A 57,830-nucleotide genomic window follows, 5' to 3' on the forward strand; every position below is an offset into this window, starting at 1 on the left:
TGAGACCTGTAACCCCAGCCCCACTGCTCCCTCTCCCACTGCCCCCCTGCCCCCGACACTTGTATATATGCACACAGAAACTTTCACACAAACACACACACACACACACACACACACACACACACAGAGCCAGTCCCTGCTGGCTGCCTTATGTGCTGCCTGCTGTGCCTGGCGCCGTCTTTGCTGCCGCCTCCTCATCTCCCCATCTTCCTCGAGCTCCTCCTACGGCAGAGCTACTCTTCGCCGGATCGTAATGTGTTGAGCCGGTCCGTCTGTGGCCATGGTCCCAGCTCCCGTCCATCAGGGACCACCATTGCTGTCTGAGGTTCTGTCCCTCTGAAGCCCCTAAAATGTTTCTTGGGGATGAGGGTGATGATGGAGCTTTCTGTTAAGAGCAGCAGCAAGACATGGGGTGGAGGCTTCAGGATGGACACCCCATGTGGAGGAGCTGATTCTTGTGCCTGTGGCTGGCGCGATGCCACTCTCATGCCCTGGTCCCTATCTGCCAGGTTCCTGCTGGGATGTATAGTGCAAGAAGGTGGGCAAGGATGCAGCACATGGCACAATGCACAGGAAAGGGGTTAACCTGCAGGGCCCACTGACTGCTAAAGTGATGTCAGCATAGTGTCAATGCTGGGCTGGAGCACTGTGACCTAGCAGACTTGGGTCTGGGGGGGGCCCAGGTTGGGTCACTGGGGGAGACTCAGAGAGAGGGGAGTCAGGAGTGTGGAGTCTCCTGGGCTGGATCACTGAGGGAGAGTCAGGGATGGAGAGGGGAAAGGCAGAGGTGTGAGGAAGGGGTGTTCTGGATCACTGGAGGCTCAGTATTTGGCACACAGTCAGCTTCCAGTAAAGCATAGTCCAAGCCGTGGGTGTCCATTCGATATCATTGATTGGTTGAAATCTGATTGTGTTGTTGGGGCCCAGGTTGAAGGCGGGGGGCTGATGGGTGTTTATTGAGGGTCCTTGGTGTTGTATCTGCACATTAGCAAACCGAGGTGGGTGGGATAGAGACGCAGGGCTTTTATGATCTCCAGCTGGCAAGCCGTAGATGAAGAGAACAGAAGAGATGCCATCCTGACAGGCCTGAGGAATTTTTTGTTCCCCATGAGGGACTGAGCGCAGGGCTTTCACTAAGCCTCCCCATTAACAACAGGCCAGCATCCAGTTACAGGGGGAGTTCCCCCTCCACAACCATGGTCCAGTTACAGGGGCCCCCTTGCAGCACATCGGTCCTAATCCTAAATCTGCTGCTTACTGAGGAATCAATCGATGGTATTTATTGCGCACTTACTAGTAATAAAAATAATTATTATGGTATTAAGTGCTTACTATATGCCAGGCACTGTATTAATCATGGGGGTGAATGTGAGTAAATCAGGTTAGAGAGTCCCTGTGTCACTTGGGGCTCCCAGTCTTAATCCCCATTTTAAAGACAAGGTAAATGAGGCAGAGAGAAGTGAAATGACTTGCCCAAGGTCATACGGCAGACAGATGGCGGAGGAGGATTAAAAATACAATTGAATGAATGAATGAACAAACCCATGACCTCATGACTCCCAGGCCCATGCACTGTCCACTATACCATGCTGCTTTCCGCATTTCTATGTGATGCTTTTATTACCAAAGCGCCTTACATTATTTAGTTATTTACTCCTCGCAACACCACTGTGTGCAGAGCACTGTACTAAGCTCTTGGGAAAGTACAGTGCAACAGAGTTGGCAGGCATGTTCCCTGCCCACATCGAGCTTACGGTCTAGAGGTATTACTTGAGCGGTTATTGTGTGTAGGGCATTGAACAAAGCACTTGGGAGAGTACAGTACAAAGGAGTTGATAGATCCATTCCCTGCCCACAAGGAATTTACAGTCTAGAGGGGGAGAGAGCCATTAAAATAAATTTTGGAAAAGTACAAAAATGCTGTGGGACTGAGGGTGGGGTGAATATCAAATGCCCAAAGTGTACCGATCCAAGTTCATAGACGACACAGAGGGGAGAGGAAGTCAGGGAATAATATTTTTGTTCCAGAGATCAGCCCTATGATCTTGCCAATTATTTTCCAGAGAGGAAGTCACATACTCCTGGCCTGGGGGCTGGGACAGGGGTCCCCGGCACTGCTCAGGTCTCCCCCTTTTGGCTGGTCAGGGCTCTGGAAAGTGGCCAAGGGAATCTCCCTGTTTAGACTGGAAGCCCCTGACCTTTAGTAACTCCTCTTTCCCCACACTGGAGCTCCGGAGCCATGAGTTTGGTTGGCAGAGAGCACAGGGGAAGAAGGGAACCTTGGCGTTATTTAAAGTTCAAGCCCAAACACGGGAGTTGGCTTTCATTTGCCGCATAAATGCTGGGAGGAAGATAGGATCACATTGAAATGCCAGGCTTTTGGAAAACAAAGACATTATTTATTTTCCCAATTTCCCCCGTCCTTTCCTTTCCCTCTGAGGTGTCCAAGAGGCAGTTCAAAGAACGTTCAGGCACGAAACAAGGAGCAGTGTGGTTTAGGGGAAGAGCTCAGGCCTGGGAGTCAGAGGACCTGCGTTCTAATCCTGGCTCCGCCACTTGTCTGCTGTGTGATCCTGGACAAGTCATTTACCTTCTCGGTGTCCCAGTTACCTCATCTGTAAAATGGGAATTGAGACTGTGAGCCCCATGTTGCACATGGACTGTGTCCAACCTGATTAGCTTGTATCTACTCCGTACTTAGTAAAGTGCTTGGCACATAGTAAGGCTTAATGAATACTATTTTTTAAAAAAAGAAACAAAAAGAAACAAACATTGGTTAAATGCCATCCTTTAGCAAGCAAGAACAGAGTAGATGTCCAGAACAGTGCTTTTCACATAGTAAGTGCCCAGGACAGAGCTATGCATGCAGAGGGTGCCCAGTACAGGGCTCTCTGCACACAGCAGGTGCACAATTCAGAGCTCTGCACCCAGGAGACATCCAGTACAGTGCTTTGCATACAACAAACGTCCAGCAGAGTGCTTTATATTCAAAGCGGGGATGAAGAGAAGCAACATACCCTAGTGGATAGAGCATAGACCTGGAGGTCAGAAGGACCTGGGTTCTAATTCCAGCTCCGCCACCTACCTGCTGTAGAACCTTGGCCAAGTCACTTAACTTGTCTGGACCACAGTTACCTCATCTGTAAAATTGGGATTAAGACTGTGAGCCCCATGTGGGACATAGATTGTATCCAACCTGATTAACTTCTATCTTCCCCAGTGCTTAGTACAATGCTTAGCACATAGTAAGTGCTTAACAAATACTATTTAAAAAACAAACAAAACCCGACATGGGCCTGGATTTTAGAAGTCTTAGTTTCTGGTTCTCTATTTAAATAACTGAGTTCAACTTGAGTGAAGTCTTCTTGCCCAGAACTCCCTCCTTCCCTTGAAAAGTTTTTCCCATTAGTCAATTTTGGTCCCCCTGCAATGCCAGCGGCCGCAGGGACTCTGTGCTGCAGCCCCCAGCATTTCAGACGTATTTCTCCATTCTGCACATTACAGTCTTTCCTTGCTTGGTCTGAAGGAGTTTCTCTTTCCACAGCATACTCAATCTCAGAGCCTCTGGAATTGGAGAAGCAGTGTGACCTGACAGAAAGAGCCCAGGCCTGGGAGTCAAAGGACCTGGGTTCTAATTCCAGCTCCACCACTTGCCTGCTGTGTGACCTTGAGCAAGTCACTTCACTTCTCTGGGGCTCAGTTCCCTCATCTGTAAAATGGGGATTCAATACTTGCTTTCCTTCCTTCTCAGACTGTGAGCCCCGCATGAGACCTGATGATCTGGTATCTATCCCAGTGCTTAGTATAGTGCTCGGCACATAGCAAGAACTTAACAAATATCATGATTACTGTTGTTGTTATCCTTATTATTAACATTATTACTAATCCACCAAATCTGCCCAAGGGTTTTCACCCAACAAAGGGGCTCTGGGGGCTGGGGTTGGGGAGGGGAAGGGCTGATGCTTACCCCTGCCTTTGCTCAGCTCCAGTGGCTCACAGCCAGACAGAGATCCTGAGGCTTCAGCTCTGGGTGCTGTTAGACTTCAGTGAGCAGAAAGAGATAAGACCTCTTTGCTAATTGTGGAACTTGAGCCCCAGCTTCCCTGTCCTCCACCATCCTCCCTCCTCCTCCTCCATCCTCCCTCTTCCTCCCTTCCTCCTGCTGTTCCTCTCACCACACTGCCCCCTGAAAGTCCTGGGATTATGAGATCTGGGTCGGACATGGGGAATGCCACTAGTGTCCAACCCTGACCCTAGGAGGGGAGAACCTGGGCTGAGTTGTAATCCGGTTTGATGCTGCTAATGAAAATCAGCAACGATGCTGCTCCGCCACTGGTCCCAGAGGAAAGGAGAAACATGACCGGCCATCTGTCCATCCGTCCGTCTGTGCAGATTAGCTGGGAAGGGCGTGTTTTAGCCACAGCTGTTTTCTGGAGAGAGATGAAATTTGGGAGGTAAGGAAGGGGAAGGAAGGGAGAGAGATCTGGATTGGCAGCGTGATGGGGGTCCATCCCTCGGCTGGAGCCTGTGCTTGATTTGGCACTGGTGCAGAGTTGTCAGCAACAGCAGTCTGGGGGTCCATCAATCAATCAATCAATCATATTTAGTGAATGCTTACTGTGTTCAGAGCACTGTACTAAGCTCTTGGGAAAGTACAATACAACCGAGTTGGAAGACATGGTCCCTGCCCAGAGCAAGTTTATAGTCTAGAGGGGGAGACAGACATTAATCTAAATAAATAAATTAAGGATATGAATGTGAGTGCTGTGTGGGTGGGGTGGGTGGGGGGGGGAATAAAGGGTGCAAATCTAAGTGCAAGGGGGACACAGAAGAGAGTATGAAAGGGGGAATTAAGGGCCTAGTTGGGGAAGACCTCTTGGAGGAGATGTGCCTTCAATAAGGCTTTGAAGGTGGAGAGAGTGATTTTCTTTAGGAGATTGAGGTACAGTGCCTAGGATGGCATTATAGGAGCAAAGTGTGCAGGCTGGGCTTTAGTAAGAAAGCAGTGAGGTAAGATAGGAAGGGGGAAGGTGAATGAGTGTTTTAAAGCCGGTGGTAAGGAGTTTCTGTTTGATGCGAAGGAGGATGGGAAATCACTGGAGGCTCTTGAGGAGCAAGGAAACAAGGACTGAACAGTTTTGTAGAAAAATGATGTGGGAAAGTATGGTCCGGGATGGGGAGAGACAAGAGGTTGGGAGGTGAGCAGGGAGACTGATGCAGTAGTCAGGTGGGATAGGATAAATTCTTGGATTAATGTGGTAGCAGTTTGGATGGAGAGGAGAGGACAGATTTTGATGATGTTGTGAAGGTGGGACTGCCAGGATTTGGTGACAGACTGAATATGTGGGTTGAATGAGAGCGATGAGTCGAGGATACCCCCAAGGTTATGGGCTTGTGAAACAAGAAGGATGGTGGTGCTGCCTACAGGAAAGTCACGGAGAGGACAGGGTTTGGGTGGGAAGATGAGGAGTTGTGTTTTGGACGTGTTTAGTATGAGGTGTCAGCAGCATACCCAAGTAGAGATTTCCTGACGGCAGGGGGAATTGGGAGACTGCAGAGAGGGAGAGGGATCAGGACTGGCGATATAGGTGTAGAATCATCCACATAGAGATGGTAGTTAAAGCTGTGGGAACCAATGAATTCTCTAAGGGAGTGGGTATAGACGGAGACTAGAAGGGGACCCAGAACTAAGCCTAAGTTAGAGGGTAGGAGGCAGAAGAGGATCCTGCAAAAAAGACTTAAAAAGAGTGACCGGAGAGATTGGAAAACCAGGAGAGGACAGTGTCATGGAAGCCGAGGGTATTATTATCCAATGTTTCCAGGAGGAGACGGTCGACAGTGCCTAAGGCAGCTGGGAGGTCGAGGAGGAATAGGATGGAGTAGAGGCCATTGGATTTGGCCAGAAGGAGTTCGTTGGTGACCTTTGAGGGGGCAGTTTCTGTGGAACAAAAAGTGTGAAAGCCAGATTGGAGGTGGTAAAGGAAGGAACTGGAGGAAAGGAAGTAGAGTCGGCAGATGTAGGCAACTCATTCAAGGAGTTTGGAGAGGAAAGGGAGGGAGCTGTGGAATCAAGGGAAGATTTTTTTTAGGATGGGGAGACATGAGCATTTTTGAAAACAGTGGGGAAGAAACCACAGGGGAGCAAATAGCTGAAGATGGTGGTGAGGGAGGGAAGAAGAGAGCACCTTTGATAAGGTGTGAAGGGATGGGGTCAGAGGCGCAGGTGGAGGGGGTGGATTTTGAAAGAAGGCAGGAGCTTTCTTCTAGAGGTACAGCTGGGAAAGATGGGAGCTGGGTCCCGGAGATGGCGGGGTTCCGGGGACCCGGGCCTGGCTGTCTCCTGCACTTCTGTGTCTCCTACTCTGTTTTCTCTCTTCACATTATTGTCTCTCCTGCACTTTTGTGTCTTCTCATACTACTTTTCTTTCAGCACTGCTTGTCTCTCCTCCACTACTGTATCTCCTGTGCTATTGCCTCACCTAGCACTACTTTCTTTCTTGTACTACTGTCTCTCCTCACACTATTGTTTCTCCTGCACTATTGTCTCTCCTGTGCTGTTGTCTCCCTTCATACTATTGTCTCTTCTGAGCTTTTGTGTCTCCTCGCACTGTCTTCTCTGTGCCATCGTGTGCCCTGAAATACTGTGTCTTCACCTTGCTGTTTCTCCTTTGCCACTGCATCTCCCACTCTCTTGTCTCTTTGAACTATTGTCTCTCCTGCCCCATTGTGTCTCATGTGCTGTTTCTCTCCTAGTCCTACTGTCTCTCCTCTACTACTGTGCCCCCTCACACTATTGTCTTTTCTGCACTACTGTGCATTGTCTTTCCTGCATCACAACTGAGGCACACTGTTGTCTCTCCTTGCACTACTGTCTCGCCTGTGTTTTTGGGTCTCCTTGCACTATTCTCTTTGCTGCATTCTGCCATTGTGTCTCCTGTACCGTTGCCTCTCCTCACACTATTGTCTCTCCTGGACCGTTGTGTCTCCTGCACCACTGTCTCCCCTCACACCATTGTCTTTCCCACATCATGGTGTCTCCTACCCAGTTGTCTCTCCTCTCACTAGTGTCCCTCTTGCATCACTGTGTCTCTTGCATTGTTATGTCTCCTCACACAACTATCTCTTCTTGCACTACTGTCTCTCATACTCTGTTGTATCTCTGATCCCCTCGCACTCCTGCGGCCACAATCAGAGCCAAAAGCAAAGCCACCCAAGTGTTCCAGGGGCCCAAGGGAATGGAGGCAGGTGGACCCTGGGAAGACTAGAATGAGGGAAAACCAGAAAAGGCAGAATCCCACTGGGAACCAGCGGGGCCTCCAGGCTGCAGAGAAGGAAGGCGCTAATGAATTCATTCGAGAATCTGTTTTGTAATGGAAATCATGGTGGATAATTGGCTGGTTTAATGATTTCTTGGATAATTGGGATTTAAGCAGCATGTTTAATGACTGCAAATGTTGCAGCATGTTCCAGAGAGACTCTGGGGCCTCTGCAGGGTTTCCCGAACTCCCCCAGGAAGGGGACGGTCCAGGCTGCAGGCTGAAATCCCAGGGGGTAGGGAAGCATCTGGACCAGGACCTTGCAGTATTTAGTAAGCACCAACTGTGTCCAGAGCACTGAACATAGACCTAGCAGACACAATCCCTGCCCTCCAAAAGCTTAAATTCTACTGTGCAGCAGAGCACTGGACTGAGCATTTGGAGAGTCCAATACAGTGAATAGACATGAACCCTGTCCTTGAGGACCTTACAGTCTGTGTGCAGAGCACTGAATTGATTGCTTGGGAGAGTACAATAGAGATAGTAGTCAAGATTCCTGCCCTCAAGGGGCTTATAGTTTACTGGACCAGACAGCTGTACTGAGCCCTTGAGAGAGTACATAGTAAGTAGACATGATTCCTGCCCTCAAGGAGCTTTTCATCTACTCTCTTCCCCTCTTCAAAGCCCTACTGGGAGCTCACCTCCTCCAGGAGGCCTTCCCAGACTGAGCCCCCCCTTTCCCTCTGCCTCTCCTCCCCTCCCCATTCCCCCTGTTCCCTCCCTCTGTTCTTCCCCCTTCCCCTCCCCACAGCACTTGTGTATATTTGAATATATTATTTACCACTCTATTTTATTAATAATGGGTATATATCTATGATGATCTTGATGGTATTGATGCCTGACTACTTGTTTCATTTTGCTGCCTTTCTCCCCCATTTAGACTGTGAGCCCATTGTTGGGCAGGGAATGTCTCCATCTGTTGCCAAATTGTACATTCCAAGCTCTTAGGACAGTGCTCTGCACATAGTAAGTGCTCAATAAATATGACTGACTGAATGAAACTGTGCAGAGCACAGTTAGTAGACACAATTCCTGCCCTTAAGGAGTTGATAGACTAGCTGATTCTATCTCCAACATGATTGGCAATCAAATGGTTTCTCTCTTATTAACCCTGCCCAGTTCTGTAAGATGTCCCTGCATCGACTCTAATGGTCTGAAGAAATGACGACGCTCTACCTGAAGGTCTGAGCATGCATGGTAGCCCCCTGGGGGACAGACTACCATGGTCCATGGCTAGAGGCTGGTTGGAGGGGCTGGGACAAAGGCGGGGAGCAGTGGTGAAGCTTGGCAGCTGAGACAGCATGGTCACTCATAGAGACATAGACCGACAGAGAGCTGAATGCAGGAAAGAGACATCAGCCCAGTCTGACCCGATCCCTTGTCCTGACGGTCTCCCAGAGACCAGGAGAGAGAGGGAGGAGCTGTGACCCCCTGCAGCTCACAATCTCCCTCGCCCCTGATCCCAGCCTCCCACCCACCCCAGCCCGGTCATCTGCCCCAACCTGGAGCCCAGACCCAGAACCCAAGGATTTCCCCAGCTATAAGCAATGGGGCTGACTGGCTTCTCACCACCTACTCCTCCCGCTCCATCACGATGTGTCCCTGGGCCACAGGGCCCGCCTGGTTCCTCTCGGAGTCGGCGCTTTTGCTGCTCAGGTTCTCAGGCCCAGAACAGGCACTCTGCCTCAAATAGTCAAAGAAAAGGGGACCTGGCTGGGCTCCCTGGAACTGTGTAGGACCCCTCCAACCCCCACCCATACACACATGAGGTCTAGTAGAAAGAGCAAGGGCCTGAAGTTAAAGAACCTGTGTTCTAATTCTGGCTCTGCCACATGCCTGTGGTGTGTCTTTAGGCAAATTATTTCATTACTCAGTGCCTCAGTTACCTCATCTGTAAAATGGGGATTAAGACTGGGAGCCCCCATGGGACAGGCACTATGTCCATTCTGATTATCTTGTACTACCCCAGTGCTTAGAACAGGGCTTGGCACATAGTAAGCAATTAACAAGTATGACAGTCATTATTATCATTATTATTACAAACTGAGAAGAGTTCTCCCCCTGCTCCCGTCAACTCCCCAGGAGTGTAGTGACTTCACAAGATGCTCAGAGTCTGGCTGGCAAAGGGACAACCCCAGGAGTGTGCTCAGTTAACAATAATAATGATAATACTACTACTAATAATAATACATAGTTGTACTGGGGAAGTTCTTACTGTGTGTCAACACTGGACTAAATGCTGAGGTGGATAAGAGTAAATCGGGTTGGAAACAGTCCCTGTCCCACGTGGGGCTCACATTCTCAATCCCCATTTTGCATTTTAAGGTAACTGAAGCCCAGAGAAGTGAAGTGACTTGTTCAAGGTCACAGACTAGTGATGGAGGCAGGATTAGACAAGTGATGGAGCCAGGATTAGAACCTATGACCTCTGACTCTCAGGTCCGTGCTCTATCCACTATGCCATGCTGTTCTCTACTATGCTATGCTGCTTGGCTCTCAGCATGCTAAGCTCCTTAGCCCAGGATAATCCTGATGACTGCGGATCGCCCATGGAAAAGCTGAGACACTGCTTGGGATAACGTCTAAATCCCCTTACAACGGCCTCCCCCCAGGACTAAGCCGGGAGAAATCCGGCTATTCCCACTTGCCGCTGCTCCGGTCCGACGCACCCGTTGGCTGCAATAGCCGCGTTGGCTGGTTTGGCTGTATTGGCTGCACTGGTTGCATTGATTGCGCTGGTTCAGTTGGCGGCATTGTCTGTGTTGGCTCCGTCGGCCTCATTGTCTGCCGTGGCTGCCGTGTCTCCTTTGGCTCCATCAGTTCTGCCCTGTCTGTGTGGCAGCCGGAGGCTGAAGAGCTAAAATGGAAACGTTCATTCATTCATTCAATCGTATTTATTCAGCTCTTACTGTATAGAAAGCACTGTCCTAAACACTTGGGAGAGCGCAATATAATGATAAATAGACACATTCTCTGTCAACAATGAAACATGATGGAAATATGTGAGTGGGATCAGAACCTCAGGGTGGAAATGCCAGAAATGTCCTTCAAAATGGGAGTTGAACTGCGGGTTTCTGTGAAACGGCCTCTTAGAGACTCCTATCTCGGGGGGGGGGGGGGAAGAAGGTGGGGGAGGGAAGGAAGGGTCGTGAAAGGCAGGGAGGGAAGACAGAAAGTGGGGAGCAAGGAAGAGGGGAAAGGAAGAAGCTATCAGCCGCTTGGTCTCTCAGCCCCCTGCTGTGACACCCCTGGCTCTGAGCCTGTGCCTTGTCGGTTCCCTCAAGACCCCCCTGGTCCACAGGGTGTCTGGCCCTCAGGGAAGGTCCTGTCCATCCCTCGGTGTGGTCAGTTGGGCAGGAGGTCAAGGAAGCTGAAGGATCCCATGGTCACCCTGCCCGCCCGGAACTTCATATCCTGGAACGCCAACCACCCATCCACTGAAGCGATTCCTCAACTGCCAAGTTTTCCAAGGGTGAACTCTCAGCTCAGCTCCCTAGTCATCCCCATCCCCCGCCCCTGCCCTTACCCCTGGCCCCAGCCACAGGTCCTGCTACCACCAGGAACACTCCCAGAAATGGACAGGCTGCTGGAAGAGCCTCAACCATGACTGGGCCTAATTGCAGGCTGTTGAGATGACTTAGGTCTTTAGAATTATCTCCAAACTGCCCCACCCAGACCATTCACTGTTGGAGCTAGCAGGGTCAGGGCAAAGCACTTGAGAGCTTTAAGATCAGGAAGCAAAGTGTGGAAACCTTTCTTGCTGGGAATCTGGCTGGCAATTTTGGGGTGGAATGTTTTTCCCGTTCCCTTGGACATGGCGTGTGGCTGTGGGCCAGTCTCATCAGTTGCCGCTCCCTCTAGGAATGTTCCCTCCTTTCTAGCACCTACCTAAAAGAAGGAAGCCATCATCAGCCCCAGAGACCCCGCGGGACTCCCACCCTACACGTGCTTTGGCCTGGTGACAGAGTATCGGGGTCCTAGTATGTGCCGAGCCCCATGCTGAGCATTGGAGTAGATTCAGGATATTCAGATTGGACATAAACCCTGTCTCACATTGGCCTCACAGTCGGAGAGGGAGTAGGGATCTTATCCCCATTTTACATCTGGGGAAACTGAGGCCCAGAAAGGTCCAGTGTCTTGGCCAGGATCACACAGTAAAGCAGGGGCAGAGCAGGGACTAGAATCCAGCTGGGCTTCCTGGTTCCCAGCCCCATAGTCTGTCCACAGACTGTGCTACCCGGCCCGAGGTCCTTGAGACCACTCCCCCCTGCCCCCCTTCTCTCCCCGGCCCTCCAGACGATATTGAGTTTGAGTTTAGACACTACACCATCATCATTCCCCAGAAGTATGTGCAGTGACGTCCAGAAACTTCGCCCACCTCGTCCACGTCCGGAAAGATGAAACCACTGACCCACAGGGACTGGCCAAGAGTGACAGGAACGGCAGGGAAATGGCAGTGGAGAGTGGTGAGGGGTGAGCAGCAGGGAGTGGGGGGTTGGGAGGGGGAGGAGTGTGGGAGGGAGCGAGGAAGGGCGGAGGAGGCATGGAGCAGGGGAGCTGAGCGTGGAGCCCAAGTCAACAGAAGCAGTTCAAGGATAAATCCATAGGGACCCATCCCTAAAAGGAGTTTCCAGAGGTCATGGAGAGAGCCCGCCAGATCCTCCTCTGGTCTTGGGGCAGAATGGGGAGCCTGTCACCTCACCCTCCTCTCCTCCTTTTCCTCCTCCTCCTCTTCTGCACCAGCGCTCAGCACAGTGCTTGGCACAGAGAAAGCACTTAGAAAATTCCATCATTATTTATTTCTTGTCCAGAAACCTGGTCCATCCGGGGAATGCCATCTGGCCCCTCTGGCCCCTCTGGCCCCTCTGGCCCCTGCGGAAACTCTCACCCTCACTCACGATTGAATTTTCAGAGTGGCTTGGGCCGCTGAGCTACCCATTGGCTGTACAATAATTAGGGTAACACTCCTCACCTATGACTTTCATCTGTGTCTAAATTTAACTAGAGAGTGCTCCTCTAGACTGTAAGCTCGTTGTAGGCAGGGAATATGTCTGCTTATTGTTTTATTGTATGCTCTCAAGCGCTTAGTACGTGCTCTGCACACAGTAAGTGCTCAGTTAATGCAACCGACTGACTTTCTGACTGACTGGCTTTGTCTGTGCCAAACACTGTGCTGAGCACTGGAGTACATAGAAGGTAATCTGATGGGATCCAGCCCCTGTCCCACGAGAGGCTCCCAGTCTTAAAGGGAGTAAGAACGAGTATCTTATTGCCATTCTACAGAGAAGGAAACGGAGACCCAGAGAGGCTAAGTTACTTGCCCAAGGTCACACAGTGGGCCAGTAGCGGAGCCGGGATTGCAACCGGGGCCTCCTGACTCTCTGTCTTGTGCTCTTTTATAAACTTATATTTTTATAAGATCGGCATTTAAGATCCAAATTCAATAAATATCTGTGAGCCGAAGCCCCAGGCCTGGGACCCACTCTTACCTGTGGGACAAAGGTTTTATCCCAGTGAAAAGCAGGAGGCAGCAGGGGCTGCAGCCTGGAGTCCCGGGTTCTAGTCCCTGGCCCTGCTGTGTGACCTCGGCCAAGTCCCTCACCCTCCCCGGGCCTCAGTTTCCTCTTCTGGAAAATGAAACAGAAGTCAGACCCCAGATCTCCCTCCCTCCCTCCTTGCCTGGTAGTCCCATGGAGGAAAGGGACTGTGTGCCAGTCTGATTGTTGTGTGCCACTAGCACTTAGAATGGTATTCTGCACATGGTGACTGCTCAATCAATATCAAAGTCAAGATAGTTGTTGCCACTGATCAAACACAAAGTGGGTGGAGGCTGTTGGCTCGGGATTTGGGGGCTGCCTGGCGGGGAGAGGGCGGTCATGAGATTCCGCCTCCCCACCGCCCCAAGCCCCACCCCCCATGCCGCCAGTCTCCAGTGTCTCCTGCGACCGCTCTCCTAAAGGTTTCCGGTTTCAGGGAGTCTCAGGTTATCGGGTTCTCTCCCCACGGCCAGGGCCGAGGCCGAGGAAGCCGAACCCGCAGACGCGGATCCCGGCTCGGATGTTTGCCTTGGCCAGGACCGCTGGCGGCAGCCGGTCGGAGGCGGCTCTGAGCCACGAGGCCCCGTCCGGGGGGTGCTGGAGGGTAGGGATCCTGCCTACTAGCTCTGCTGTGCCCCCAAAAGTGCTCAGTCTGGTGCTCTATGCACAGTAGACTGACATGTCTTCGAGGCCAGGCATAGTGTCTTAACTCTATTGTGCTTTCCTAAGTACTCAGTCCAGCGCTCTGCACACAGTAGACTAGAAGTGCCTCGAGGGCAGGGATCGTGTCTACTCTTTTGTCCTCTCCCAAGTGCTCAGCCTGGTGCTCTACTCTACTGGTGCTCTGGTAGACTGATATGTCCTCACGGGCAGGCATAGGGTCTAACTTTGTTGTGCTCCCGGAAGCATTCAGTCCAGTGCTCTACACATGGTGAACTAAGCCCCTCGAGGGCAGGGATCATGTCTACTCACTTTGTCGTACTCCCCCAAGTGCTCAGTCCAGTGCTCTGAACACAGTACAAGCTCCTCGAGAGCAGGCAGAGTGCTTAATTCTACTGTCCTCTCCCAGGCGCTCAGTCCAGTGCTCTACACACTGCCGACGGAAAGCTCCTTGAGAGCAGAGATCATGTCTTCCAACTCTACAGTCCTCTTCTGAGCACCCAGTACAGTGCTCTGCAGCCAATAGGCATTCAGTCAGTGTTACTGATGGATGATGGAATGAGTCCCAAAGCAGCACTTTTCTTCCTGGCAGGTTGTCAGTCTGTCTATGTTAATATGAGGTGACTGGACTCTGTCCGTTTCCACTTTGCATCTTCGGATGGTTTTCCCAGATGGGCTGGGTTTCTGGACAAAAAATAAATAATTGTGATGGAATTTACTAAGTGCTTACTCTGTGCCAAGCACTGTGCTGAGCACTGGCAAAGAGAAGCAGCATGGCCTAATGGATACAGCTTGGACCTGGGAGTCAGAAGGACCTGAGTTCTAATCCAGTTCTCCACTTGTCTGCTATGTGACCTCAGGCAAGTCATTTAACTTCTCTGTGTCTCAGTTTTTGCAACTGTAAAATGGGGATTAAGACTATGAGCCCAGTGTGGGACAGGAACTGTGTCCAACCTGATTAGCTTGTATCTACCTCAGCACTTTACCAAGAAGGCCCCGGCAGGCAGCCGGTCATGTACCAGAGAAGGTTGAATAAGAAAATGACCATTTCTCCACCAATTTCCTTTCTTAAGGGGGCTTAGATATATCAATAAGGCACTTGATCTATCAACTGATTGATTAGTTTGCAGCTTTGTAGCCAGCAGGGTAGCACCACTCACAGGATTCCACTGAACATGACAGTGAACAAACCAAAACAAAACACGACTGTGACCACACCGAAACACGACAGTGACCACGCCAAAATACAACAGTGACCTCACCAAAACACCATTGGCAACCGCTTTAATTTTTTCTATTACTGAAGGACAGTGAAAGTAATCTCTCTGCTTTCTTTTGCCTTCAGATAATGGGATTAAGTTTGTCTTGACTGTGTAAGTGCTATTTTATTTTCTTATTCCACTCCTCTTCCTCCCTCCCAACCTGCTAGAGGATCCTGGGCTCCAGGATGATGATGATGATGATAACAACTTCTCTGTACCTCGGATCCCTCATCTGTAAAATGGGGATTAAGAGTGAGAGCCCCACATGGGATAGGGACTGTATCCAACCTGATTAATTTATATCTACCCCAGGGCTTATTACAGTGGTTGGCACATAGTAAGTGTTTAACAAGTACCATTATTATTATTGTTATTGATAATAATAATGATAATGAAGATATCTGTCAAACATTTACTCTGTGCCAAGCATTGTACTAAGCGATGGAGTCAATACAAGATCATCAACCTGGTCCAGTCTCTGAGCAGTTCTCCCCAAAGACAGAGGAGGCACAACCACGAGAAAGAGCTCTCCAAATTTCCCAATTCCCCTGTTGGGGATGCAATCCTGTCAGTCAGTCAGTCAGTCAGTCAATCGTATTTATTGAGTGCTTACTGTGTGCAGAGCACTGTACTAAGCCCCTGGGAGAGTATAATAGAACAATAAACAGGCACATTCCCTGCCCACAGTGATATTACAGTCCCTCTTCTGGGCCTGGTGTCCCAGCTCTCCGAGGGTCATTCAGGACGGAGGTGGAGCATTTGTCTGGCAGCCCTGGCCCCCGAGTCTGGCCCCGACCCTGGTCCCGGCTCATGTCAAAGCTGCTGGGCTTTCAGGAACTGGCCCGGACTTGCTCCAAGTCAATGGATTGGATTTCTGGGATTACTGGAAGAGCAAATCTCTTCTCCATATGTTTCCTCTTGTCTTTATCTGGAATGCTCTTATTCCAGAATCATCCAATAAATGGGAGGATTTTCGAGAGTTTTTACGGCATTTGTTAAGCACTTATTATGCGCCAGACACTGTACTAAGTACTGGGGTTGATACAAACTAACCAAGTTAGACACAATTCATGTCCTGCAGGGGGCGCTCACAATCTTAATCTCTTTTCCCAGATGAGGGAATGGAGGCACAAAGAATAGAAATGATTTGCCCAAGGTGACATTGCAGACAAGTGGCGAATCTGGAATTAGAACCCAGATCCTCCTGACTTCCAGGCCTGTGATCTTTCCACTAGGCCATGCTGCTGCTCAAACAATAAAGAGTTTCAAGAGAGTGTGAAGGTGCTCTGTACACTCATGGACAGAAATGGGCAAAGGCTCCTCAACATAAATATCTGGATCCAGGCACCTCTTGGCTCACTCCAGCAACCATTACAGCCCTCAGCTCCCAGTAGGTGTCCAGTACAGCATTCTGTACACAGCAACTGTCCAGTACAGCTCTTCATACATAGAAAGCACCCAGTACAGTGTTCTGCTCACAGAAGGTGTCCAGTAGAGCACTCTACACACAGTAGGCGTATAGTGCTAAGAACACAGTAGGCAGTAAGCCGTTGGAGGGCAGGGATTGTTTCTACTAAATCTATTGTCCTCTCCCAAGCTCTCAGTACAGTGCTCTGCACCCAGCAGGCATTCAGTAAATGTCACTACAGACTTCTGACTGATTGACCAGGGCCTGTTAACTTACAAAGGAGAAAGCAAAGATACATTTGAGCCGGACAGATGGTGGGACCTGAGAAAGGGAGGAAAACACCCTTTGCTTCCTCACTGTCCCATTAAATATCCCTCTACTCAGTTAAATCCTCCCTCTGCCCAGTTAAATCCCCCCTCTGCCCAGTTAAATCCTCCTTCTGCCCAGTTAAATCCCCCTCTTTGCATAGTTTAGTCCCCCTTCTGCCCAGTTAAATCCCCTCCTCTGCCCAGGTAATTCCTCCTCTCCGCCCAGTTAAATCCCCGTCTCTGGGCAGTTAAAATCCCCTCTTTGTTCTGTTAGAGGGTGTGATCCCAGAGAGAACTCCCTGTCCCCATGGTCCTCTCATTTTCTCAGCTTCCATAGCCGAGAAAAGCGGAAAGGTGTCGGGTTTCCTGGGTCTTGGGTCGGTGACAACATTCCTGAGGAGCAGCTGGGACGTCACTGTGGGAAGCAGAGGGGCAGAAGAGCGGAAAGCCCCCCTGACCCTCGACTCCCTGGCCCCCTGGCCCGTCAGTTCAGGGTTTCTCTGATGTCTCCAGGCAGCTCAAGGAAATCAAGAATGGCTTTATATGCCGAGCTGCTCCTGCTAAGACCATCCGCCTCTGAGAGCATCCACCTCCAGAACTCTGATCTGCTTCCTCTCATCCCTGCATGTTGGCCAGATGCCTTCATCCTCCCCCACTCCCCCCATCCCCCTAAACTAAACTCTCTGAGGGCAGGGATGATATCTATTAACTGCGTTGTACTCTCCCAAGCACTCAGTGCAGCATTCTGCACACAATAGACTATAAACTCCTTGAGGGCAGGAATCATACCGACTATAACTCTATTGGGCGCTCCCGAGTGCTTACTATAGTGCTCTGCACATAGTAGACTGTAAGCATCTCGAGGGCAGGGAGTGTGTTTACTAACTCTATTGTCCTCAGCCGAGTGCTCAGTACGTGTTCAGCACACAGTAGGCTGTAAGCTCCTTGAGGGTAGAAATCGTGTCTACTACTGTCCTCTCCCAAGTGCTTAGCACAGTGCTCTGCACACAATAAAACACCACTGTTGGATAGATTGATTAAACTAGAGTTGGTAGGATCTAATCCCTGTCCTGAAGGAGCTGGGTCTAGGTGGGGAGACTGAAAGCCTCCCCAGAAGCAGGAGCAGCAGCAGCCATCGAGGGGATCGAGGGGGAGCTTTCCTGTGATTATGGAGATTGTTGCCTAGTTGTTCGAGTGTCTTTTCCACCTCAAACCGGTACTCAGCTAGGCAAGAATTGCAGCAAGATTGTGGATTAGTCGATGCCACAGTGCTCCGCTGGCCAGAGAAATCAGTGCAACCTTGAGAGAAGGTGGCATTTATGGGCCTCCGTCCTCAGATGCTGAGGAACTCAATAGCCACCCACTCCAGTCAGCCAGGGGACTTGGCAAATGTCTCCACCCCCTCCTCTCCGCTGTCCATGTCCTGCTGGTAATCATCCCGCTGGTCATCATCCTAATCGCCCCTCACCCCCCACCCCGGGAGCACTGACGTTTGAACTCTTTACCATCGACTTTAAATCACTCAGCTGGCTCCCTCCCTGCCTCATCTCCCTGCTCTCCTATTACAGCCCAGCCCGCACTTTCGGCTCCTCTGGCGCCAGCTTACTCACTGCGCCCGGATCTCATCTATCTCGCTGCCGACCCTTTTCCCACATCCTCCCCCTAGCCAGGAACTCCCTCCTCCTCCATATACACCGAACACCACTCTCTCCACCTTTAAAGCATTACTAAGGTCACAACTCCTCCAAGAGGCCTTCCCCTGGTTAAACCCTCTTTTCCCCGCTCCATCTCCCTTCTGCAACGCCTGCCTTTGCACTTCAATCTGTGACCTTTGGGAATTTGGTATTCGCCAGCCCCCCTCCCCCCACCTCCCCCGGCCAAATCCCACAGTACTTATGTGCATATCTTTAAATTATATATTTTAAATGATTTATTTATTCATATTATCTGTTTTCTCCTTTAGACTCTAAGCTAATGACGGGCAGGGAACTTGTCTGCTGATTCTCCTGCATCACATTCTCCTAAACATTTAGTACAGTGTTTTGCACATAGTAAGCGCTTAGATGCAATTGACTGATTGATCGATTGAACAGTGCTGGGCAGCCAGGCCGTGCTCAATTATAATGGTGGTATTGGTTGAGCATTTACCATGTGCCAAGCACTGTACTAAGCGCTGGAGTAGACACAAGATAAGTAGCACGTGCGGATCATGGCCTTAGTATCAATCAACCAACCAGGGGTATTTATTGAGCATTTACTATGTGCAGAGCACCGTACTACACTGTACTTGATTGAAAAGCTCCTCCAGGGCAGGGATCTTGTCTATTAATTCTATTTTATTCTTCCAAGTGCTCAGTTCAGTGCTCTGCACCCAGTTTATTGATAATCAGTACTGAGCTCTGCACAGAGTAGGCATCCATTACTGGGCTCTGCTCATAGTAGGAACTCAGTATGACCTCAGTACAATGCTCCACACGTAGTAGGAGCATAGCACACAGCCCCACTTTTCCTCAGCTCCCCCTCCCCAGCGTGGCTTAATGGAAAGATCACAGGCTTGGGAGTCAAAGGCCATGGGTTCTAATTCTGGCTCTGCCACTTGTCAGCTGTGTGACTTTGGGCAAGTCACTTAACTTCTCTGTGCATCAGTTACCTCATCTGTAAAATGGGGGTTACGACTGTGAGCCCCATGTGGAACAACCTGATTATCTTGTATCTACCCCAGTCCTTAGAATAGTGCTTGGCACATAGTTAGCACTTAACAAATACCATAATTATTATTATTATTTTTCTGCATCATCACAACTCGCTCCACAGTACTTATGAGTATGTGTACGTATCAATAATTTTATTTATTTATATTGATGCCTGCTTATTTGTGTTGGTCTGTCTGCCCCGCTCTAGACTCTGAGCCGGTTGTGGGCAGGGATAGTCTCTACTGCTGTACTGTACTTTCAAAGCACTTAGTACAGTGCTCTGCACACACTAGGCACTCAGTACAGCATTCTCCACAAAGTAGGTGTCAGTACAGCACTCAGCAGGCACCCAAGACAGTGCTCTGCACACAATAGCTTTCAGTAAATTTGACTGACTAAATATTAATCAATCAGTGGTATTTATTGAGGGCTTACTGGGTGCAGAGCACTGTACAAAGCACTTGGGAATGTACGATACAACAGGGTTGGTAGAATTGTTCCCTGCCCACAATGAGCTTACAGTTTAGAGGGGTCGTACAGTCTAAATGTGTCTTAGCCCCAGGTTTACCAGATGAAATCTGGATCTGGGGGCAGAACCTCCACTCTTCCTGGCCCCGTGGTCTCAGTCACCTCAGTCAGAGGAGGTCCTGGGCCACCAGGGACCAGGGTTGGGGGGTTCCCCTTTTATGTTTATGTTTCCTCTGGGATCTAACTGGGGAATCTGAGTTACCACTACTTTTCAATGGCCTGAATTATCCAGATAATTCCCGCAGCCTCTCTGCCTGCTTGGGGGCAAGGTGGAAGACTGGATTTTCTGGCCAGTGGTGTTAGCCCTTGGAAAGAGAACCAGACTGCTGGCTCTGGCTGACGGTTGTGGGAATGGAGGGAGGTCGGGCACTGAGAGAAAAGAGGGTTAGGGTGGAGGGAGAGGAAGCCGGCTGGTGAGCGTATGCTGGATTTTGGGCCAGGGCCAGCTGGACACGCAGCCAGGCCCGTGTTGCTTTCCGGGAGCAGCTCCCCAGCATGCTGCACGCTTCGGCCTGGCTCACTGAGGTGCCTTCACTTCACCTTCACCACTCCGGCCCCTTCCTGAGCCTGCCTCCCTGGCCCTGCCTCCCTGGCCCCACCACCCTGTGTCCTTCTTGCATCTCCCTCTCTCCCTGCTCCCTCTCTACGCCCTCTCTGAACTCTTCTGAACTCTTCCTGGCCCCCCTCACCTCCTCCCTGCACCCTTTTTGCCTCCCCTCTCTCCCTGTCCCCTCTCTGTGCCCTCTCTGCACTCCTTCTGTCCCCTTTCCATGCCCTCTCTGCATTTCTCCTGGCCCCTCCTCATGCCCTCTCTGGATCCTTCCTCCCCCCAGCCCTCCATGCTATCTCTATGCCTTTCTTGCTTCCTTCTCTCCCTGCCCCCTCTTTGTGCCCTCTCTAAGCCCTTTCTTCATCCTCTTTCTCCCTGCCCCCTCCTTGTGCCCTCCCTATGCCCTTCTGGCTTCCTTCTTTTCCTGCCCCCTCCCTGTGCCATTTCTCCACTCTTCCCATCCTCCTTACCCCCTCCCTGTGCCCTTCCTGCCTCCCTTCTTTCCCTGTCTCCTCCCTGTACCCTCTGCATGCTTCCTGCCCCCCCCCCCGCCGCCTCCCCATGCCCTCTCTGGACCTTTCCTGTCTTGTCTCCCTGTGCCTTCTCTGTGACCTTCCTGCCTCACTCTTTTCCTGCACCCACCTTGTGCCTTCTCTGACAGTCTTCCTGCTTCCCTCTCCCCCTGACACCTCCTTGTGCCCTTCCTACCTCTCCTCTCTCCCTGTTCCCTCCCTGTGCCTTCTCTGTACTCCTCCCACCCCCCTCTCTCCCTGTCCCCTCCTTGTGCCTTCTCTGTAGTCTTCCTGTCCCCCCTCTTTCCCTCTCCCCTGCCTCTACCTTCCTGCCTCTCTTTTCCCCCATCCCATCCCTTGCCCTCTCTGCCCTCTCCCTGTGCCCTCACAGTTAGAAATGCCCAGGAATCTGGGCTCAGCCCAGTTCACCCAGCCCCAAGTCTCAGTCAGGCCTGTGCCGTCTCCAGATGATGATCACTGCGCTCCACCACATGTCTGCTGGGTGACATTGTGCAAATCACTTAACTTCTCTGTGTCTCAGTTTCCTCATCTGTAAAATGGGGATTAAGACTGTGAGCCCCAGGTGGGACAGGGACTGGGTCCAATCTGATTACCTTGTATCTTCCCCAGTGCTTAGAACAGTGCTTGGCATATAGTAAGCACTTAACAAATACCATTTAAAAACCACAACAAGTTGTATATAAAGCCTCACTCAGTGGCAAGCATTATACTAAGTGTTGGGCCAGGTACAACATCATCGGGTCCCACATAGTCCCTGTCCCACACAGGACTCGCAGACTAAAGGAGTAGGAGGGAAAATTTTCAATCCCCATTTTATAGATGAGGAGACTGAGGCTCAGAGAAGTGAAGTGACTTGTCCAAGATCTCACCCAGTGGACAAATGGCAGAGACGGGTCTAGAACTAGACTGTGAGCCTGTTGTTGGGTAAGGACTGTCTCTATCTGTTGCCGAATTGTACTTTCCAAGCACTTGGTACAGTGATCTGCACACAGTAAACGCTCAATAAATACGATGGAATGAATGAATGAATAGAACCCAAGTGCTTGCTACTTCCCCTGCCCCCTGCTGCAGCCCCTCTCCCCTGCTTCCCCCCCACCCGCTTCAGCCCCTCTCCCTGCCACCTCCTCCCCCCACCCCCCCCCACTGCAGCCCCTCCTGCTACAGCGGCTTCTGCAAAATTAATGAGCAAACATTACCGGGACGAGAGCAGCTTCCCATGGGGGCGAGGGCAGGGAGTTCCTGGCAGGGCTGGTCTATGCTCGGCTGGGGCGGTGGGCATTATCTGGGCGGCGACTATCCGGGTGGAAGAGACCAGTCTCCTCTTAAGTCAGTCATCGTATTTATTAAGCGCTTTCTGTCTACGGAGCACTGTACTAAGCTCTTGGGAGAGTACACTTTAACAATATGACAAACTCATTCCCTGCCCACAGTGAACTTCCAGTCTAGAGGAACAGTGCTTGCCACATAGTAGAGGGCTGTCATAAATCAGGCTGGTCCACCACAACCGCATCTTCCCGCTACCCTGAACCCTCCACCCTCCACTCCAGGATCAGTTAATCAATTAATCAATCACATTTACTGAGCACTTACTATGTACAGAGCACTGTACTAACTGGTTGAGAGAATACGATAAAAAAGAATTTCGTTTTAATGGCATTTATTAAGCGCTTACTATATGCTAGGTACTGTACTTAGCACTGGGATAAATACATACTAATCAGATTGGACACAGTCCTTGTGCCACATGGGGCTCACAGTCTTAATCCCCATTTTACAAATGAGGAAACTGAGGCAAAAAGAAGTTAAGCGATTTACCTAAGATCACACAGAGGACAAGTGGCAGAGATGGAATTAGAATCCAGGTCCTTCTGACTCCTAGGTATGTGTTCTATTGACTAGGCCAAGAGATCCCTGCCCACGATGAGTTCACAGTCTAGAGGGTGGTTTACAGATAAGGAGAGAGAGAAGAGAGGGAGGAAAGGACAGGGAAGAAACCCCATCCCTCAACTTCACACCACGCCCTACCCACATGGTAAAGTGTACACACATATTCACACACACACTCACATACACACACAACAGTGGCTGAAGCCCAGTCTCTCTCACCCTCAGTCATCAGTGCAGAAGCAATCTGGGTTGGGTTCTAATCCTGGCTCTGCCACTTGCCTGCTGTGCGACTCTGGGGAAGTCACTTCACTTCTTTGGGCCTCAGTTTCCTCTTCTGTTCTCCCTCCTTCTTATACTGTAGGACAAGGACTGTATCCAACCTGATTTTCTTGCATCTACCCCAGTGCTTCATACGTTGTTCAGCTCATGATATGCCCTAAACAAATACTATACTGTTATCTTTATTATTATTATTTTTATTAGCAGTGGAACAGACTGTCACTGCTGGAATCTACACTTGCACAGGGCAGAGTCAGGTCCAGCTTCTGCCAGATCCTCAGTGACCGTCCGTCTGCAGGGGCTACCGTCCCCAGGGGCCTAGCCCGGGTACACTGATGCTGATCAAAGATGAGATGTGGCAGCTGGCCACCCTGGCCACACGGTCAGGTTCCAATTTGCTGGGTGGAGGCAGAAAGAGCTGCAATCCGCAAAGCAATTTCCATCATCGGGAAGGTTGGATCAGGCCCTAGGGAAGGCAGCAGACTCCATGGACTGTGCCTCAGCTGACAGAGAACTGCAGCATCCTGGCCTCTGGGGGCCGAGGTCCAGGGGACCAGGTTTCTCCAACTCCAGGGCCGGACCACTATGAATGGCAAATGCCACTACTAGAGCCCACGGGACCTGGAGGCTGGAGTCTGGAGTTTGAAGCTGGCGTGTGGAGTCTGGAGCCTGAGCCAGGACCTGGAGTCTGGAGCCTGAAGCCGAGACCTGAAGTCTGGAGCCTGAAGTTGGGCCCTGGAACCTGGTGCCTGAGCCAGGACCTGGAGTCTGGAGCTGGGGCTAGAGCCAGGAACCTGGAGGCTGAAGTCTAGAGTCTTGAGCTTGGAGTCTGAGCCCCACCTAGCATTCCCAGTTGCATTAGTAGCTATTAGGCATTTATTCTGCCCAGAACTGTGCTGAACATTAGGGTCAATACAGGTTCATCTGATCAGGCACACTTACTTCCTTTCCACACAGCATTCACAGTGTAAGAAGGAGGAAGAGCAAATAAATGTTTTTGCCCTTTTACAGATGAGGAAACTGATCCCCAGAGAAGTTAGATGATATGGCCAGGGTTGCCCAGCAAGCCAGTAGCCCAGCTAGGACCAGAACCCAGAACTCCTGATTCCCTCCTCCATGAAGACTTCCCAAATTTATCTAGCCTGACTCTAGCTGCTCCTTAGCCACTTGTTTCTGACAAATCCCTGGCTCTGTTGTTTGTTTGTTCTACTGATGTGTTTGTTTGGTTCTGCGCCTCTAACTGGGCCCAGACTGATTTCCGAGTGGGATAACCGTGGGAGGGAGGCACATTTTCCCTTGCTGGGCTATAAGCTCCTGAAGGGCAGGGCCAGCCTGTTGCTTTTCTTGTAAAAATTCCCTGCACTGCCAGGATCCCACAACAAGACTTGTGGGGTTCAGCTAGACATCAGGTACCGTGGCCTGATACTGTGTGGCAGACCCCCGGCCAATCAGTCCATCAGTCGGACAATCTATCCACCAGTAAACCAATCAATCCATTCAGCCAGCCAATCAATCCATCAGCGGGCCAATCCATCCATCAGCAAGCCATTCAATCCATCAGCCAATCAATCAATTCATCAGCCAGTCAATCCATCCATGAGCCAGCCAACCAACCCATCAGCCGGCCAATCCACCTATCAGTCGGCCAACCCATCCATCAGCCAGCCAATCAATCCATCAGCCGGCCAATCCATCAGCCAGCCAATCCATCCATCAGCTGGTCAATACATCCATTAGCCAGTCAATCCATCAATCGATCAGCCAATCGATCCATCAGTCATTCAATCTATCAATGGTATCTGTAGCTTGCTTGCTATGTGCTCGAGAGAGTACAATACAAGAGAAACAGGGTAGCCTAGTGGACAGAGTACAGGCCTGGGAGTCAGAAGGACCTGGGTTCTAATTTTGGCTCCACCATTTGTCTGCTGGGTGACTTTGAGCACATCATTTCAGCGTGGCTCAGTGGCAAGAGCCTGGGCTTCGGAGTCAGAGGTCATGAGTTCGACTCCCGGCTCTGCCACTTGTCAGCTGTGTGACTGTGGGCGAGTCACTTCACTTCTCTGTGCCTCAGTTACCTCATCTGTAAAATGGGGATTAATTGTGAGCCTCATGTGGGACAACCTGATTCCCCTGTATCTACCCCAGCGCTTAGAATAGTGCTCTGCACATAGTAAGCGCTTAACAAATACCAACATCATCATCATTTCACTTCTCTGTGCCTCAGTTACCTCATGTGAAAAATGGGGATTAAGACTGTGAGTCCTATGAGGGACAGGGACTGTGTCCAACCTGTCCAACCTGATTATCTTGCATCTACCCCAGCATAAGAGGAGCAGAGTGTACAGGCTGGGCTCTAGTAGGAGATCAGGGAGGTGAGGTAGGATGGGGCTAGCAGATTGAATTCATTAAAGCAAATGTTTGACGCAGAGACAATTGAAGTTCTTGAGAAGTTGGGCAACACTGACAACGTTTTTGTTGAAAAATGATCCAGGCAGCAGAGTAAAGTCAGGACTGAACTGGTGAGAGACAGGAGAGAGGGAGGTCAGTGAGGAAGCAGATGCAGTAGTCAAGATGGGATAGTACAAGTGCTTGGATTAATGGGGTAGCAGTTTGGATGGAGAGTAAAGGGCAGATTTTAGCGATGTTGTGAAGGTAGAACTGACAGGATTTGGTGACAGATAGAATATGTAGGTGGAATGAGAGAGATGAGTCAGGGATCACACCAAAGTCATGGGCTTATGAGATAGGAAGGTAAGTGCTATTGTCTACAGTGATGGGAAAGAGGGGGAGGACAGAGTTTGGGTGGGACGATAAGGGGTTCAGTTTTAGACATGTTTATCTTGAGGTGTCGGAGGGACATCTACGTAGAGATGTCTTGGAGGCAGGGGTCAGGGGTCAGTCCATTGGTCAGTTAATCAGTCATCCCATCAGTCGATCAATCAGTCCATCATCTGGAAATCAATCCATCAGTCAATCACTCTATCTGTCGATGCATCAGTCTGTCAATCAATCCATCAGTCAGCCAATCAGTGTCACTTTCTGAGCACCTCTCAAGCGTTAAGCACTGTATTAAGCACTGGGGTGAGTCCCAGCAGAAGTAGTTTGGGGGCAAACCGGTCTGGCACCTCAGCCCCCACACCATCCCCTTCCCTGGCCTTGGGAAGGACAGCAGGAGAAAGAGCAGCAGTAAGCCATTCTCCCTCCACATCACTGCCAGCCCCATCCCTGCCCCTTCCCTCCCCCTGCCCAGGAGAGGTCAGACACAAGAGTGACTCTTCACTGACCCTGCACTGACCTCCTTCAGGCTCGGGGAGGGCGGGGGGAAGGAGGGAGAGCCGGGGGAGCCGGAAGGGGGTGGAAGGGATGATGTGGGAAGAGGGAAGGAGGGAGGGGAGGGGGATGCTGAAGGAGTCTACCGTCACAAATCGGACAGCGGCCTAAGCCTCTGGAGACAGACAAAAGGTGGGGGGTGGGCGGAGACCAACGGAGGGAGAGAAGCCAGGCTTGTCTGGGAAGGGGCAGGATGTTGAGAAGGGGGAGGTGTTTGTGGGGGGTGATTTTTCTCCCCCGTTCCCCCTCTGTGGGAAGCGAGAGGGCAGAGAGAACCGAGGCGCTTTCGTTGGCCGGGAGAGAGAGAGAAAGGAACGATGTTGCTGGCATTCCTCCAGATTAATCTTTCCTTCCCAACACCTTCCTCCTGACGCCCGACCCTCTGAACTGCCGTTCTCTGTTCCAGCCCTGAGATCCGAATCGCATTCTGATTGTGCCTAGCGCCTCTGAGCTTTCCAAAGCGCCTTCTCCCTGAGAGGTCGAGAGAGGCAGGAAACCTAGGCCCAGAGAGGTTGGGGGACTGCCCAAGGTCACACAGCAAGCCGAGGCAGAACTAGGGCCAGAACCCGGGTGTCCCGGCCCTCCAGGCCCTGGCTCTGCCCGCTGAACCGTAGTGCCCCAACCCTCTGCCCCTTTCGTGGCCCGAAAGCTGAGCTTCTCGAGGGACCTGGGGCCTGGGTTTCCTTGGGCTCGGGTCTGGGTTCTTGGCCAGCTCCCGGCCTGCTCCCAGCCGACTTCCGGTCAGCTCCCGGCCCAGCAGACTAATCCTGCTGCTGACCTTCAGGACTCCAAGGCTCTGAACCCGACGATGACCGGGGGAGGGAGTGGGGGGACACTTTGGGGGCGGGGGCAACGAAGGGAGGGAAGAGGTGAAATGAAGACTAGAGAGAAGAGGCCAGGGAAAGGAAAGACGGAGGTTAGAGGGGAAGGGCAGGGAAATGGAGAGGAGCTCAGCTCAGACAGGGAGACCCAAGGACGGAAGGAGAGACAGAGACCCACACGGAGAGGCAGAGACAGACAGAGACCCAAACGGACCCAGAGACAGACAGGGCTGGGGGGGGCGGGGGCGGCGGGGAGAGACAGAGGCAGACAGTGAGGTGGAGGTGGTCGACCCGGGAAAGCCTCGACCCCGCAGATGGGGAGGGGCGGGGAAGCGGAGCAGGAAAGAGTTAAGGAGAGGGAAGCAGGGAGAGGAGGAAGGGAGAGACGGGGAGACAGAGGGGGGGAGGGGGAGGGAAGGAGGAGTAAAAGGGAGAGATACAGATGAGAAAGGGGGGGAATCCGGAGAGCCCATCGTCCTATCTCCGAGCGACTGCCGACAAGTAACCTCTCCCCCTCCCCCCTCTCTCTTCTTCTCCCCTCCCCCCCTCCCCCCGCTCCCGTGGCGGCGGCCGGGGGAGTGACGTTGAGACTCCCCGGACACCCCCTTCCCCCTCCGGATCCTGCGACCCCTCCCCAGCCCTCCCCTCCCCTCCTCGGGCGGGGGTCCCCGGCGGGGGGGGGGGGGCCGAGCGGGAGCCCGAGCAGGAGGCCGGAGGGAGCCGGCCAGCCGCGGCCGGTCCGGGACTGGGAAAAGGGGGGAGGGGGAGGGGCCGGGGGCGGGGCGGGGGGCGGAGGGGAGGAAGAAGGAGGGAGGAGGGAGGAGGGAGGAGGGGGAGGCGGAGAACCCCCCGTCCGACAACTGTTGCGGGCGGCGGAGCGGCTCCGGGCGCGGGGTGCGGGGCGCGGGGTGCGGGCGGCCCGGCTCGGCTCTCTCCGTCTCCCTGATGCCCGGGGCCGGGGCCGGGGCCGGGGCCGGAGCCGGAGCCGGAGCCGGAGCCGGAGCCGGAGCCGGACCTGGGGCCGGACCTGAAGCCGGAGCCCCGAGGGCGCTGGGCCGGGAGCTGCGGCGCCGCCGCCCGGGAGCCCGGAGGAGGTAGGGGGCCGGGGGCAGGGGGCCGGGGTGGGGGGGCGGGGGGCTCGACTGGGGACTCTGAGGGTCAGGGGGCTCGGCGGGGGCCGGGGATCTCGACTGGGGACGCCGAGGGTCGGGGGTCTCGGCTGGGGTCGGGCGTCTTGGCTGGGGATGCTGAGGTGAGGGGGGCTCGGTTGGGGTCGGGGGTCTCGGCTGGGGACGCTGAGGTGAGGGGGTCTCGGCGGGGGTCGGGGGTCTCGGCTGGGGTCGGGGGTCTCGTCTAGGGACGCTGAGGGTCGGGGGTCTGGGCGGGGGTCGGGGGTCTCGGCTGGGGACGCTGAGGGTCGGGAGTCTCCGAGGGGGGCGGGAGTCTCGGCGGGGGACGCTGAGAGTCGGGGGTCTCGGCGGGGGTCTCTGCTGGGGTCGCGGAGGCGGCAGGTGGTCTCCGGGGGTGGGGCGGGGGCGGTAGGGGGAGCAGAGAGACCCGGCGGGGCTGGGAGGGGGCTTTCCCCTGCTCCCCCGCCCTCCCCAGAAAGTAAGAAACAAAAGGGGCAGCGCGGGGGGCCACGAACCGCTGCCCGTGTGTCCGTCCCTCCCCTGCCCCCGCCCCTCCCCATCCCCAGCCCCGCCACAACTGCCATCCCCCTGCCGCCGCCCCCCGCCTCGGCTTCGGTCCGGCTCCGGCCGGGATCCGGGTTCGGGAATTGTTTCCCGGCCCAGACCCGGGGCCGGACTAAGCAAGCTCATTAGTGCTCACGGTTTCCATGACAACGGGACCCTAATTATCGGCAGGTTGGCCCTTTGGTGGGAGTCCGTCCCCCATCCTTCGTCCCCCTCCCAACCCGGGGTTCCTTCTTTTTTTTGAGGGGGGGGGGGCGGAGGCCGGGAAGGAGACTGACAATCCCACCAGTCCCGGGGGTCTCGCGGTTAAAGCGAGGAAAGGCGGGCGTCTTGGGCTCGGTTGTGGGGAGGGGGTGTCCTGGTGCTATAGCTGGGGTATTTGGGGGAGCCTGGTGCTACAGCAGGGGTATTTGGATAGAGTACAGGCCTGGGAGTCAGAAGGTCATGGTCTGTAATTCTTACTCCGCCACTTGTCTGCTGTGTGACCTTGGGCAAGTCACTTCACTTCTCTGGGTCTCAGTTCCCTCATCTGGAAAATGGGAATTGAGACTGTGAGTCCAAGTGGAACAAGGACTGTGCTCAACCCGATATGCTGGCATCCACCCCAAAGCTTAGTACAGTGCCTGGCAGATAGTAAGCGCTTAACAAATTATTTGGGGGAGTAGTGGCATTTTTCGTGGGACGGGGGAGCAGGACCAGGAGGATGGGGGAAGCCAAGAAGCGGTCACTTTCAGACACAAATTCCCACTGTGGTGGGCGGCCCGGGGATTCCCCAGCTGTCCACCGCTGGAGGAGCAGTCCAGGACCAGCGGAGGCAGAGGGCGAGCTCTCCCCTCCAGTGCCCTCTGAGTGCCATACGGGCGGGGTCCCCGGGACTGGCGGGGGTCGCCGAGCCCCCTCTTCCAGTGTCCGGAGCAAGATCCCGGGCCAGATGGGGCCGGGAATGCTGGCAAGCCCCCCTGGGCTGCGGGTCCAAAGGGTTGTTTGATCGTGGGGACCATCGGCCTGTGGAGAGTGGCCCCCCTGCCCCCCTCCCGGAAGCCGCAGACAGAAAGGGAAGTATATTCGGAAAACCCACTTGGAAATCCCCACTATCTTTGTGGCAGCCCAGGATGCCCAGTTAATAATAATCATGATGGTATTGTTAAATGCTTACTATTTTCCAAGCACTGTTCTAAATGCTGGGGTAGATACAAGGTAATCAGGTTATCCCACGTGGGGCTCACAGTCTTAATCCCCATTTTACAGATGAGATCACAGAGGCCCAGAAAAGTTAAGTGGCTTGCCCAAGGTCACCTAGCAAACAAGTGGCAGAGCCGGGATTAGAACCCTCGTCCTCCGACTCCCAAGCCCGCGCTCTTTCCACTAAGCCACGCTACTTCAGTTACCCAGCTGACGGCGGGGAGAGGGCCGGAGACCTTGACATTGGGTGGGAATTACAGCAGGAGACACTGTGGCGGGCTGCGAAGAGGGACTACCTGGGGCCAAGTGGTTTAGACACTTGAACAGGCAACGGAGGGAGGTTGAGGCACCTCTCCAACCCCGGCCCTCCCGGAGAACTGTAAAGAAAGGATAGACATTCATCTGGCCTGGAAGCAGGGGACGGGTCCAGATGACCTCAAAGACCGTCGATGGCCTGACATTTAAGTAACCTGTCCCCTGCCCGCCCCTCTCCCATCCCAGTGAAGGTTATTCTGGGAGGACCAGAGCCAGAAAGAGACCACAGCTGCCCAGACCGCCCTACTGCTAAGAAGGCCTGGGGGAGCGGGGGAGGGAGAGGTGAGGGAGCCTCCTCTGGGAAGCTTTCCCAGATTACTTTTATCCCCTCCCCAGGCCACATCCGCCAACTTCCCTCTCTGCACATATGGCCACTCTTGTTATATGTCAACTCCACTATTTAAGCACTTATTTATCTCTCTACCATGCCATGGTCTTTTCCCTCCTATCTGTGCATTATTACCTGTCTCCCCCGCATAATTCTCGAGGGCGGGAATTGAACGTGATGGGCCGATGGACGGGCCGACAGGCTGGCGGACGGACAGGAGGGCGGGTGGGCGGACGGGCGGCTGGGGGACGGAAGAAAGAAGAAAGCAGAAGGTCAGCTCAGTCATGGTGTCCACGGCTGCCCCTTAGCAACGGGCCAGGCAGAAACAGGCAGAACCCAAGGGAGATCCACCAGCTGGGCAATTCAGAGCAAGCCAGATGTGGGGGAGAGAATTTCGGGGGTTTGCCATGTCCACCCGGTGGCTTCCCCTCCCCCTCCTGCTGACCCCCCTCTCCTCCCCGCAGCCCCTTCATCATCCTTCTCCGCCTGTCCCTGGAGCCAGGGAGGTGATGGGGGGCAAGAAGGTGGATGGATGGGAGATCCCCAGGCCCCTCCACTTCTGGGCTAGAGGCCTTCCCATGTTGGACCCGACCACCCCCCCTCGGAATCTCAGCCGGTTGTGGGCGATCGAAGCTGGGGAGCAACCAGGCTCTGCAGGCTCGCCCGGGGTCTAGAGAGGTCAGCGTTTACGAACACTCAGCCAGGTTACTGGCTGAGAGATAATCAATCAATCATATTCATTGAGCGCTTACTGTGTGTAGAGCACTGTACTAAGCACTTGGGGGAGTACAAGAGAACTACATAACAGATGCATTCCTTGACCGCAAAGGAGCTTACAGTCTAGAGGGGGAGACAGACATTTATCTAAATTCATAAATGACAAATATGGATGTAACTGCTGTTGATCTGGTGTGCCGGGGGAGGGAATGAATAAAGAGAGCAAGTCAGGGCAATGTAGAAGGGAGTGGAAGAAAAGGAAAACAGAGCTTAGGTCAGAGAAGGCCTCTTGGAGGAAGTGTGCCTTAAATAAGACTTTGAAGTGGGAGAGAGTAATTGTCTGTCGGATTTGAGGAGGGAGGGCATTTTAGTCCAGATGCAGGTGGTGGACGAGAGGTCGGTAATGAGATAGATGAGACTGAGGTAGAGTGAGTAGGGTGGCATTAGAGGAGCAAAGTGAGCGGGCTGGCTTGTAGTAGAAGAGTAGCGAGGTGAGGTAGGAGGGGCAAGGTGATTGAGGGCTTTTAAAAGCCAATGGTGAGGAGTTTGTTTGATGCGGAGTGGCTGGGCAACCAGTGGAGGGTCTTGAGGACTGCAAGAACTGACTCCCGAACACTGCGAAATTGGCGGGGGGCGCGGGGGAGGGAGGGCGGGGAGGGCGGGGAGGAGGGCAGGGGGAACTTTTCAAAGCACGTCAAAGCTTTAACGTCCATCTGTAAAGCATTTAAAGGTGGAGAGGGTGGGCAGCACAGTCTGGTGGACAGAGCACAGGGATGAGAGGTGGGAAACCTGGGTTCTAGTCCCAGCTCTCCCCTAGGCTGTGGGCGACCTCGGGCCAGTCATCCACCCGCCCATCCGTCTGTCTTTTTTCTGGGTATTTTTTAAGCGCTTACTATGCGTCAGGCTCTGTACTAAGCACTGGAGTAGTTACAAGCTAACCAGGTTGGGCACAGTCCAAGTCCCACTTGGGGGGAGGGGGGTGTTGCAGTCTTCATCCCCATTAAACAGATGAAAGAACTGAGGCCCAGAGAAGTGAAGTGACCTTCCCAAGGTCACACAGCAGACAAGTGGTGGAGGTAGGATTAGAACCCAGGTCCTCCTGACTCCCAGGTCCGGACTCTAACCACTAGGTGACAATGCTTCTCTATGGTCAGTACTATTTATTACTCCCATCCCCACTGAAAAGATGAGGAAGCGAGAAGCAGTGTGGTCAAGTGGATACAACCCAGGCCTGGCAATAAAAAGGACCGGAGTTCTAATCCCAGTTCCGCTACTTGTGTGACCTTGAACAAGTCACTTCATTTCGCTGTGCATCAGTTACCTCATCTGTTAAAATGGACAGTGGGCCCCGGGTGGGACAGGAATAGCGTCCGACCTGGTCATCTTGTAACGACCCCAGTGCTCAGCACAGAGGTTGGCACATGGCAAGCGCCGAATGGATACCTCAGTTGACTTCGGTGAGATTAGGGACCTGTATGTGGGGAGGTGAAGACCCGGGTCAGAGGCCGAGCCAGTGTTACACGTGACAGACCCGTTGAAGACAGACAGAGGTCGTTCGAAAGGGGGAGAGGGCTCCGGAATCAGTACCATTAGACCTCTCCGCTCCGCCTCCCAGCAGACCGAACTTCACTCCTCCCCCGGCCACACTCTGTACAGAAAAAGAAGCCGTGAAACTTCAGGGCCCAGTGGGGTGGGGAACGTCACTTGGTTCCTCTTCGCAACGGAAACCCCGCCTCCTTAGGGAGACCCCATAAGAAACTTCACAAATCAGGACCCTTACTGTCCGGAGGAGGACAAGGGATAGGACCCCGGAGACACTGAGGTTGAGACTGGTCAATGTGGGGAGGGGCAGCCCTAGCTGGGGTGTCTGTATAACCACTGAAGAGCCTATAGTGGTTTTACTCCTGGAGAAAATCCCTCCCCCTCCCCCCCAATCTCCCGAGCCCCCCGCGAAGGTGGCCAGCGACTTGAACGACCTGTCCTGGGTTCAGAGTGATGGCTTAGACTCCAGAATGTATATTTTACTCCGTGACTCAGACCCCAAGCCATACAATTGCTGCACAGAAGCCTTGGGCAACAAGGAGGGCGGTTCGGGAGACCAAAGCCCCAGGCCCACCCCATCAAGGCTGTGTGGATACCCAAGGTGGAATCTGGGCAGATATTTTGGTGCTGTGGCAGAGGGCTGTGCTGATTGCCTGCTGTGTGCGGAGCGCTGGACTGGATGCCTGCTGTGTGCGGAGTACTGGGCGGGATGTCTGCTGTGAACGGAGGGCTTTGCTGGAGGTCTGTGCAGAGCTCTGGGCTGGACCCCCGATGAGACAAAGCACTGTCCTGGGCACCGGCTGTTTGCCATTGTTCTTTTATTGCCATTGTTCTTGTCTGTCCGTCTCTCCCGATTAGACTGTAAGCCCGTCAAACGGCAGGGACTGTCTCTATCTGTTGCCGACTTGTTCATTCCAAGCGCTTAGTACAGTGCTCTGCACATAGTAAGCGCTCAATAAATACTATTGAATGAATGAATGAAAGAGCAATGCCTGCTGTGTGCATAGCGTTGTGCTAGGCAATTGGGTATATTTACAGTAAAAGTGAAAGCAACACTATCGTTTCTCTCAAAGAACTCTGCAAGCTCGTCTTCCGGGAGAAACAGAGGGATCTGGGTCATTTCGAGTCAGTGGGAGTAGGAGGAAGGGCCCAGGATCAATCTTGGGCCCGAGCAGATGTCCAGAAGGGCGGGTCCGTGAATCCAACACTCCTGCCCAGCAGAGAACTCGGGCTGTGGTTGGCTTTACTGGACCAGTCCTCGACGGTCTCTCCAGCTGTCTCTCCAGCCTGGGCAGCCATCTCTCCGGGCCAGGGATCTATCTCTGGGCCCGGCGACCGTCTCTTTGGGTCAAGTGACCGCCTCTCCAGGCCGGGCAGCTGTCTCTCTGGGCTGAACGGCCGTCTTTTCGGGCCAGGTGGCCATCTTTCCAGCAGGGTGGCCATCTCTCAGGGCTGGATGGTCGTCTCTTTGATTCAGGCATTTATCTCCAGACTGGCAGGCTACCTCTCTGGGACATACAACCATCTTTCCAGACCGGGTGGCCGTCTCTCAGGGCTGGATTGGCCGTCTTTCTTATCCAGGCATCTATCTCCAGCCAAGGTGACCATCTCTCTGGGCGATATGACCGTCTCTCCGGGACAGAAGTCTGTCTCTCGAGGTCGGGCAGTCGAGAAGCAGCATGGTGTATTGGACAGAGTATAGGCCTGGAGTTAGAAGGTCATGGGTTCTAATCCCGATTCTGTCACTTGTCTGCTGTGTGACCTTGGGCAAGTCACTTCACATCTCTGTGCCTCACCTACCCCATCCATAAAATGGCGATTGATACTGTGAGCCCCACATGGGACAGGGACTGTGTCCAATACGATTTGCTTGTATATACCCCAGCGCTTAATACCGTACCTGAGCACTTAACAAATACCACAATTTTACCACAAATACCACAAATTATTACTGTCTCTCCAGGCCAGGCGGCCGTCTCTCTGGTCCGGGTGGCCGTCTCTCCAGGTCAGACAGCTGTCACTCCAGCCCAGGTGTCTGTTTTTCCAGGCCGGGGAGGGCCAAGCACGGGCACAGGGCTTGTGTCCTTTTGAACTTGAACAGGTTGGGAAGGTTCTCCGTCAGTGCCCTTCATGGCCCTTTCCCCGGAACCCGGCCCTGCGCCTCTTTTCCCGGGGGAGAGTCGGGCAAGGCTGAGTGGCAGCTGGGCTGGTCACTGCTCGCCCACAGCAGCCTTCAGAGAAAGGCGAGAGACTTTGACAGGGAATCAAGAGCGCGGTGAGTCAGGGAACGGGAGGCGCCTTTGGGCTTCGATCCCCAGACGCTCACTCCACTTCAGAGGCATCGAATGTCCTGTTTGGAAAATTGGCTGGTAGTGGGCTCAGCGGAACGAGATCTGTGGGAAGATGGGGTTGAAGAGAAGGGTGGGAGAGGGTTTGGGGCCTGGAGACACGGAGGAAATCAGTCCGTCCATCCATCCACGGCGTTACTGAACACTGAGCAGGAGCAGAGCGTTGCCCTGGAGGAATGAGCACCCTTGGGCCCAGGACAACTCTAATTATGTCAGAAGACTAGCTCGTTGTAGGCAAGGAACACGTCTACGAAATGTTATATCGTATTCTCTCAAGAGCGTAGTACAGTGCTTTGCACAAAGTAAGGGCTCAATAAATACGATCGATTGACTGATGGTATATGAGGACAGCACTAAGCACTGTTTATAAACTAAGCACTAGGGAGAGGACGGTAGGGTTAGTGACAGCAATCTCTGCCCTAGAGGAGATTATAATCTACTGTGTGCACAGAGCTGTACTAAATGCTAGGGAGAGTACAGCAGAGTTAGACGTGATTTTTGCCTTCAGGGACTTACAGTTTCCGGGGTGCAGAGCACTTGGGAGAGCACAATAGAAGTAGTAGTCACCATCCCTGCCCTCAAGGAATATGCAGTCTAGCAGGGGAAACAAATCAGAAAAAGAGACAACAGGTGGGAGAAGCAATAGAAGTCCCAAGTCTAATGGGAGAGACTTGGCCAACAGAATTTATCTACAAAGAGTGGAAATGGTTTAGGTGGAAGCTGGGCGAGGAAAAATAGGAACATGGGAAGATAAGAAGGTGAAGGATAAGGGAAAATGAGTGCGAACTGATACGTTCGTATGAGCAAAGACACCCGGACCTCTGAAGGTTGAAGAAGGAACTCCAGAAGTGCAGCTATACCAGAAGGGGGGCTAGAAGGGGAGGGGAGAGTCGGAAAGAGGGGCTGAAGGTGTGGAGGGAAGAGCAGGAGAGATAAGCTGGTGGGGGAGGGAAGAATAGGGGAGAGGAACGGGTGGGCAGAGGGAAGGGTTGGAGGAAAAGAAAGGCTGCGGAGGGGAGGATTGGGAAGAGAGGAAGGTGGGAGATGGGGGAAAGGAGGAATGGGGAGGGGGACCGGTAGTGGGGAGGGAAGGCCAAGCAGGGGATTGAGGAAAGAGGAGAAAGGGGGCGGGGATTGGGGGAGAGACAGTAGGGGAGAGGGGGCAGGGGGGCTCTCTTGGATATGTTTCTCTCTTGCCCTTTTCCCCCATTCGCTGCCTGCTTCCTGCCTCGAGTCACTACCCTAAAGGCCACGGCTGTCTATTAATACCGTGCTATTTAGACCGCCCGCTGGGAGCGGGACGGACAGATCTGGGAGCAGGTGCGACACACGCTGCCCCTGCCGGCAGTGAGCTCATCGCCCGGCCTGTGCCTGCGGGGGGCGACGTTTCCTTGGTCCCCGCTCTCACGGCTGCCCCGCCAGGCTGACCGGGGGACCGGACCCCGGGGACCGGAGGCGGACTGGGCTCTGGCGGTGGCTGTGGGGACGCCCGGGGCACAGGCCCTAGGGGGCCCGTCCATCGGGGCTCACCGCTGGGCTGCTACCCCGAGCACAGTCCCTGTGGGCCCGGGACCGGCGTCCGCCCAGGGTCCATCCAGGGTCCGACCACCCCAGACGCTCCATCCAACGGGCCCCCGGGAGGAACCCTGGGCTGGTGGCCCTCCTAGACACCCACCCTCATGGTCAGGGCTGCACCGTCCAAAGCCCTGGATTTTCCCACAGTGACTCCAAACAGACCACCCAAAGCCCCCAAATCTCCCCTCTGCATTTCTGACATTCCCCGAGTGACCCAGCACGGACAATCCCCCACCTCGACTCCCCTCTCTCCATCCCTGACTCTCCCCCACAGTGACCCAGCGCAGACCACCCGCCGGTGGTTTCTTCTTTCAGCCCACAGTCCTTGATGTAGGCCTGAAGCAGATTCCAGTGACGGTGAGCTTTCCTGTTGGATAGGTGTGTGGCTGGATGGACCAATGTGGGATCCTCAATACGAGACACACTGTGCTCTCTCTCTCTCTCTCTCTCTCTCTCACACACACACACACACACACACAAACACAGACACACACACAACGTAGACACACACAGTCCCAGAGACTGTCCCTGCTGGCTGCCATATGTGCTGCCTGCTGTGCCCAGGACCATTTTCACGGCGGCCTCCCGGTCCGCCTGTCCTCTCTGAGCTTCTCCTGCGGCAGAGCAGCTCCTTCCCGGATCGTAGCACGACAGTCTGGTCCGCCTGTGGCTTCAGCTCCCAGGTCCGGCCGGCCGGGACCAGCAGGGTCGAGGAGTGCTGTTCTTGGACCTCATCTGCCGGCTCCAGGGCCTGGGAGCAACTGTCCGCAGGGGCATGACATCGGGATGGATTTGGGGGACAAAACGTGTGAGCGACGCCAAGACTCTGGCTTCCCACTGGGATTTGTTTTTGTTTTTGGTGAATTCTTCAGGATCAGGATGAATCCTTGCTTTGCTAAGTAAAGACAGAAGTGTTTGTTCTGCCACGGGCCAGTGCATGAGTCTCCGGAGGGTCTCTCTGACCATCTGACCAGCCGGGATATTTGGCCGGGACTGATGCAACCAGTCACAGCCTTCCCAGCTCCTCTGGCTTTTCAGATATCCATCTGTCCTTCTCGGTTTCCAGTCTGTCCTGGAGGGCAACTCTCCTGCCACAGCCCGGACGAGGCTCTTTGTCTTCGGCCCCTGAAGTCTCTCTCCTCCCCGGTTAGGCTGGTGGGAATGATTGCTCATAGCACTGACGAAGGTCCTGCGTCGCATCCCCCTCTCACCCCATCAGGGAGTCCTGCCTCGGTCCCAGCGCAGCAGGGAGGATTGCCATTAATTCACATTATTTCAGTCTATTTAATGGGGGCCGGGGTTAGGGTGGCGCGGTGGGGCTGGAGCTGAGGGTGCCAGGGTTTTCATACAGGCTGTTCCTGGACGTTCCTGGCCTCAACTGTACCCACCTTAGAGGGTCCAGCTGAAACTGCAGGTTATGTTCTAAGTTTGGGGGCGGGCTAGGGTTGCCCAGGGAACTCTCAGTTATCCAGAATGGAGGACTAGAGATCCAGGTGAAGGTTATCTGGACTATTTAAGGACCTTGAGGGAAGGGATTGTTTCTACCATTCTTTCATTCAATTAATCATATTTATCATTATTATTATTATACTGTTGTCTTCTCCCAAATGCTTAGTACAGTGTTCTGGACATGGTAGACTGTAAGCTCCTCGAGGGTAGAGATCCTGTCTCACTCTTGCCTTCTCCCAAGTGCTCAGTATAGTGCTCTGTACACAGAAGATTGTAAGCTCCCGAGGGCAGGAACCGTGTCTACTAACCGTTTGACTACTGATGGACCCACTGACTGCTCCCTTGGGCTGGGATTGCCCTGTTCAGGCCCCCTGCCCAGTTGGAGGAGTTCCATAGTTGTTGACACCGTGCGGGCAGGAAGCTATTTCAAACATTTGCTGGGCAACACTTATCTCATCTCAGCCAAAAACATGGAAGGGCATTGAGGCGGGGAAGCTGCTCCCAGCCTTCCCAAGCTGGGCCTTGAGGTCTGGCCAACCCCCGGGTGGGGTGCCGTTGGTCAGAGGGAATCCCGACGGCTCTCTGGGTTCTGGGACGTGCAGCTGTGGCTTGGCACACCACACTGGTGGGCTCGTGTGCCCTCCCAGTTGCTGTAGTCATTTTCTGGGCCAGAATAGATAGAGGGATTCCACGGGCGAGGCAGTGTAGATGGAGGGAACCCACCAACGAGGCAATGAAGATGGAGGAGCTCCACCAGCAAAGCAGTATAATAATAATGATGATGGTGGTATTTGTCAAGCGCTTACAATGTGCCAAGAACTGTTCTAAGCGCTGGGGGAGATACTAGGAAATCAGGTTGTCCTACGTGGGCCTCACAGTCTTAATCCCCATTTTACAGATGAGGTAACCAAGGCAAAGAGAAGTTAAGTGACTTGCCCAAAGTCACACAGCTGACAAGTGACGGATCCGGGATTAGAACCCACGACCTCTGACTCCCAAGCCGGTGCTCTTTCCACTTAGCCACGCTGTAGACGGAGAGACTCCCCTGACGAGGCAGTGTAGATAGAGGGACTCCGCTAGAGAGGCAGTGTAGACAGAAACCACCGGCGAGGCCATGCAGATGAAGGGGCTCCACCGCAGAGGCAATGTAGACGGCGAGACTCGGCCAAGGCGGCGGTATAGACAGAGGGACTCCACTGACAAGGAAGGATGGGATGTATTCAGAGCTTCTCTTGTGCCCAGCTCTATGCCAAACACTGTGATAGATATAATCAGATCGGGAATCGTACCCGACCCTGCCCCTTGCTCCCTATCTAGGGTCAGCCGGCAGGCCAGGGGCAGGTGGAATGGGGAAGAGAATCTGGGTCCCCTGACCGATGGCCAGCCCTATGCTCCGCCCACCAGGCCAAGCCACCCAGGGGAGTCCAGCTCAGTTTCTGAAAGGGATCGAATTCGTCAGCCCCGTGGTGTCAAGTGCACGCACGTTAGCACTCTATCAGCCAGTGGGACGTCAGTAAGAATGATTTATTTTTACAACCGTGAAATCATTTGTAAAAATAAAATGCTGTTCCAGATGCATAGGGGAAAGATTAAATTATTCACGTGTATGAATATGTACACACACACGCACACACCCACTGGCCCCGCTGGCTGCAGTGTCTGCTGCCTGCTGTGCCTGGTGCTCTCTTTCCTGCTGCCTCCTCACCTCCCCATCCTCCCGGAGCTTCTCCTGCTTAAGGGCCTCCGAGTCACTTGACTTTGCACGTTTAAGTAAAACTTTCCACAGTGTGGCTTTCTACAGGCAATAATAATAATAATAATTGGGGGATTTGCTAAACTCTCGCTCTATGCCAAGCATTGTAGTAAGCGCTGGGGTAGATACAAGGTAATCGGATAGGGCACAGTCCCTGCCTCACATGGGCCTAAGTAGGAGGGAGAATGGGTATTTAATCCCTGTTTTACAGATGAGTACCATTGTTAGTGGTTGTTAGTAAAATCACTCATCACATCCCGAATGGATTAATGCATCAGCATCCTTTCTGTTCTCCCAACCTCCTGTCTCTCCCCACTTCAGTCTATACTTCACTCTGCTGCCCGGATCACCTTTCTATAGAACCCCTCTAGGCATGTCACCCGTCTCCTCGAAAGTCTCCAGTGATTGTCTATCAATATTCGTATGAAGCAAAAACTCCTCACTGTTGGCTTCAAAGCTTTCCACACCTTGCCCCCTCCCACCTTACCTCCCTTCTCTCCTTCTACAGCCCAGCCCCACACACTCCATTCCTCCTCCACTAACCTCCTCACTGTGCCTCGTTTTCGCCTGTCCTGGTCCACGTCCTAACTCTGGCCTGGAATGCCCTCCCTCCTCACACCCGCCAAACTAGCTCACTTCCACCCTTCAAAGTCGTACTGAAAGCTCACTCCTCCAGGAGGCCTTCCCAGACTGAGCCCCCCTTTTCCTCTGCTCCTCCTCCCCTCTCCATCGCCTCTACTCCCTCCCTCTGCTCTACCACCCTCTGCCGCACAGCACTTGTGTATAAATGTACATGTTTATTATTCTATTTATTTTATTAATGTGTATAATCTATATTTATATTTATTTATATTGATGCTATTGATGCCTGTCTACTTGTTTTGTTTTGTTGTCTGTCTCCCCCATTTCTAGACTGTGAGCCCATTGTTGGGTAGGGATTCTCTCTCTCATTGCCGAACTGTACTTTCCAAGCGCTCAGAACAATGCTCTGCACACAGTAAGAGCTCAATAAATACGATTGAATGAATTAATGAATTAATGAATGAAAGATGAGGAAATTTAGAGAAGGGAAGTGACTTGCCTAAGGCCATGCAGCAGGCAATTGACAGAGCCCGGATTAGAGCCCAGATCTCTTGACTTCTAGTCCTGGACGCCCTCCCTGCCCCCCCCCCCCCCCCCCCCCGCCCCGCCCCCATGCTGCTTCTCCATCTGTGGCTACAGGTGATGCCCTGCTTGGGTCATGGTTGCTGCTGAGTTGGCCCCCAGCCTGTCTGTGCCGCTCCCCTCTTCCCCCCGCCCCCAATCCCCACATCTTTCTCAAGCCCTGCTGCGATTCCCCCTCAGCTCTCCACTATCTACTTTCTCCTTCTCCTATTGCTCCCTTTCTTCCCAGGGGTGCTAATGGTTTAATTAATTGCTTACTTGATACTTTAGGAGTTGCTTTGATGTCCTAAGATGGAAGTTGCAAGCCAAGCCCTTGGCGATGGCTTATATGACGATTTTCTGCCTTTCCATCAGGCGTTAAGTCATTTGTAATTAAAGTCATGATGAGAGGTAACATCTCCTTTTTTCAAATAATTCAATAAATCCGAGAAACTCTGCAACCGGAGAGGTCTCTGGCCAGCCTTGCAGATTAACACGTGCCCACGGCTCACAGGCCTGTACCAGTGAACGGGCCACTGAAAATGGAAGTGGAGTCTCAGCTTGGCTTCTGCTCTTCTTGGATTGAGGGGAATGAGGGTTGTGAGCGGGTGCAGTGGCAGAGGGTTGAGGAGAGAGAGAGATGATTGAGTGCCTTAAAGCTGATGGGCCGGAGCTTCTGCTTGATGCAGAGAGGAATGGATAAATGGAAGGTGTATGCAGAACACTCTCTCTCTGGGTCTTTCTCACTATCTCTCTTATCTCTCTCTGGGTTTCTCTGGGTGTCCGTTTCTTTGAGTGTGACTCATTCTCTGTACGTCTCAGGGCAAGTGTGTGTATGTGTTTGTGTGCATATATGCTTCTGAATGCCTGTCTCTCTGGGGCAATATATGTCTCTGACACTCTCTATGGGTGTTGCTGAGGGTCCTTCTATGTGTCTATTTCTCTCTACGAGTGCTTCCCAGCACCTTCCTGTGTGTGTGATTCTGTTTGTGTTTATTTTTCCCTCTGGATCTGTGTGTCTCCAGCTTGTGTGTTTGTGAGTGCGTCTCCCTCTAGATCTGTGTGTTTCTCCACCTCTCTCTTAGTCTGTGTGCATCTCTCAGTGCTTATGTGTCTCTTTCTGTCTCTGCCCACTTTTCTTGTGTTTTTCTCCCTTTCCCTGCAGTGTATCCGGACTATTGGACACACAAGCACACATACATACACACAAACCAGAAATCTTCTGCAGTCGAAAGACTCTGGGCCTGAAACCTATGCACAAGGACCATGTCTCTGAGATTTCCAGACTCACTCTCCCATCCATCCGTCTCTCTGTCCATCCATCCATCCACTCATCCTTGGCCTAGTGGATAGAGCCTGGATCTGGAAGTCACTAGGACCTAGGTTTGAATCCCAACTCTGCCACTTGGGCAAGTCACTTCAGTTCTCTGTGCCTCAGTTCCCTCATCTGTAAAATAGGATTAAGACTGTGAGCCCTATGTGGGACAAGGACTGTGTCCAACTCAATTAGCTTGTACCTACCCCAATGCTTAGAACAGTGCCTGGCACATAGTAAGCCCTTAACAAATACCATTATCATTACTATTAACCACCAACCCACACAACCATCCATGGAGAAGCAGCGTGGCCTAGTGGAAAGGGCACGGGCTTGGAATTCAGAGGTCATGAGTTTTAATCCCAGCTCTGCCACGTGTCAGCTGTGTGACTTTGGGCAAGTCACTTAACTTCTCTGGGCCTCAGTTCCCTCATCTGTAAAATGGGGATTAAGGCTGTGAGCCCCACGTGGGACAATCTGTTAACCTTGTATCTACCACGGATCTTAGAATCGTGCTTTGGTACATAGTAAGTGCTTAACAAATGCCATTATTATTATTATTATTTATTCACCCACCCATCCTTCTCTCTCTCCAGGTACCCATTTATGTCCACGCATTGGTCTGAGCATGTCTCCTGAGCACTTGCTCCCATATTCCAGTCAGCCAGCAGGCCTCTGGAACTCCCTTGGGGGCCCAGGGTGGGGTCAGTTCGGGTGCAGTGCTCCCCTTTGGCTCCAGCCCAGGAGACCCAGCCAAGTTGTGGGGGAGGTACCTGTCGGGCTCTGTCTTCCCAGTCGCAGTTCTGTCCCTGGGTCAGGACCTCTAGACTGTAAGCTCACTCTCGGCAGGGAATGTGCTTGTTTATTGTTGTATTGTACTCTCTCAAGATCTTAGTGCAGGGTTCCATACCCAGTAAGTGATCAATAAATACGATTGAATGAATGAACGAAAGGATGGGCAGGAAGCTCTCCCTTTGGGAGGCAGGGCAGCCCGGTTAATCAATCAATCAATCTGGTTGTGGCCTGGTGGGCTAAGTGTGGGGCTGGGAGTCAGAAGAGCTAGGGCCCTGTCCCTGACCTGCTGGGTGACTTTGGGTAAGTCCCAGAGAAATGTCTTCAAGTCTCAGATTTTTCCCTGTGAAGTGGGGATAATCATGGCCGCCACCCTGCCATCCTCCTTCCCTTCTTTCCTTCCTCCTGGGACACTCCTCAGGAAACAAAGAGGGACACTGCTAGGAGGACAAAGCAGGCCATTCCTGGGAGGACAAAGCAGGCCACTGCTGTGCAGGTGCTTTGGAGGAATAAAAGTCTCACAAAGACCCATGGGGTCACTCTTCATCTTTTGACGTCCTTAGAATTCTGCTCAAAAGAAAAAGAAAAGTCCTGTTTAGGCTGAATTTAGCTCTCATGGAGGCGTGGCCCCCTAGGGGAGCCCCAGTCTGAATCCAGAAGCCTCAGGGAGCAGAACGCCCAGACAGGAAACGGACAAACCTCCCTATTTCTTCTTCAAAGACATCTCATGGCTCCACACCTTCCTCTCCACCCACACAGCCAGCAGAGACCACAGGCTAATAATCCATGCCCCTACCGCATACCGGACCTCAGGTGACCAAGTGGCGAATATCAGGACTGTAGTTCCACAGGGCTTTCACTGGTGAAATTTGGTGCAGTGGAGGCAGCACCCACTCCCAGAGAACTCTGGGAAAGCACCGCCCCCCGGCCCCAATGACACTTCTCATTGACTCACAGTCCAGCAACTTAGCCAGTAGTTCTGCCTTTCTCAATTCCAGGGAGGCAGTGTGGCCCAGAGGATAGAGCACAAGGCCGGCAGTCATGAGCTCTGGGTTCTAGTCCCTGCTCTGCCCCGGCCTACTGTTTGATCTCAGGCAAGTCACTTCACCTCTCTGATATTCATTGCTCCCCCCTATAAAATGGGGATCAGATCCCTTTCTCTATCGACATCCCGGTGATGCCAGATTGGAAGCTTCTTGTGGGCAGGGATCGAGTCTACTAACTCTCTTGTACTCTCCCAAGTGCTCAGTACAACACTCTGCACATAGTAGACTAAGCTCCTCTGGACCAAGATTGTGCCTACTAACTCTATTGTCTTCTCCCAAGTGTTCAGGGACATATGCACTGCGTATATTTCCAAGCGCTTAGTACAGTGCTCTGCAAATAGTAAGCGCTCAATAAATACTATTGAATGAATGAATATTACTAAGTATTATTTATTAATTACTCTATTTTATTACTGACATGAATATATCTATGATTCTATTTATCTATTTTGAGGGTATTGATGCCTATTTGTTTTGTTTTGCTGTCTGTCTCCCCGTTTTAGACTGTGAGCCCTTTGTTGGGCAGGGATTGTCTCTGTTGCCGAATTGTACATTCCAAGTGCTTAGTACAGTGCTCTGCACACAGTAAGCGCTCAATAAATATGATTGAATAAATGAATGCTGTGCGCACAGAAGACTGTAAGCTCCTTGAAGGCAGGGATTTTGTCTATTAACTCCATTGTACTCTCCCAAGTGCTTTGTACAATGCTTTGCACACAGTAGACTGTAAGCTTGTCAAAGGCAGGGATCATGTCTATTAATACTATTGTACTTTCCCAAGTGTTATTCATTCAGTCTTATTTATTGAGCTCTTACTGTGGGCAGAGTACTGTACTAAGCGCTTGGAACGTACAATTTGGCAACAGAGACAATCCCTACCCATCAATGGGCTCACATTCTAGAAGGGGGGAGATAGACAAGAAAACAAAGCAAAGCAAGTAGACAGGCATTAATAGCATCAATATAAATAAATACACATCATTAATAAAAATAAATAGAATAATAAATATGTACATATATACACAAGTGTTGTGGGGTGGGGAGGGGTGTAGAGCAGAGGGAGGGAGTCGGGGTGTTGGGGAAGGGAGGAGGAGCAGAGGAAAAAGGGGGCTCCTTCAGTGCTCTGTGCCCAATAGACTCATCTCTCTAAGAGCAGGGATCATTTCTCCTAACTCCATTGTCCTTTCCCAAGCACTTAGTACAGTGCTGTGCACACAGTAGACTGTACACTCCTCATGGATGGGGTTCATATCTACTATTGTCCTCTCCCAAGTGCTCAGTATAGACTTTGCACACAGTAGGCACTCAATAGGTACCACTGATTGATGGTGAAATGAGACAGTTGATTGGAAAACACTTTAAAAATTGCATTCACTCAGTCAGTCATATTTATTGAGTGCTTACTTTGAGCAGAGCACTGCACGAAGCTCTTGGGAGAGTATAACAGTAAACAGACACATTCCCTGCCAAAAGCAAAAAACACTCCAGACGTTCAAGTGGTTGTCAAGGCAGCTATTGAATGTCTATCAGTGAATGTTCCGGGAGTGCAGTGTAGTGCAAGTGACGCCGATCCACCAGGAAGAATTGGTCCCCAGACCCTTGTTTAATTGGAGAAAGGACTTTTTGGCCATCTGTCCACTGTCCCTTGTGAAGCCAGTCACCCCTTCCCAGGCCCTGCTCCCCGGTCTTGCTCCCAGACCTTCCTCCCGGGCCCTACTCGCGAGTCCTGCTCCTGGGCCCTACTCCAGGGCCTGACTCCCGGGACGGACTCCCGCACCTGCTCCTAAGCGTTGCTCCCAGGGCAACGGGACATTTAACGCCTGTGGTCTCTGGTTTACTAGGTGATTATTCTCCGACGGGCCGATGAAAGCCAACGATGACTGGTTGTGGCTCACAGTCCCTCAAAGTGCTGATGGTGGTCTTCTCCTTGCTGACCCCCGCAGGTGAGAGGGGCCGCCTGAGAGTCAGGGAGCCGGCGGGTAGGGTGAGTGGCAGGGGGTGGTGGTGGAGGGGCAATGAATGGGAGGAGTGGGGCGGGGAGGAGGAGCTGGTTTGAGCTTGGGAAGCAGCAACTCACCTCGGGGTTTACATATTTTTTCTCGGCTTGTTTCTCCACCTTAACTGTTCCATGATGTCTGCTCTCCCGTCCTGTGAAACTGTAGTAGTGATAATCAATCAATCAATCAGTCATTAGTATTTATTGAGTACTTACCATGTGCAGAGCACTGTACTAAGTGCTTGGGAGAGTATAATACAATAGAATTGGTAGATGTTATCCCCATCCACAAGGAGTTGACAGTCTAGTAATCATGGTATTAAGAGCTTGCTCCATGCCAAGAGTCGCAGAGGGCAGAGCACAGGGCTGGTAGTCACGATCTCCGGGTTCTAGTCCTGGCTCTCTCCCGGACTGCCGTGTGATCTCAGGCAAGTCACTTCACCCCTCTGGGCCTCAGTGCCCCTATATAAAATGAGGATCAGACCTCTGACTCTCTCACAACCTCCCAGTGACTCTAGACTGGAGGTTCCTCGTGAGCAGGGGTCATCAACTAACTCTACTGTACTCCCCAAGTGTTCAGTACAGCTCTCTGCACACAGTAGACTGTAAGCTCCTCTGGACAGGGACTGTGTCAATTAATTCTAGTGTAGTGCTAAATGCTGGGGTATTTGCAAGAAAATCAGATGAGGCACATTCCCTGCCCCATGTGGGATTCCCAGTCTAAGAGGGAGCAAGAGCAGGTGTCTGATCCCCATTTTACGAGTGAGGAACTGAGGCCCAGGGAGGTTCAGTGAGTCATCCAAGGCCCCTTAGCAGTCCAGGGGCGGAACCGGGACTCGAACCCGTGTCTCCTGAGTGCTAGATCCAGGCTCTGTCCTCTGGGCCGCGTTCCCCGATGACCAGTTGAGGTCTCTGCTGGTGTCCCGTGATCCCACGGGGCTCGCATCAGTCAGTCCCGCCCTCCCCGAGCTGACCCTCGGGTCCGGCGGGGCCCTTTCCCACAGTCTCGTCCACGCACTTCCGCGTCTGCGAGCCGTACGCCGACCACAAAGGCCGCTACCACTTCGGCTTCCACTGCCCACGGCTCTCTGACGATAAGTCCTTCATCTTCTGCTGTCACCATAACAACACCGTCTTCAAGTATTGCTGCAACGACACCGAGTTCCAGGCAGTGATGCGGATGAACCTCACTGGACACTCCGAAAGTTTCATGCACAAGTGAGTACGTGTGAGAGCCCAGAGCCGGCCCCATGCGGGGAGGGCGGTGGGCACTGTCCCAGCCCGAAGCAGACAGACGGGGGGCGGGGGTCTGCTCCGAGAGTCTGCAGCCCCCGTTCCTCCAGCCCCAGTTGGGTGGTGGGGGTGGGGAGAGGGTGTGTGGGGACCCCCCCCCAACCCATCTGCCGCTGTCACTCTGCAGCCGACTCCCAATTGGCTAAGGGGGAGGGGTGCAATCAGTCCTTTTCGCACCTCCATCAGGCTGTTTTGCATAGCTAAATGTTACTCAAAATGTGCACATGTTTCCTGTTAATGACCTGCATTCATTAGGCCTGATTTTCTAATTGGGCTTTGTTGTCCTCCTGGGGCTCAATCATCCTGTGAGTTTTGATTCGGTTGATTTTGCTGGTTTTCTTGAGACCCAAGGTGAGCAAAGGCTAGGAGGGGTTAGGAGAGGCTAGAAGGGGTTAAGAGGGGCTAGGAGGAGCTAGCCAAGACCAGGAGGGACTAGGAGAGTCTAGGAGGGTCTAGGAGAGACTAGCACGGCCTTGGGAGTCAGAGGTCATGGGTTCTAATCCCTGCTCCACCACTTGTCAGTTGTGTGTCTTTGGGCAAGTCACTTAACTTCTCTTTGCCTCAGTTACCTCAACTGTAAAATGGGGATTAAGATTGTGAGCCCCACGTGGGACCACCTGATTACCTTGTATCTCCCCGGAGTTCAGAACAGTGCTTGGCACATAGTAAGTGCTTAACAAATACCATTATCATTATAATTAAGAGGGGTTAGGAGGAGCCAGCCAAGGACAGGAGGGGCTAGGGTAGGAGTAGAGTCTATTCTCAGAGAGAATCCCTGCTCCTGCGTGGGATGCGGTGGCAAGGGGAGGGGGAGACCGGGGGCCCGACTCTAGGAAAAGCCAGAGACTCGAGGGACCAGGCCCAAGTGTGACTGTTCCCGGAATCTGTTCCCACAGGAAACCGTGTGGCCAAAAACGTCAGCGGATTAAGAAGGGTTTGGATAGACACACAGAAAAGGATCTGGGCTGGGTCACTGGGGGAGTGTCAGGAAGGGAGAGGGGAAAGTCAGGGGAGTCCGATGGTCCATGCTGGGTCACTGAAATGGAAATCAGGGGGGTTGGGTGGTCTCTGTTGAGTCACTGGGGGAGAGTCAGGGATGAAAAGGGGAGAGTCAGGAGTGTGGACGGTCTGTGCTGGGTAACTGAGTGAGTGGGGGCGGTGAAAATGGGAATGAGGTGGTGGTCCCAGTGACTCTGGGCCACAGGAACCAGTTTGGGTGCACTCCATCCTAGCGGCTGGCAGTCTAGATGAAGCCGTTTTCTCCGGAACCACCCCCTGACTCCGAGCCTAGTTTGTTTCCCCGGGGTCTTGGGGCTCTTGGGGGCTCCCTGGGCTCAGGATTTGAGTGAAGATCAGGCCCGACGGGTCCCTGGGTCTGGGCTCTCAGTAAAAAAACAAAGACCCTTGGAAGACCCCTCTGACGGGAGGCAGCACCCCCTGACTCCCAGGCAGTCACAAGCCCCCCAACCCCCGAACCCTTAGCAAGTGTGGATCCCCTAACCCTCCCCCAGCCCAGGTAGATCGGGTGCAGAGAGGGAGGAAGGGAAGACTCAGGTATCATTACTCCTTCACCCTGCCAAGAGCCGGAAGACCGTCCATGCTATTAAACAGGAAAATATTTATATTCAGGAAACTATAAAAATAAACTGTAGAAGAAGGGAAAGTTGGAGCCTGCCCCAAACCTCAGATGAGCAATGATCCTCAGGACACGCACTGTCTCAACCCGGCCAGCCCCTCCCGGGGAAAAGGGGGTGTAGGTAGGGAGGGATGGGGGGATGCAGCAGAAGCCCCCTGCCCTACGCTCCAGCCTACAAGCTCACTCTCTTAAGGCATCCCCACCCTGGCTTCACAAAAGCCCCCTATACTCTCACTGCCTCCCCCGGTTTGGGGCTGGGAAGGTCCAGTCTTGGAGCAGGGAATGACGCTCTGTAAATGCTCAATGAATGTCGGCAGTCCGGGAAGCAGAATAAACCCGGGAGGGGCCAGGGGATTTAATAAACAGTCACCCCCTCAAACCTCCACACCCTTCCCTCACCGAAAAACTCCTCAGAGAGTTTAGGGCATTCTGGGAATGAGATTATCGAGGATTGTATAGATACAAGCACATAAGTACACAAACAGGAATTTGTTCATTTGAGTATTCATTGAGTGTTTTTTTTCAGAGCGCTGTGTTAAGTGTTTGGGAGAGAACAGCATAAACTTCAGAGCAGGTGCCTCTCTCCGTCTCTTTCTCTTTCACACACACACACACACACACACACACACACAGAGAGAGAGAGAGAGAGAGAGAGAGAGAGAGACATACACACGGAGCTAAAGAAGAAGCGTAGTTACAATTGCTAAGAGCAAGAATGTGGAAAAATAAATGAGCATAAGTAGCTCTCCACACCTAAATGGTATGGCAGCCTGGAGTCTGGGAGGCTGTGACTACTTGGGGGAAATGACTGCTGGATGGGGAGGTGGGGGGGAACGAAGAGAAGGAGGAGGAGGAGAGGAGGAGGAGGAGGAGGGATTGCAAGAGGTTTTGCAGATGGGGAGTGCTGTGGTCAGCTGAATTTTTGTGGGGATTCCAGGATGGGGAACAGGGGTCAGAGACAGAAGAGTGGAGAGGCAGGAGATGGTGAGACTGGGAGGAGACGGGGTGCGATCTGGGAGCAGTAGGGTTCAGGAACTGCCTGGTTAAAAACTAGTAGTCCTGGAGGATCTGGGGGTTGTCATAGCATCCAAATGACTCTGGGCATCCCTGGGCACCTCCACACCCCAGCCTCCTCTCTGCCAGGCTGACTCTGGAGTCGGAGTCCCCGGGGCTCAGAGTCTATCTGCTGCTAGGCCGGGAGCCAGAGAGACTGAGGTTTCCCTCCCCAAAGGGCTTCAGCCCACAAAGAGCTAATTGGCTTTGAGATTTTAAATTAATCTCATTTCACAAGGGCTTGATTCTCAGTCCCTGCTTCTCTCCCAGTTCCCACTTTTTCACAGGGTTATGCGTTCTTGGTATGTGAGGGTTCACCCAAGTAAGTGCAGAAAATATTGGACCAGAAAATATTGGACCAGTGGACTGGTTTGCTGTGTGACCTTGGGCCAAGGCACTCAACCTCACTGGGCTTCAGTTTAGTCTTCCATAAAATGTGGATCCGACCCCTGCCTCTCTACACCTAACAATGATCCTGGGTTGCTGCTGCCCCACCTCCCACAATATAAGTGTAGTGTTCTTTCTTAAAGCCAGATCCACCTTGAAGTAGCCAATTTAGGAGAAGCAGCATGGCCCAGTGGTAAGAGCACAGGCCTGGGAGTCAGAGAAGCTGCATTCTAATTCCAACTCCACCACTTACTTCCTATGGGACCCAGGCAAGTCATTTGACTTGTCTGTACCTTAGTTTCCTCAATTGTTTAAAAATGGGGATTCGAGGCCCGTTTTCCCTTCTAATTAGACTGTGAGCCCCATGTGGGATAGGGACGATGTCTGACCTGATTAACTTGTATCTACCTCAGTGCTTGGAACAGTCAGTCATATTTACTGAGCTCTTACTGTGTGCAGAACACTGTACTAAGAGTTTGGAGGAATTCAATACAACAGTAAACAGACACACTCCTTGCCCACAATGACCTAACAGTCTAGAGGAATAGGCTTGACATGTAGTAGGAGCTTAACAAATACCATCATTAACTGTCAGTGGGAAATGGAAATGAGACAATTCGTAGTAAAAAGGCTTTGGAAAAATAAAACCCCTTCTCCACGAAGTTAGGGTCCCATTATGATTGTTAGTGGTGCTTTTCCTCCACTGAAGATGTCTGCTTGTGAGCTCTGGAAGTCAAATGGGAGATGGGGGCAAAGATGCACCAGCCAGCCAGGTTTCTTTGTTTTTTGTTTTTTTTCTTGTTTATATGGTATTTGTTAAGTATTCACTGTGAGCCAGGCACTGGGCTAAGTGCTGGGGTAGATACAAATTAATCAGGTTGGACTCAATCCATGTCCCACTTGGAGCTCAGAGTCTTACTCTCCATTTTATAGATGAGGAAACTGAGGCACAGACAAGTGAAGTGACTTGCCCAAGGTCACACAGCAGACAAGCGGTAGAGTCGAGATTAGACTACATGATCTTCCGACTCCCAGGTCTATGTTCTATCCACTAGGCCATGCTGCTTCCCTGACCAGATGATTTCAGTCAAGAACATTTTAATCTGAAAAATACAAATAATTAAGATCAAAGCACTTTTTTTAAACTCAGATTCCCAGGTCTTATTAGACCTTGGGCCTAGTCATAGAGGGTCATCACCTGGTCATTGCCCAGTCAGCCCCTTGGCCCTCTCAGTCCAAGACTCCATCTCCAACTGGGCCCCCACCAGGACAGTTGAGTGAATCAAGTGCTGGCAGCCCTCTTGGGTCTCCCAGTCTGATTGGTCCAGATCTGACAGCTACAGCTGTGACTGCCCAGGAAAGGCCTGTGACTTTTCTTGGCATTGATACTGGTATTCTTGTTATTTTGCTATGTATTAAGTGCCTCCTGGGAGCTAAGTGAGAAGCAGCTTGGCCTAGTGGAGAGAGCAAAGGCATGGGAGTCAGAAGAACAATATTTTTGTGGTATTTGTTAAGCGCTATGTGTCAGGCACTGTACTAAGCACTGGGGTAGAATACAAGCAAATTGGGCTGGACACAGTCCCTATCCTACATAGGGCTCACAGTCTTAATCTCCGTTTTACAGATGAGTTAACTGAGATATAGAGACGTGAAGTGACCTGTCCAAGGTCACACAGCAGACAAGTGGCAGAAGGATGGCCCGCCTTCAGGAGAGTCACCCCGGGGGCTCAACCCCAGTCCATCGATCTGTCCATCAGCTAATCCATTGGTAGCTTTGACTGACTGTCTACTGGGGGCCAAGCACTAGACTGAGCACCTCACCGAGGATGGTAGAGACAGAGGATATGATCCCTGCCCTCAAGGAGCTTATAGTCTGCTAAGTGCACAGCACTATACTGAGACCCTGGGAGAGTACATTAGAGTTAGCAGACACAATCCCTGCCCTTGAGGAACTACGGGTCTACTGGGTGCAGAGCACTACAGTAAGCATTGAGAGCAGGAAACCTACATACTAACTCGGTTATATTGTGCTCTCCCAAGTGCTTAGCACAGTGCTGTGCACAAAGTAAGTGATCAAGAAATATGATTGACTGAGTACCAAAGTCAGCAACACGATCCCTGGGCTGAAGCAGCTTACGATCTAGCAGAAAGCAGAAAAATCACTTTATAGGATCTCGTTTTCCTGGGATCTGAATCCCTCCCCAAAATCCCAACGCCACATTTCCTTTGGGATCTCAACCTCCGAAGCCTGCCCAGCTGAGCTGTAAACCGGGCTCCTCGGAAAGGCTGAGGCGGGGCTCCGTGGAGCTGATCCCCCGCTGTGCTCAGAGCAGAGGGAGGCTGAGACTCTGCAACGTTCAAGCTTTAATTACTGCTTTCCACAAGAAAAGCGGGGTGTGACGGAGGACATTAGATCTGTGCTTCAAAAGGGCCTCGCCGTCAGGAAGACTGCCTCACCCTCAGTATTTTCAAACAATTTCTCGGCCCTGGGCGGCTCTGACAATGCGGCTGATGGCTCACAGAGGGGTTCTGGGCCGGGATGGGCCAGGCTGGGCAGGTCTGCTCAAACGGAGGGTGGTGGAGAGGCCCAGCCCGAAAGGACATAAGAGGAAGAGTCGTCCAGCCACGGACTGGACAACGCAGCCATCCATATGGGGGTGGGGTGTTCTTGTTCTCCCCCTAGTCTGGATGCCCCGAAGTCCAAGAGGGACAAGATGGGCTCAGGATTTTCCTCTGGGCCCACGGCCCAGGGGAGCAGACTGGAGGAGGCTCCCTCCGACTGAGAGTTTGGGGCACCTCATGAGCCTCTCAGCTCTCAAGCTAGGAGCTGTTGCTCCCTGGCTGGCCGTATGGACAGACCCTGAGACATGGGGGGAAGTGGTGCACAGACGGCTGGGGACCCCACCCCTCCAGAGTCCACGACCCAGGCCACAGGGAAATAGCCAGTGATTTTGATCCCAGTGAGTGAATCACCCCTGCTGGGACAGGCCAGTGGAGTCCATCTATGACAAGAGCGGTCAGAGGTGGACACCAGCTGGACATGGGCAGGAGCCTTGGGATGGACACCCACCCAACCAAACCCCCCAACTCTCCTAAGTGACCCAGCACAGACCATCCAAACCTCTTGACTCTCCCCTCTCCACCCCTGACTCTCCCCCGGTGACCCAGCATGGATCGTTCAACACCCCGGACTCCTCTCTCCACCCCCGATTCTCCCCAAGTAACCCAGCGTGAATGAACTAACATCCCTCTGACTCTCCCTTATTTCCCTCCAGTGACCCAGCATGACCCAGTTAGCCACTGGTTTATCCAAGCCCTTCTGGACCCCGCTGATATTTCTATCTTGTACCTGCGGGAACAGATTCCATATGTTCATTCCCTGCCAGTGGAAGACATTTCTTCTATTTGAAACCCTTGACTGTTCAATTTCTCCAGGGGCCCCTCTTTCCTGTGCTGGGACAAAACAGCGCAGATCCCATACCGGCTCCAAAATAGCCCAGATCCCAGACTGGCTCCTAAATAGTCCAGATCCCAAGCAGGTTCCAAAATAGCCCAGAACCTGGCCCAGCTTGGACTCCAAAATATTCCAGATCCTTGACCGGCTCCCAAATAGTCCTGATCCTGGACTGTCTCTAAAATAGCCCAGATCCCAGGCTGGCTCCAGTATGTTCCGGATTCTGGACCAGCTCGGATAACCCCGATACCCAGATGAAGAACCGCCCTCCAAGTAGTCCAGATCCCAGAGGGGTTGTTGCCGGCTCTGCCCGGTGTCCCGTTGCCTCGGTTCTTAAATGTCGGGCGGGCGCGATCTCGGGCCTATTGGCCCCTGGCACTCCCGCCCTTCCAGGCCTGGTCTCTCTCCCGCAGCAACTACCCGGCTCTGCTGGGCGTCTGGGTGTACGGCTTCTTCGTGCTGGGCCTGCTGGTCCTGGATCTGGTGCACTACTCGGCCATGAACTATGACGTCTGTAAGCTGTACCTGGCCCGCTGGGGCCTCCAGGCCGCGTGGATGAAGCCGGGGCCCGGCCCGTGGGGCAGCCCCGCCCAGGCCCCGCCACGCCCGGACCGTGCCCGGCCCCCGCCGCCCGCCTCGGCCCCCGCCGCCTCAGCCCGCGCCACCTCGCCACCTGGCCCTGCTCCAAAGGGGGACTCACGGAAGCCGACGTTGCTCTCCTTTCACAGCTCCTCCGCCTGGTAAGTGCTCATTGAGTTACTTAGGGATGCAGTGTGGCCTACTAGATAGAGCACGGCCCGGGGAATCAGAAGCTCATGGTTCTAATCCTGGCTCTGCCGCTTGTCTGCTGTGTGACCATGGGCAAGTCACTTCACTTCTCCGTGCCTCAGTTACCTCAGCTGTAAAATGGGGATGAAAACCGTGAGCCTCATGTGGGGCATGTATCTACTCCAGCGCTTAGGGCAGTGCCTGGCACATACTAAGTGTTTAACAAATACCGTAAAAAAAAAAAGAGAGAAAAGAGTGTAGCAAAAATGCCTGGTTTCAAGGGGCAGCCGGTTCAACCGCACAGTCGATAGGAGATCGAGTAGAAACCGTACTCTCCTATGTCCCATTTCGAGCTGCACGCCATTGCCGGGGTTGACCCCGATGGCAGAGCAACCTCGCGTCTGAGGCAGCGGCCTCCTCCCTCATTAGCAACGGGAGGGAGGAAAGCGCCGGCTGGGAGGCAGGGCAGACCAGTGGGCAGAGCCTCGCTGGCGCCCGGGAGCCGGGGGACCGGGATTCTAATCCTCTTGGTCCTGGAGTCTTCCTCAGATGCCCTCTTCAGATGTTCCTCCCCAACTGGGCAGTCACCCCTACCCTGAGTGAGTGGGTGCCTGAGTGAGCATGTTGGGGAGCGAATGCAAGTGTGAGGGAGGAAAGTGAGTAAGTGCATGAGGGAGAAAATGAGTGCCAGGGGGAGTGAGTGTGAGAGAACACAAGAATGAGTGCATGAATGATGGTGTGAGGGGGTGAGGACATGAGAGAAGGAGTGAGTGTGTGAGGGTCTGAGCGGGTAAGGGAATGAGTGAGCACGTGTGTGAAGGAGTGAGGGAAGCTACAGACATCAAGGTGGTTAAAGGAGTCTGGGGGAGACAGAGTCGATTCCCTTCCTGGCTTGGGATCCCCAGATTCCTGGAACCTGGATCCCCAGAGTCCCGTGGCTCAGTGGAAAGAGCACGGGCTTTGGAGTCAGGGCTCATGAGTTCGAATCCCAGCTCTGCCACTTGTCGGCTGTGTGACTGTGGGCAAGTCACTTAACTTCTCTGTGCCTCAGTTCCCTCATCTGTAAAATGGGGATTAAGACTGTGAGCCCCACGTGGGACGACCTGATTCCCCTGTCTACCCCAGCGCTTAGAACAGTGCTCGGCACATAGTAAGCGCTTAACAAATACCAACATCATCATCATCATCATCAGGTCCCCAAATGCCCAGAACTGGGCTCTTCCCACCAACCCATCCGCCTCCATGCTTGCTTAAACTCATGATCTGCCCTCTTACCTCAGGCTCCGGGTCTGAATTTGGGATTGACGCTGCTGTGCTTCCTCCCTAGAAACAAACCGTCGTCCATGTGCCTCAGGTTGGGAGGGGAGATGTCAAAGCCCCAACCGGCAGCTTCCAGCAGGAGACCCAGCCGGGCCAAGATGTTGGCGGGGAGCCAAGATGGAGGCGGAGGACCAAGATGGGCCAGCACCCCACGCCCCTAGGGACCCTCCCGCTGACCGGCAAGGGAAGAGGCGTCCCGGGCAGGGCTTCCCCAGGCAGACGTCAGTAAGCAATATTTCCGTGTTCGACCGCCCCTCGTTTGCAGGCGATGGCGGGGCTTGGGGGGGGCTGGGGAGGTCAACGGCTGGTCCACGGCTCTGGACACCTGGGTTCCGGACCGCGAGTTAGACCAGAGACAATCGCCGCTTCTTCGCCCTTCACCCAACCCACTGCCCCCACGAGCTGAGTACCGCTCACCAGAGCACTGAGCGAGAGGGGCCCAAGGGGTCCGATGGACATGGGCCACAGCAGGGTGGATGGTGGAGCTCAGACCGGCCTGGTGTCGGGGCGTCTCCTCTCCGGACCTGAGGCAGAAAGGTCTCTACTGGCACCGGGGGGGAGAGGGGAAGGCTCATTGTGGTGCAGTCGGCTTAATTTGGACAGTTGAAAGGGGATGGGGGGGCAGGGAGAAGAGGGGGTGTCCCAGGGAATTCCTTCCCATCATAGATCTCACTGCCCAGTCTAGTCATCCACAGTGTGGCCCAATGGAAAGAGCACGAGGCTGGGAATCGGAGGACCCTGGTTCTACTTCCGATTCTGTCCCTGGCTGCTGTGAGACCTTGGGCCAGCCACTGAACTGCTCTGGGCCTCAGTCTCCTCCTCCTCTGTAAAATGGGGATTAGGGTTCCTACCTCACGGAGTGTTGTGAGAATGAAACGCGATTACTGAAGTTAAGGCACTTTAGAAAAGTGAAAGGAACAGTGCTGTCCAAGTTCAACGTATTCTGAAAAATTGGCCAGAGGGTTTTCGGAAGAATCTGAGTAGCCACTCAACCAGGTCAGTGACTCTGTGTGGCTAACTCTTTGGGGGCTGACCGATGATCACTGCACCTGGCAAGATCCCTGAGTGGGGACACTACTGTTGGGGATGGGAGCAGAGGACACAGCAAAACCCCTGAAGGATAAAGAAACCCCCTGCCGGTGCCGGTGCTGCCGGTGTAGAAACGCCCTCCCATCGGTCCATCAATCAAGAGTAGTGACTGAGTGCCTCCTGGGTGCAGAACACTGTAGTAAAAGCTTGGGAGTGTGCAATACAGTGAGTTAAACATAATCCCTGCCCTTAAGGAGTTTATGGTCTACTGTGTTCAGAACACTGTGCTAAACACGTGGGAAAGTACAATGAAGATGGGGAAGCAGTGTGGCCTAGTGGAAAAAAGCTCAGGCCTGGGAGTCAAAGGGTCAGGGTTCTAGTCCTGGCTCTGCCACTTGCCATTGGCATAACCTTGGGCAAGTCACTTAACTGCTCTGTGCCTCAGTTTCCTCATCTGCGAAATGGGGATGAAATACTTGTTTTCCCTCCTACTTAGACTGTGAGCCCCTTATGAGACAGGGACTGAGTCCCACTTGATTATCTTGTATCTACCCATGTGCTTAGTACAGTGCTGGCCCATAGT

The 57,830-nt window shown here is 52.9% G+C and overlaps 1 protein-coding gene across 1 annotated transcript; it reads left to right on the forward strand.

Moving 5' to 3' along the window:
• Positions 1–28,089: 28,089 nt before the first annotated feature.
• On the forward strand, positions 28,090–57,159 carry SHISAL1 (shisa like 1). Its single transcript, XM_029079441.2, has 5 exons — positions 28,090–28,206; positions 46,153–46,254; positions 47,312–47,525; positions 54,544–54,870; positions 56,226–57,159. Coding segments are annotated over exons 2-5 (609 nt in total). The 5' UTR covers positions 28,090–28,206; positions 46,153–46,187; the 3' UTR covers positions 56,227–57,159.
• Positions 57,160–57,830: the final 671 nt, after the last annotated feature.

The sequence above is a fragment of the Ornithorhynchus anatinus genome, chromosome 14 (genome assembly GCF_004115215.2).
Source record: "Ornithorhynchus anatinus isolate Pmale09 chromosome 14, mOrnAna1.pri.v4, whole genome shotgun sequence".
Lineage (NCBI taxonomy): Eukaryota > Metazoa > Chordata > Mammalia > Monotremata > Ornithorhynchidae > Ornithorhynchus > Ornithorhynchus anatinus.

What these genes read in the sequence shown, in the direction of transcription:
- SHISAL1 (XM_029079441.2), top strand. Translation starts at nt 46,188, where the DNA reads ATGACTGGTTGTGGCTCACAGTCCCTCAAAGTGCTGATGGTGGTCTTC. An exon ending in CTCCTTGCTGACCCCCGCAG is followed by an intron (nt 46,255 to 47,311) that starts GTGAGAGGGGCC and finishes CCTTTCCCACAG; the next exon opens with TCTCGTCCACGCACTTCCGC. An exon ending in TCCGAAAGTTTCATGCACAA is followed by an intron (nt 47,526 to 54,543) that starts GTGAGTACGTGT and finishes TCTCTCCCGCAG; the next exon opens with CAACTACCCGGCTCTGCTGG.